Here is a 72,089-nt window from a genome sequence, read left to right on the forward strand (position 1 = left end):
AGGCAACCTTCGGAGATAGGAGGTTGGGTAACCTTCCAGAATACACCAGAGACCTGGGAGAAACTCTCAGGACTCAAAGGGAGGGAATTTAAATGAAATGCCCAACAGTAGAGAAAGGGAACTTATATGGCCCATATCCAGCAGGAAGATAGGGCATCAAATGTGGGAGAAGGAGACCATCTCACAGTCACAACTCTGACCCATAATTGTTCCTGTCTGAAAGGAATGGAAATAGAGAGAAACCTGAGGAAAAGGATGTCCAGCAACAGGACCAAAGTAGGATCCAGCTCAAGGGGAGGTCCCAAGGCCCGACACTACTACTGAGACAATGGAGTGCTCACCAAAGGGGACCTAGCATGGCAGCACTCTGGAAGATGCAACAAGCCACTGAAAGAGTCAGATGTGGACCAATGGACAGAAGCAGCTGACCCCTGTTGTTGAACTAGGGAAGGCTGAAAGAAGCTGAGGAGAAGGGCAATCCTATAGGAGGATCAGCAGTCTCAACCCCTGAGAGCCCTCAAACACTGGACTGCCAAACAGGCAGCATACACCAGCTGATATGAGGCCCCAAACACACATACAGTAAAGGATTGCCGGGTCTGTTTTATTCAGAGATGATGCACCTAACCCTCAATAGACTAGAGGCCCCAGGCAGTTTAGATGTCAGGTGGGCTGGGGGTGGGGACATCCATGTGGAGACAGGGGGTTGGCTAGTAGGTACTGGATGTGGAAAAGCTGGAGAGTAGATGGGAGTCAAATAAAATATAGAATGTTAAAAAATAATCAAAAGAGACAGGAAAAGACACTTCTTACTCATCAAAGGAAAAATCTACCAAGAAGGTATCTCAATTCTGAACATTTATAACACAAATACAAGGGCAATGACATTTGTAAAAGAAATATTTCTAGAGCTTAAGTGAAACATCAAACCTCACACATTCATAGTCGGAAGCTTCAACATTCCACATTCACCAAAAAATAGGTCATCAACACAGAAACTAAACAGAGAAATAATGAAACTAACAGACATTATGACTGCCCCTGGATCTAATACATATCTATAGAACATTTTACCCAAACACAAAAGAATATACAATCTTCTCAGCACCTCATGGAAGTTTCTTCAAAATTGACCATATAATTTGTCACAAGGAAAAACTCAACAGATACAAAAAATTGAAATAATGCCTTGTATCTTATCAGACCACCATGGATTAAAGCTAGACTTCAACAACAGAAATAACAAAAAGAAAGCCTATACTCTTGTGGAAATTGAAGAAATTGCTACTCAGTGATCTCTGGGTAAGAGAAGAAATAAAGAAAGAACTTCTAAAGACTTTCTAGAATTCAATGAAAATAAAGGTACAGCATACTCAAATATAGGGAACACAATGAAAGCAGTGCTAAGAGAAAAGTTCATAGCACTAAGTACCTCCATGAAGAAATTAGAAAGTTTTCATTTCAGCCATTTAAAAGTGTAAAGCTCTATGGAAAAAAAGAAGGCAGGAAATAATCAAAATCAGAGCTGAAATCAATCGGTTAGAAACAGAAATTAAAACTTACCCCATGGGCAAGCACCAATCCATGGCATTATTAATGATATTCTCTTACACTTGCAGACAGGAGCCTAGCATGACTGTCCTCTAAGAGACTCCAGACAGCAACTGACTGAAACAGATGCAGAGACCCACAACCAAACTTTGGACAGAGTTCAGTGACTCTTTTTTTTGGGGGGGGGGGGTTGTTTGTTTTTTAAAAATACTTTGTAGGACCATTTAAGGAAGTGTTAGAGGAAGGATTGAGGGCCCTAAATGGAATAGGAACCTTACTGGAAGCCCAACAGAGTCAACTAACCTGGACCCTTGGGTGCTTTCAGAGACTGAGCCACCAACCAAAGAACATACGTGGACTGGACCTACGTCCTCACACACATTTGTAGCAGATGTGCAGTTCTGTCTTCTTGTGAGTCTCCCGACAACTGGAGCAGGTGCTAATCTTAAATCTGGTACTTATCTGTGGACTATGTTGCCATAACTGGGCTGCCTTGTCTGGCTTCAGTGGGAGAGCATGCTCCAAGCCCTAGAGAGACTTGATGTGCAAGGATTGGGGCACACCCAGGTGGGCCTCCACCCTCTCAGAGGATAAGAGGATGATGGAGGAGGCAAGGCACTGGTAGAGGGTGGAAACCAGGAGGTGGGAAAGCAATCTGAAATAAAGTGGGAAAATAAAAATAAATACATAAAAATAAAATTGAAATAAAATAAAAATAAAATATTAATGTGCAATTTTTTACTTTATAAAACCAAAGAACATACCTGACTTTAACTGTTATTTTTAGTTAAAATTGTAGGTGTTTTTCTTCAGTCTAACTAATGAGAAAAGACTGTTTGATACATTGTTTCTTGCCCCTATCAGTTTACTAATAAAAGTGTTAAATTAAATTGTGGTAGTTTGAATAATAATGGCTCCTATATGCTCATAAGTTTGAACGTTTGGTCCTATTTAGTAGAGCCTGTTTGGGAAGGATTGGGCGGTGTGACCTTGTTGAAGGAGATGTGTCCTTAGAGGTTGGCTTTGAGGGTGATGCATCTGGATATACAGTTCTCAGCAACTACTCCAGCTTCATGACTGTCTGTGATGTCTTTTTCACTATAATAATCATAAACTAAACCTCTGACATGGTAAGAAAGCCTCTGGTTAAATACTTTTTAATTTTTTTTTTTTTTAAGATTTGCCTTGGGCATGATGTCTCTTCACAGCAATAGAATGGTGACTAAGACAAAATACTGCTACTTCAAAAGGAAATCTGTATTCTAAATGTATCTTTATAACTATAGGTGAATACAGCTCTCAGCCCTTGTCAAAGAAACTTCTTTTTGAAACAGATGTAGACTACTACAGAGATCCACAGCTGATCAAATTGTAAAGAATAAGTAACTGTGAGAGACCCATTTCCTAATTATATATTTGCAATGCAACCCCTACACTTTATAGTTGCCTAAATAAGACCCAAATTATAAAACTACCACTGATATATCAATGTGAATGTGAAATTTTCATGAGGTCCCGCCCCTGGTGGAACAGTAATGAGTTTGTTTTCTCCAGGAATGAGGCCTCTGAGGTTATCCAATCCCCTACAGTCTTCCCTAAAGGCATAGACAGATGAGCAACACTAAAGGACTCTGACAGTTATATCCACATAGATAATATATAAATAAACATTTATGGGTGTGTGTATGCAACACCAAGAACTTTTTTTTCTGACAAAGTTTCAGCTTATTTACCAAAACCACAACAAAACAAAAACATTTTTACTTTGGAATACAATTCATAATTCAACACAGACTAAGTTTTAATTCCTATGGAGAAAATCTCAGTTCTTGGGAGAAAGGCAAAAGTAAAGTTTCCTTACTATAAAATGTTGCCAATTCAGTGGCTTCTTAATTCACTTTGCCAATTATATCCAATGCACTTTTATAAGTTTTATAAGAGAGCTTGGATAACTGTTCTAAGTCTAAATTTTATTTTAAAATGTAATTGATTTTTTCTAGTTAAATAAACTTAAAGATGTGCACAATATGTTTGTGCTATTTAAGGCAGGTGCTAAGCACATTTTGAAAGGTCATAAATTTACCAACTAAAATGTTCTCCCAAAGGGGGAAAATGAAAGAAAAGAAAAGCTCGTGATGGTTCTTAAGACGGATGTTTATTTATTTTTATTTTTTAATTAGATATTTGCTTTATTTACATTTCAAATGTCAACCCTTTCCATGTTACCCCACCAAAAAGCCACTATCCTATTTCCCCTTCTCCTACTCACACCCTCCCCCAATTTCCTCTATTCTGGGAAATTGAGCCTTCACAGGACCCTAGGTCTTTCCTCTCATTGATGTCTGAAATGGTCATCTTCTGCTACATATGTAGCTGGAGTCATAGGTCCCTCCATGTGTACTGTTTGATTCGTGGTTTAGTCCCTGGGAGCTGTGGGGGTACTGGTTGGTTCATATTATTATTCTTCCTGCAGAGCTACAAACCTCTTCTGCTCCTTGCGTCCTCTCTCTAGCTGCACCATTGGGGACCCTGTGCTCAGTCTATTAGTGGCTGTAAGCCATGGGTGTTTAAGACAGATGTTTAAATAGAATATTACATGGTTTAAAAATAATTTGGTAGTGTACTGCCTGTGATCCTAACATAGCTATCTACAAAGGAAAAGCAACAAATACAGAATTAACAATATACGTCTAATAATATTTTACAAGTTTCTTGCTATTAATGCCTAATGAGACTTTCAACTGAGGAATACTGGATGGCTGAGAAACACCTAAACAAACGTTCAACATCCTTAATCATCACGGATATCAAAACAATAGATTTCACCTCACACCAGTCAAAAAGGCCAAGATCAACAACTCAGGTGACAGCAAATTCTGGAGAGGATGTGGACATAGAGGAACACTTCTTCATTGCTGATAGGATTGCAAGCTGGTAAAACCACTCTGGAAATCAGTTTGATGGTTCCTCAGAAAATTGGACATACCACTACCTGAGGACCCAGCTATACCACTCCTGGGCATATACCCAGAAGATGCTCCAACATGTAACAAGGACAAATGCTCCACTATGTTCATAGAATCCTTATAATAGACAGAAGCTGGAAATTGATACAGAAAATGAGGTACATTTAATAGCTACTCAGCTATTAAAAACAATGAATTCATGAAATATCAATAAAATATTTTTTACAAAATATCATCCTGAGTGAGGTAACCCAGTCACCAAAAACACACATGGTATGCACTTACTGATAAGTGGATATTAGCCCAAAGCTCGGACTACCCAAGATACAGCTCACAGACCACATGAAGCACAAGAAGAAGGAAGACCAAGATGTGGATCAAAATACCCATGGCTCACAGCCAACCAATAGACTAGGGTCCCCAATGGAAGAGCTAGAGAAAGGGCACAAGAAGCTGAAGAGGTTTGCAGCCCTGCAGGAGGAACAATAATATGCACCAACCAGTACCCCCAGAGCTCCCAGGGACTCAACCACCAACCAAAGAGTACACATGGAGGGACCCATGACTCCAGCTACATATGTAACAGAAGATGACATTTCAGACATCAATGAGAGGAAAGACTATTGGTCCTGTGAAGGCTGGATTCCCCAGAATAGAGGAAAACAAATCAAGAAATTCGGGAGGGGGGGAGATGAGCATGGAGAGGGGAGATGGAATAGGGCATTTTCCTATGGGTAACGCAGAAATGAAAATGTAAATGAAGCAAATATCTAATAAAAAACAAAAACAAAAACCAAAAAAAGGAAAAAATAATAATAAAATCCTGGCTTAAGGAGAGACAGCAAAGTGGCACCCAAAAACTAAATCTTGCTTCCTTCAGACAATTGTGGACTTGGTCTTCTCACAATTCTCAGGTTTAACACACAAACAGTGACATCTTTATACAGATGTACCTGGCCTGCCAGCTGAGCTAGTCAGAAGTAACAAGGCAGTAAATGGCATTCTTCTATCATCTCTGCTTCAAATTCTGCTTTTAGTTCCTGCTTTGACTTTCCTCAAAAAACAGATGATGACCTGTAAGCCAGATAAGCCCTTTTCTCCCCAGTTGCTTTCAGTGCTAGTGTTTATCACAGCAATAGAAAATGAAAGTACAGGTTGGGCCCAGTCTTCTCCATGCTCTCATTTCCTCTATGCTATGAATCAAAATGTACCTAGTTCGTATTCGTACTTTCCTCAGTGCCAGTCTTATAACAAATATCTTTTGAGCCACACTGCACCATCTTTATAAGAGCAGCTAAGCCTACTCATGAAGGTTCATCACAATTGGACTTCCCTGTTGGCTTTCCCTCCTAGCAGAACTGCGTAGGCAAGATCATTAGTACTTCACCTGAGTTTCCAGCCACTACTCCAAGCCATTTATGTGTAGTTTCCCCATAATCACAAATAGCTTAAGGAGTCTTGGGAAGTGCTAGAATACCATCTTGGAGAGGTTAACTGACAGGGACAACACCTAGGTGACCACGCTGAGTGCAGACACGCCAGCATGGCTACTGTAGAATCACTGGTATTCTTGCCTGTAAGTCCCATTCATTTTCTGTAAGGAAGCATAATAAACTCCCTGGTTCTCCCATTGCAGGCTTTGGTGGAATCATTTTGTCATTAGGTTTTGGGAGACATGCTGATCCAAGGCTTTCCATGAGGCTCTAAAGTATGGAGGAGGAACTGACTTGGCAAAGCCACTAATAGTTTAGTGTCTGGGTCTTGTGGGGAGCTTTTTCCTGGGGTTCTGACCCCAGGAATAGGGAAGGAATATAAGTCCTTCTCTAAAACCATGAATATGCTTAGCAAGGCCAGTAATGGCCTGGGGCTAGAGCTTAAAGGAAGTTGTGATTGTTGAATCTTGGGAACCCACCTCTTCTCCACTGAAGGACTTTAGTTATCAGTCCCAAGGCCACTGTGTCTCTAAGGACTTGAAATACCCTGTGTTCCCTTTGGGAAACATTTCTTGGTTAATCTTCTGATAACTTTGTCTCTTATATGATGGATATCTTCTGATTCTCACATTTTCCCTTGCAAACTTGATATATTATACTATATTTCATAATAAACTTCCTTTGTATAAGGAATCAGCTTAAGAAAAGGTCCCATCAAAATGTTTCGATGACCAGATTTGGCCAGTGCTGTTTGAACAGAGAAGTTGACCTTGAACCTGGAATTTGTCCCTTCCACTTCAATCACAGTGAGATTGCTTCAAAAGGTCCTCAGCTGACTCTTAATCCCTAAGAGATGATTGTTCCTATTCTAGAACACACCTTTCCCATTGGACAATTACCCTCCCTCTGGTTAAAAAAAGTAGCAGGTCTATGCCTGCCTTCATTTTACACACACACACACACACACACAGAAAGAGAGAGAGAGAGAGAGAGAGAGAGAGAGAGAGAGAGAGAGAGAGAGAGAGAGAGAGAGAGACAGGGAGACAGGGAGACAGAGAGACAGAGACAGAGAGAGAGAGAGAGAGAGAGAGAGAGAGAGAGAGAGAGAGTTTCTTATGTTCTTTATTTTCTCATTCTGGTCCTCCCACTTAGGACCTTGTCACTAAAAGTGGCCTGCTGGTCCAGATCAATTGGAACCTTATAAAAGGAGGTAAGTGTTGTTCATGCCTCACTCGGGAAAAAAAATCACAGTAGGGTCCCCTGTGGTCAGTCCTTGCCTGTCTGTGACAGATTTTGTAGCTCTGGTCAGGTACACTATGCAAGTTGAACTCAGCCTTGCATGCACAGCCTGCACACCTATACATGCATGGAAGAAAGGAGCCTAAAGTGGTGAACCTTAGGTCTGGTTTAAAAACCAGTCAGTGGGCTTCAGGCCTCCAGAGGGATGAACTCCAGACTCTCAACCTGTTCAGAGAGCTCCACATTCACAACAAAAAAAGCCAATCCCACCTCACTGCCTAACAGTTTGCTTGGTGACCTAGTGGTAGCTTTTATGTTGCCAGAACTTTCTTTGCAGGGGTGAAGAATTATTAGGAAGTGCAGGATCATGAACAATAGTCACTATAGTGTGCGGAAAAATTCTGGCAATAGTGGTGTGTGAATTATCTCTTGCTAATGCTAGAGAAAACCTGAGGATGAACAGTGGAGAAAGGAGTGAGGCAGACTATAGTCAAATGCTGCAGTACTTCATTTTCAGTGTACTTTTATACACTGATGTAGCAAAGGTGGCAATGATCCCAAGGAAGGTTATGTGAGTTCAGAAAAATATGTGGATAGAAGTTAATTGAGCAAATTAACAGAACAGCCCTTTCCCCAGCCTTCTTTAGAATAACCTAGTTTAAAACACAGATTAGGGTACACCGATGACAGATTCTCTGATCAGTGCAATCAGAATCTTCCTCTACGAGACTCAACATATGCTTTCATAAGACTGGGTTATATAATGTGCCATGTCAGAGGAGTGCAGGAGAGGCTGTGTCCAGGAGGTTGTGAGTAGTATACTTAGTGAGCCATGGCTTTGTGTTAATGGTGATGTTCTAAATATCAATTATCTGGCTTAATATGAGGTGAAGTTTCTAGGTGCCTATAATGCATCCTCAACTGGGTCCTAAATCTGTCTTCACTCCATCCATTCTGCTAAACAATAATCCTGAAAAATCCCATCACAAGCTTTAGGAAAGGGAAACCACCAGAAAACAGTGATAAAGATGTGGGAAAACCTCAGTGTTCAGGAACCACCTTTTATAAAGATAGCATAAATTAGTCCTTAAAAGAGATCTAGACAAAATTCCATTACTCCAGAGACCAGAGGCCCAAGGCCAGGATCTACTGATGTCTCATGGTTTCCTCCTGCTACCAGAGAAGCAAACTTAGAGCAGTTTCTAAAGACTTATCTAAAGTACAGAATCGAAGTCCTATTTGCACTTTTGAAAGATTTATTCCTGAGTGAACATCAGCAATGCACCAATGTCAGGTGGTGTACCAATCCAACATGACTTATTGTTCCAAGATATAAACAAAGGCCTTCAGAACTGTGGACTGGAGCTCTACTCATCCCCTACTGACATTCAGGTTTCTTTTTTGCATTCTCACTACTGACATTCAGGTTTCTTTTTTGCATTCTCATTATCTTACAGGAGCCAGAGGGCTAACTCCATTTTATTTTGGCTTGCTGCCTCCTGGTCCTTGCCTTGAAGCTTGTAAAGCAGCTTGCAAATCTTCAAATTTAAAAATCCTAGTGGCTCCTACCAAAGAGGCCACTCCAAAGAGCATTGCGACAAAGAAGGCATACATACGACCAAAGATAATTCTTAAAAATACCACTGGTTCTTTACTCTGTATTACTGTGCGCATTTCAGTCGGAGGGGACCCACTGTCTATGCTCCCACTAGGTCCCTCTACATTGCACTTCGGAGGTTTCCAACCTAAATGACAATGGCAATTCCGATTATTATTACACACTCCTCTAAAATTGCATTTTTCTGGGGAGCAGTTGTAATCCAAATGAGATAAGCTTCCATTGCAAGCTCCTCGATCACAGAACTTATTTATGGAACATGGGGTACCAGGTTTTACCATTCCAGCATCTGTTGCTCCAGTCCCACGATGTTCATCGAGCCCAAAGCAGGTAAACCCAGAGATAATCGATTGATGGAATGAAACATGTTCTTGCAAGCGTGGAAGATTGGTGACATTGGTACACTGCAACCTTCCACACAGCTTATGTTCATCAGAGCAAGCATTGAATGTGAGGCTTTCTTCTGCTCTAGTACAATGCCCGAAACGAAACTGTTGTTTGTTGATGTCATAGCACTTAGTGTTAGCATTATTAGCACCTGCGCCAAAGATTTCCTTGCACTGTACATTGCGATCAGTGCAGTTGCCTTTATAGCAGTACCCCTCTTCTGAACATGGTGTCCCATCTTGCAGATAAGTGTCAGATGGACAAAAGGACTTTTGCCCATTACAGTACTCTGGAAGATCACAGATGTTCTGGATAGGTCTGCAGAGTGTCCCAGAAGGACTGTATGTGCAGTTTGCACAGCATAATTCTTTATCACAAATGCTACCAGGTGTGAACCTGCAATCACTTCCGCAGCAGGGATCAACATAGCATGCCTTATGTGAGCCACAGTCACACTGCTCATCATTATCTATTTTAAAGTTTCCACAAAAAGCATAGGTATATGTTGTATTATAATAAACGTGACGGTCATAGAAAAGACATGGCATCGTACCGGGGGTATTAAGTATTTGATTTATCTCTGAAAGGGAACAATTGCTGAAAGCATCTGTTATTTCAGGTTTCTGGAACATAATGCAGGTGCCCCTTCTCTGACAGACACAGTACTTCTCATCATCATGTTGTAAGCCTAAATTCCTTCCAACGAGATTGGCTGCTAAAACAGATAATCGTATAAAATTTCGGCCTAATTCACCCAAACTAGTGAGGGCTGAGGAAGAACATATACTCTTTTCAACTGGATGAAATTCATTTATTCTTGGCGTATGCTTATTAATTATAGTTCCTGCATCAGGCTTAAAATTATTATAAAAGACTAAAACATAGAAATTATGAGCAGCCCCTCCTGGTACTGTAAAGTCATGTTGGAATGGATCTTGTGTATTATACACAGTCATGAGAAAGACATAGTACCGCATATGAAGATTGGTTAGATAGGTGTCCATTAAACTAATGATTCTAAACAAATACTCAACAGTAGCTTCATGTTTATCACCTGTAGCAGAAGAATATACAGAATTGGTTGCTTGAAAATGGCCTTTTATAGAAGCTGGATGTGTAGCATAGTTCTTAGTAGATATTCTGGGAGCCCCATTAGCATATTCCACTCTGGAGAAGGGAGGACCTATGTTATGGCTCCAGTGCTTCCATGCATTCATAGGCCCTGTGCCATCAGACTCAGCTACTATCTGAGAAACAAGGTGTTCAAACCTCTGTGAATCATTGAGGGGTTTGATTTCATAGGTAAGGTCATCCAACTTCATGACCCCTGACAGGCCCCCATAACAAGTATTCACAGTGACCATGGACTGAGGGATCCCCTCCAGGTAGCCACTATAGTAACAGTCTCCAGGGAAAAAAGGATATTCCATCTGTAAGGCTCCTTGGTCATCTTGAGTTGTGAGCAACAAGTGTCTGGGCCAAATAAGTGTCTTTCTTCGCAGGTGGATGATATGTCTCTGGCCTCTAAAACGCAAGCTATAGGAGAGCAGTCTTTGTGCTTGAATTCCTTTGGTATGGTAGATCTCCTTCCGAGGAATAACCACCTCTGATGAAGTGTAACGCCAAGTGGGATGGCCCTGAGAACACCGGACTGGAACCAGGAGGAGCAGCCAGAGTGCAAACTGCAAGAGGAGGACCCTGGGGACCAAAGGTCTTTCCACTAGTCTCCAGCCCCAGGTCAGAGATAACATCCTGGGTGGAGCTAAATCCCTCTGATGAGGCCACTGCCTGGTCTAGAAAATACTGTCAGAGGACCAAGAGCCTCCTCAGGCTCCCTACCCTAGTGGTTACCCAGACAACTGGAGTTAGGTAACAGTCACTGGGTGTGGCAGGAATTGAGTCTGAATGTGTTAGCTGAGGTTGAGCTTAAATAGGCTCAAAAGGGACTTCTATAAATGTGCCTGGGCAAGAAAAGTCAGAAGCAGTAGAGGAGTCTCTCTGACAGGCTCAATTCTTTCTTTTGTTTTGTGAAATGCAAAGAACCACTTCCACACTTTCATTTACATGAATGTATTTGGTTCCCCATGTTACTCTAGGTCTGTTTCTAGGAAACAATTTTTCTTTATATTTTGGCTCATGGTTCTCATGTTTCTTTGTTTTGTTTGGAAGTTGGAAGTAAATACTGTCTATATTAGCCTTTTAGCTACAAATGTTTTTTTTTATGCTTCTGAACATATTTCATTTGAGTTTTAGTTAACTATTTACAAATGGTTTTATCTGTTTGGATTTTGCTCGAAAATTTGGGCCTTTCAGATTGTTGATTTTGTATTGTTGTTTCTCCAATATTATCAGACCTGAGAATACTACCTGGATACTTCTGAACTCTAAAATTATTTTTAAAATTCCAAGTCTTGTGAACATACTTTATCTCTGGCCTCGTCTAAAGCTAAACTGCCTGTTCCCCTCCAACCTGTAGTATGTTTCTTTCCTGACTATTGGGATTTCTTCAAGCATGCAGGCTGATGGATTCTCAGCAGGCAGGAGCAGCAGACTCTGTCGGTATGAGCATCAAAGAAGTATGCTACACACTTTTTCAAGGTTCATCAACCGTGCTTTTGTGTCTCTTACTTTCACAGAAGTAAAAGCAACCTCTGAGTTTTCTCCAAGAAACTCATTAATGAAAGAAGTAAAAGGCAGGTATCGCCATGGAGTCCATGCAAGCCCTGGCTCAGACATGTGATCAAGGTCTACAGCCACAAAGATAGGTTGCTCTGCCGCAGGTATTTTATATAATGGGAGAAAAAAATGGGGACGGGGATGATCAATTTACTTCCTCTCTGAAGTATATATCAAGTGCAGGAAAACCTCTGTAGGACTACTGGGATCAATCATACTGCATCTTCTCAACTCTCCAAGCAGATTTCCTGCTCACCCCCAGGAGCCTCATGAATAAGACTCTGCTTCTGCCTTGTGGCCATGAGCATTACTGCACCTGATACCCACCAGAAGCTCTCAGGGAAGAGAGAGAGGAAGTGACTCAGTCCCTATCTGGTTATGGAAAGAGGAGATATATGCCTTCCCATTGATTAGGGTGAGAGGGGGTCATGTGCGCTATCACTGGTGATCAACTTGGGGACATGGCCTTATACTGCAGTTTGAAAAAGGCTTCTCAATGCTCATGAGCCCCCTTGTCATCACAGTGAGGCTCTGGGAGCCACAGGAATGCACTCCCATATCCTACATAGCCAAAGGACAACACGAAGCAGAAGGAGGTTCTAGGACTAAAGTGAAGGACATAGATAGGGTTTCTAAACAACCTGGGAGTGCCAGGGCCAGTGTCTCTAGACACTATAGGACAGAACCTATGGAGTCAGGTTACAAAGGGAGACCACTTCAGGACCCTAGCACTGATTACAGAGCATATCTCAGATGCCTCCTGCTGACCAGATGCATCTATGCATAATCTGCCTAGCCAGATTCAGAAAACTGGCCCCACACAGCCAAGTGGACTTTCTAAACCAGGTGAAAAAGTCAGGCAGAGAGAGGTGAGAGGTGAAAGGAGAGAAGAGAGAGAAGGGACAGTGAGAGGAGGGGGAGAGAAGGGCAACCATAGATTATAATGACACTGTTTGAGCACTGCCTGCCTTAGCAAAACAGAAGAGAGATGGGTAGTACTCAGCAGCCATTTTACTGGCATAGAAAACAGGCTCTTAACACTTCGGGGAGGGACTTTAAACCTGTTTCCTGTTAACATTAACTACTGCTAGTTTTGACTTTCTTGCTCTGTCTCTATCTCTTCCTCTCTTTCTTCTTTTCTGTCCCCCACACCCCCGTGTCTTTCCGACACTGTCAGCCTATCTGTGTGTCTGTCTGTCTGGGACCAATGTTATCCAAGAGATCCATAACTGGATGTATGTGAGTAATATTCTGAGTCTCGACTACTGAAAGTAATGGAGGAAGTAGCCATAGGGCCGACCATGATTGCCTGCCTGTATCCAAGGTGCACAGGTATTTTTGATCCACTACTTTGGCCTGGGCCTCAGAGCCAGACACTTGTCCGAAGTTTGTGTGTCCACTCAGTCTGAGTGCCACTGTCTGAACAGTTGCTTGTGTAGCCCTTCTGAGGGGATCTGTGGTTCACATTGACACCTCAGTGCTGCTTCTCCTGCCTATTCATGCAAACTTCCCTTCCAGACCTGACTGGAGGACAGAGCATGCAGATCCATTGCTGCTGCAAGGTGGAGCAGATGGCACTTTGGGGCCTTAGGATCCTGGTGCTTCAGGGGCTGTGGTTTCTGTTGCTCTTGCAGAAATTATGGATGTCACAGGCTAATCGCCGCAGTTAACTGCCTATATTCATGGTAGTTAAGAGCAGACTGATCCTGTCTGCCTGTAGCTTCTCCCTCGAGGGTCAGCTTTGGAGGAGTGTCCTGAGCCAAGACAAAAGAGTAAGGATGGCCTACTCAAAGTTACAAAAGAGTGTGGATACTCAGAACACTGACTGGTTGGGTATGTATACACATATACATGTACATATGTATACACTTACACACATGTACACACACAGACAAACAGACACACACAGACACACACAGAAACCCACACACAGGCAGGGATGAGTCTGGGGCTGAGTTTTGGAAGGCAGTTTGTGACAGTAACTTGTTCAAAATCCTCTCAGAGCCCCTCCTTCTGACTGAGTAGTGGGCATGCATGGGTAGGTTTCCCCTGTGGGCAGAGATTGTGTAAGCATGGAGGGGTTTCAGGGAAGCTTTTTTCTTTTTCATTTCTTTCTTTCTATGTTTCTTTTTTTTAATTTTTTTATTCGATATTTATTTACATTTCAAATGATTTCCCCTTTTCTAGCCCCCCACTCCCTGAAAGTCCCGTAAGCCCCCTTCTCTTCCCCTGTCCTCCCACCCACCCCTTCCCACTTCCCCGTTCTGGTTTTGACGAATACTGCTTCACTGAGTCTTTCCAGAACCAGGGGCCACTCCTCCTTTCTTCTTGTACCTCATTTGATGTGTGGATTATGTTTTGGGTAATCCAGTTAATTTTTCTAGGTTAATATCCACTTATTAGTGAGTGCATACCATGATTCACCTTTTGAGTCTGGGTTACCTCACTTAGTATGATGTTCTCTAGCTCCATCCATTTGCCTAAGAATTTCATGAATTCATTGTTTCTAATGGCTGAATAGTACTCCATTGTGTAGATATACCATATTTTTTGCATCCACTCTTCTGTTGAGGGATACCTGGGTTCTTTCCAGCATCTGGCAATTATAAATAGGGCTGCTATGAACATAGTAGAGCATGTATCCTTATTACATGGTGGGGAATCCTCTGGGTATATGCCCAGGAGTGGTATAGCAGGATCTTCTGGAAATGAGGTGCCCAGTTTTCGGAGGAACCGCCAGACTGATTTCCAGAGTGGTTGTACCAATTTGCAACCCCACCAGCAGTGGAGGAGTGTTCCTCTTTCTCCACACCCTCTCCAACACCTGCTGTCTCCTGAATTTTTAATCTTAGCCATTCTGACTGGTGTAAGGTGAAATCTCAGGGTTGTTTTGATTTGCATTTCCCTAATGACTAATGAAGTTGAGCATTTTTTAAGATGTTTCTCCGCCATCAGAAGTTCTTCAGATGAGAATTCTTTGTTTAACTCTGTACCCCATTTTTTAATAGGGTTGTTTGGTTTTCTGGAGTCTAACTTCTTGAGTTCTTTATATATATTAGATATTAGCCCTCTATCTGATGTAGGATTGGTGAAGATCTTTTCCCAATTTGCTGGTTGCCAATTTGTCCTCTTGATGGTGTCCTTTGCCTTACAGAAACTTTGTAATTTTATGAGGTCCCATTTGTCAATTCTTGCTCTTAGAGCATACGCTATTGGAGTTCTGTTCAGAAACTTTCTCCCTGTACCGATGTCCTCAAGGGTCTTCCCCGGTTTCTTTTCTATTAGCTTCAGAGTGTCTGGCTTTATGTGGAGGTCCTTGATCCATTTGGATTTGAACTTAGTACAAGGAGACAAGGATGGATCAATTCGCATTCTTCTGCATGTTGACCGCCAATTGAACCAGCACCATTTGTTGAAAAGGCTATCTTTTTTCCATTGGATGTTTTCAGCCTCTTTGTCGAGGATCAAGTGGCCATAGGTGTGTGGGTTCATTTCTGGATCTTCAATCCTGTTCCATTGATCCTCCTGCCTGTCACTGTACCAATACCATGCAGTTTTTAACACTATTACTCTGTAGTATTGCCTGAGGTCAGGGATACTGATTCCCCCAGATTTTCTTTTGTTGCTGAGAATAGTTTTAGCTATCCTGGGTTTTTTGTTGTTCCAGATGAATTTGAGAATTGCTCTTTCTAACTCTGTGAAGAATTGAGTTGGGATTTTGATGGGTATTGCATTGAATCTGTATATTGCTTTAGGCAAAATGGCCATTTTAACTATATTGATTCTACCGATCCATGAGCATGGGAGGTTTTCCCATTTTTTGAGGTCTTCTTCCATTTCCTTCTTCAGAGTCTTGAAGTTCTTGTCATACAGATCTTTCACATGTTTGGTAAGAGTCACCCCAAGATACTTTATACTGTTTGTGGCTATTGTGAAGGGGGTCATTTCCCTAATTTCTTTCTCAGCCTGCTTATCCTTTGAGTATAGGAAGGCCACTGATTTGCTTGAGTTGATTTTATAACCTGCCACTTTGCTGAAGTTGTTTATCAGCTGTAGGAGCTCACTAGTGGAGTTTTTTGGGTCACTCAGGTAGACTATCATGTCGTCTGCAAATAATGATAGTTTGACTTCTTCCTTTCCAATTTGTATCCCTTTGACCTCCTTATGTTGTCGAATTGCCCGAGCTAGTACCTCAAGTACAATATTGAAAAGATAAGGAGAAAGGGGGCAGCCTTGTCTGGTCCCTGATTTCAGTGGGATTGCTTCAAGTTTCTCTCCATTTAGTTTGATGCTGGCTACCGGTTTGCTGTATATTGCTTTTACTATGTTTAGGTATGGGCCTTGAATTCCTGTTCTCTCCAAGACTTTAAGCATGAAAGGATGCTGAATTTTGTCAAATGCTTTTTCAGCATCCAATGAAATGACCATGTGGTTTTGTTCTTTGAGTTTGTTTATGTAGTGGATTGCATTGATGGATTTCCGTATATTAAACCAACCCTGCATTCCCGGGATAAACCCTACTTGATCATGGTGGATGATCGTTTTGATGTGTTCTTGGATTCGGTTGGCAAGAATTTTATTGAGTATTTTTGCATCGATGTTCATAAGGGAAATTGGTCTGAAGTTCTCGTTCTTTGTTGGATCATTGTGTGGCTTTGGTATCAGTGTAATTGTGGCTTCGTAGAAGGAATTGGGTAGTGTTCCTTCTGTTTCTATTTTGTGGAATAGTTTGAAGAGTATTGGTGTTAACTCTTCTTTGAAGGTCTGATAGAATTCTGCACTGAAACCATCTGGTTCTGTGCTTTTTTTGGTTGGAAGACTTTCTATGACTCCTTCTATTTCTTTAGGCATTATGGGACTGTTTAGATGGTCTAGTTGGTCCTGATTTAATTTTGGTATTTGGTATCTGTCAAGGAAATTGTCCATTTCCTCCAGATTCTCCAGTTGTGTTGAGTACGGTCTCTTGTAGTAGAATCTGATGATTTTTTGGATTTCCTCAGTCTCTGTTGTTATATCTCCCTTTTCATTTCTAAGTTTGTTAATTTGGATACTTTCTCTGTGCCCTTTGGTCAGTCTGGCTAAGGGTTTATCTATCTTGTTGATTTTCTCAAAGAACCAGCTCCTGGTTTTGTTGATTTTTTGTATGGTTCTCTTTGTTTCTACTTGATTGATTTCGGCCCTGAGTTTGATGATTTCCTGCCTTCTATTCCTCCTGGGTGAAATAGCTTCTTTTTGTTCCAGGGCTTTCAGGTGTGTCATTAAGCTGGTAATGTATGCTTTCTCCATTTTCTTTTTGGAGGAACTCAGAGCTATGAGTTTTCCTCTTAGCACTGCTTTCATTGTGTCCCATAGATTTGGGTATGTTGTGTTTTCATTTTCATTGTGTTCTAAAAAGTCTTTAATTTCTTTCCTTATTTCTTCCTTGACCAAGGTATCATCGAGTAGAATATTGTTCAGTTTCCACGTGAATGTAGGTTTTCTGTTGTTTTTGTTGCTATTGAAGACCACTTTTACTCCATAGTGATCTGATAGGAGGCATGGGATTAGTTCGATCTTCTTATATTTGTTGAGGTCTGTCTTGTGACCAATATATGGTCGATTTTGGAGAAGGTACCATGAGGTGCTGAGAAAAAGGTATATTCTTTTGTTTTAGGATAGAATGTTCTATATATATCTGTTAAATCTAATTGGTCCAAAGCTTCAATTAGTTTCATTGTGTCCCTGTTTAGTTTCTGTTTTCCTGATCGGTCCATTGAGGAAAGTGCAGTGTTGAAGTCACCCACAATTATTGTGTTAGATGCAATGTGTGCTTTGAGTTTTAATAAAGTTTCTTTTACGAAAGAGGGTGCCCTTGCATTTGGAGCATAGATGTTCAGGATTGAGAGTTCTTCTTGTTGTATTTTTCCTTTGACCAGCAAGAAGTGTCCTTCAGAGTCTCTTTTGATGACTTTGGGTTGAAAGTCAATTTTATCTGATATTAAAATGGCTACTCCAGCTTGTTTCCTGAGACCATTTGCTTGTAAAATTGTCTTCCAGCCTTTTACTCTAAGGTAGTGTTTGTCTTTGATTCTGAGGTGTGTTTCCTGTAGGCAGCAAAATGTAGGGTTCTGTTTACGTATCCAGTCAGTTAGTCTTTGTCTTTTTATTGGGGCATTAAGTCCATTGATGTTAAGAGATATTAAGGAATAGTGATTGTTACTTCCTATCATTTTTGACGTAATTTTTTAAATTTGATTGCTTAACTTCTTTTGGGTTTGATGAAAGGTTACTATCTTGCTTTATCCATGGTGAAGTTTCCCTCCTGTATTGGTGTTTTCCTCCTATTATCCTTTGTAGGGCTGGGTTTGTGGATAGATATTGGGTAAACTTGGTTTTGTCATGAAATATCTTAGTTTCTCCATCTACGGTGATTGAGAGTTTTGCTGGATATAGTAGTTTTGGTTGGCATTTGTGTTCTCTTAGAGTCTGCATGAGATCTGCCCAGGACCTTCTAACCTTCATAGTCTCAGGTGAAAAGTCTGCTGTGATTCTGATAGGTCTTCCTTTATATGTTACTTGGCCTTTTTCTCTTACTGCCTTTAATATTCTTTCTTTGTTTAGAACATTTGGTGTTTTGATTATTGTGTGACGGGAAGTATTTCTGTTCTGGTCCAGTCTGTTTGGAGTTCTGTAGGCTTCTTGTATATTCATGGGCATCTCTCTCTTTAGGTTATGGAAGTTTTCTTCCATAATTTTATTGAAGATATTTGCTGGCCTTTTTCACTCTCATCTATGCCTATAATCCTTAGGTTTGGTCTTCTCATTGTGTCCTGGATTTCCTGGATATTTTGGGTTACAAGCTTTTTGCATTTTGCATTTTCTTTAACTGTTGAGTCCATGGTTTCTATGGAATCTTCAGCATCTGAGATTCTTTCTTCTATCTCTTGTATTCTGTTGTTGATATTTGCATCTCTGTCCCCTGATTTCTTCCCAAGGCTTTCTATCTCCAAAGTTGTTTCCCTTTGAGTTTTCTTAGTTGTTTCTACTTCTGATTTTAGATCTTGGATGGTTTTGCTTAGCTCCTTCACTTGCTTGTTTGTGATTTCCTGTAATTCTTTAAGAGATTTTTGTGTTTCCTCTTTCATGACCTCAGCCTGTTGACCAAAGTTCTCCTGTATTTCTTTAAGTGTTTTTTGCGTTTCCTCATTGTTGGCTTTTGTATTTTCCTGGATTTCTTTCAATGATTTTTGTGTTTTCCTTGCAAGGGCTTCTAACTTTTGATCCATTTTCTCCTGAATTTCTTTAAGTATGTCCTTCATGTATTCCTGTATCAGCATCATGACCAGTGATTTTAAATCCAAATCTTGTTTTACTGGTGTGATGGGGTATCCAGGACATGTTGGTAGAGGAGAATTGGGTTCAGATGTTGCCATATTGCCTTGATTTCTGTTAGTGATGTTCCTGCGTTTGCCTTTTGCCATCTAGTTCTCACTGGTGTTAGTTGGTCCTGTCAGTGCTGGACTCACCAGTGCAAGATGCCCCTTCCCAGTTGGCCTCTGGTGCACAGCTTACCTCCTGCACTGCCTGTAGACAGGGTGCTGCTGCCCAGGCTGTTCAGATCCCGAAGCAGGCACCCGAAGACTCCCGCTGGGGCCCGTTGGATTCACCGGAGCACACCGACTTCTCCCAGCTGGCCCCCCGGAAGCCCCTCTAGCCTCTTGCAGGACCTGGAGATGTGGTGCCGCTGCCCAGGCTGATCTCAGTCTGTCCAATCTCTCTGGAGTCCGAAACCAAGATGGAGGTGAGCCTCTCCTGACTGGCGGGAGGCCGAGTTCTGAAGTGGCTTCAGTGCAGCGAAAGGCGCCGCAAAACCGCAGCTGCTTGCAGCCCGGCTGGTCAGCGAAGGTCAGTGGTCATGGGCGCAGGGCCTAACTGGACCCTGTGTTGCCTTGGTTCCACTGCTGATGGCCCTTCAGCTGGACCAGCCACTGCTGCACTGCCGCCGCTGCTGCTGCCGCCGCCGCCGCCGCCGCCGCCGCCGCCGCCCTTGCTGTTTTTTTTTTAAGATTGGTTTTCTTCATGTAGCTGTGCTGGCCTCCAACTTAAAAGTTCTACCTGCTTTTGCATTCTGAATCCTGGGATTAAATGCATGTGCCACCATGCCCAGCTAAGTGTTGTGTATGAGGTATGAATGACACTGTGGCCCCATCCAGTAATATAGGTAAGCAGTGCCTCAGGCTGGCACAAATTCCACCCCCCCCACTGTGTGCTTACTTCCAGGCCCCTACATGACAGAGCCCTCTGGGGGTAGCATTGATACTATTAGTCTTCATACCTCCACTCTCGATGGGCTTGTTTGAGTGGGATAGGCTGGTGGGTACTTTCTGGTTCTGTCATTGTGTGTGTGTGTGTGTGTGTGTGTGTGTGTGTGTGTGTATGCAAGCATGTATGTGCATGTGTGTACAAGTGCATGTGTGCATACATGTGTGTATGAGTGCATGTATGTGTTTTTGCTTGCATGTGGGAGTATATGTGTATGAGTGTGTAAGAGTGCCTGTGTATATGGATGTGTGTGTACGCTTTTGTGCATGCATATGTGTATGTATATATGCTTGTGTGTGTGCACTTTTGTGCATGCATATGTGTATGTATATATGCTAGTGTGTGCCACTTCTGCATGTAAATATGAATGTTTGAATGCACATGTATGTGTGTGTATGGATGCATGTTGGTGCATGTGTGTGTGTAAGTACTTGTGTAAGTGTGTATACTCCTGGTTCATGTTCTACTTGGGTTGTTCCAGTCCTCTTAGAATGAAGAGTGAGGAATTGATCTCTCCAGGACTTATCTCCTCATCTGAATAGCCTTGATGATCTTCTAGAATTTTCCTGAATGTGTTTCTATATCATTGAGGTTCACTATGGTACTGAGCAACATAAATTCTTACAGAAACTCTTTAGCTTGTGATCCCTTCACTTTGTCAGGGCTCAGTATCCCCTGGGCCTATTTGGCCTTGTAGTGTGTGGGGGGTATTTCAACCCCAAGTTTTTCTCCACTGAGATCTGAAACTCTCTAGTCCCAGTGCAGATGGCATGTTTGGTGGGGGCACTTCAGAGGCCAACTGACTGAAGCCACCATGGGTACTGTTGTAGAGGTCCTGTCAGTATGGTTAGAACAGAACCTGGGACTCTCAATCCTACGTCTACTGGGCCTCTCTAGACTCAAAGCTGTGGATCCATGCCAAGCCTAGGGTCCTACATACCTTGCATGACCAGTCACTGTAGTTGAGGGGTCAAGGTCCTTTCAGGGCTTTGGGGCTGATCTGTACCACTGTGGTGGATAGTCCACAGTGAGAGAGGCCCATACAGAATCCCCCTCCTGTGGTCTTCCTGCCAGGCTGTGATGGAAGATGGAGAGGAAGTCTCTTCAGGGGCATTGTGATGTTCCTGTACCTGATCTAGGTCAACATCTGTCCCATGGCTCTAGTAGAGATGGAATATGAGTCAGGTTGATGTCACATGACCATCCCTGGCCCAAACTTGCAGGGATGATGGGATGGGCCCTAAGGGTCAGCTCCTCAAAGACACAGGACCTTCTATCTGTTCCTTAGTGAGAAACATGGTGTAGCTTTCCAGTGACACAGTCAACACTCCATTACCCAGCTGTGTTATGCCCACAGTTACCTTCCCTGAGTCTCTGTGGCAGGGAATAAAAAGGAAAGCAGGGGAGAGTAAGGGCTGAGGACTAGGGTTCTAGAAGGAGTTGTTGAAGACAGAGATGCCCAGAGAGAAGCCAAAATGGCAAACTTGTCCCCAACAGGAGTCAGAGGGGGACTCTTCCTGAGTAGGGAGAGGCAGAATCTTCAGATTTGTGGTTGCAGGGTGGTTGCCACTGGCATTCTGTCCCCTAACAGAGCCATCATTGTTCCAATGAATGGTGCACAAAAAAAAAAAAAAAAAAAAAAAACACTGGCCAAATAAAAACCTGTCTCAGGTCAACAGTAGGCTGGGAGATGCTTCTTTTCTTTGGATCCTCAGCTGAGATAGAGGGAAAGCCTGATATAAACTTTTAACAGTTCTCCACAATCTGGGGCCCCAGGCTTGTGACTTCAGTGCCTCCGTTGTCCAAGATGCAGACTCTTAGGTGCCAGCTCCTCTAGACTGACTGGAGCTGAAGTGTCTGCTGGGCATCATAGGGTTTTGCTGCTGGATACAGCACTGTGGTAGCCACTGTAGTTATAAATATAGTAGTAGATCCATTCACAGAAAGTCCTGACTCAGAAAGACTCTGGAATAGGGTCTGCTGGGGCCACAGGTAGCAGTGCAGAGTCTCATGGGCTATCCTTAGTCGAGATCTAGGTTTTTCACTCTTGGGCTTCTGTCTCTTCAGCAAGCTACTGTACAAGTAAATGGACCTGCAGCTGCCACAAGACTGACTCCTTGACATCCCTTGATCTCTCAGAACTGGATGGAGGCTGCTGAGGGAGGGGTCCTAAGAACTACTGGAAAGGTGTGTCTGGTTAACGTCCTGACTGACATGCTGCCTTCCTTTTTCCTCTTCAGGAAGGTGGTGTGGTGATGCCTTGAGACCCTTACATGTGGCATGAAAGGAGCAGGTGCAGAAGCCGAAGGCTGTATTAGCACAAGCCAGGCTTTTTGCCTTTAGGCATGGCTGTCCTTTTGTCTTTGACAGTCTCACAGATTATGTAGACATTTCCTACAAGACTGGTCGTCAGCTTTTGTGTTTGTTGCTCTGTTGGCCATTCCTTGCTATTTACCAGTTCTTGTTCTCCCTTCATGGGTCCTTGTGTGATGTCTTGGCAGTTGCTTCCTCACCATCTTGTCCCTTGTCCTTGTGTGTTCCTTGTGGTCACACTGGCATTTTCTATAGCCTGGCAGTGGTAACCTGGCACTGTCAACACGGGGCTCAGACTTTCTCTTCTCATCTCCTAAAGAGAGAGTGAATTTTGCTTGTTGGGAGTGTGAGGGAGACAGAACTCTGCTCAACAATTTTCTTTTAACTTGGTCTTTCCTATACTATGCATTCAGGCCATTATGAGCATGTTCTGTGTGGTACACTTATAATTCTTTTTACTCTTCCCAATTCATTTATTTGTCTTTGTGTGGTGCATTTGTTCTGTTTCCTGTTTTGGCTGTTCAGCCTTGCTGCTATGTTGCATTATTATGCAGAGGATTCTGGGGGCATATTTGGGGTTCAGTGCTGATGTGCAGTGCTTTCAGTGCCCAGTAGCATTACCATGTAGTTCTAGCTATGCTCTGTTTGCTCTTCTCTCACACAAGTTCTGCTTTCTGCTTCTGAGCCCAACAATCTGAAGAATTTCTGCAGGCCTGCCTTTCAGCCCATCCTCCTGACTCCCTTTCCTTATATCTACATTAACTTTTAAAATTCCTATTCCAAGGTGATGAGTGTGTACTGGAAATGCAGCTGTGTGGTAGGGAATTTACCTGGCACACACATGCTCTCTTACTCCATTTGCAGAACAGCGAGTTACACAAGTAGGTACTATGATCAGATGATGCATATATGTTATAAATGCAGTGTAGGTGTGTTAAGTGTATGTATTTCTGACACATTCCCACCTTGACCCACAGTCCTTGGATGACGTACAGAATCTCACACCATTCATACACAGTGTGGAAGGCTTTGTGTGGCTGTGCATCCCTTGTTCTTCTCTATTGGCACAGTTTGATTGTAAGGTGTTGGAGATCCACAGCTTCCCCTTTGTGGTTGAAACACAGTAGGTTCTTTGGTGATGTCTTTCTACATCACCCTGTATGAAACATCTTAGCTCAGTAGCTATTTTGACAGCTCCCCTCATCAGAAGTTATTTAAGGGTCCTTCTCCTACTATGTTTTCTTTTTTCTTTTTTATTCATTTTTTTCTATTTTTGAGGAGGTAGGTGTAAGGGTTTGTGTGTGCTCCACCCAGCAACTGGCATGATTAGAAGGTGTGGCCCTGTTGGAGTAGGTGTGTCTCTGTGGATGTTGTTGAAGAGACCCTCATCTTAGCTGCCTGGAAGTTAGCATTCTGCTAGCAGGCTTCAAGGGAAGAGGTAGAAATCTCAGCTTCTACTGAACCATGTCTACCTGGACATCACCATGTTCCTGCCTTGATGATAATGGACTGACAATTTGAACCTGTAAGCCAGCCTCAGTTAAACGTTTTTCCTTCATGAGACTTGCTTTGGTCATGGTGTTTGTTCATAGCAATAAATGCGTAACTAAGACAGAAGTTGGTACTGATAGTGGGGTATTGCTGTGATAGGCCTGACCATGCATTTTTGTTTGGTAGAATGTAGATTTTGGGACTTTGAGTTTGGAAAGCAGTGGAGTGATTTAAATGGTGCTTCATGGGCCATCCTAGTAAGAATATGGAAAACTTTGTTATTGAGAGTGACTTGACTTGTTTGGACCTGGCCCAAGAGGTTTTTGTGGTATATTGATGAAGAATGTGGCTAATTTTTTGACCTTTTCTGAAGAGTCTGCCTGAGGCTAAGGTGAAGAGACTCTGGTTAATTGCACTGACAAAGGAAGTCTTTGAAACACCCATCATAGACTTTTTTCCTCTGGTTAACTCTCATGAAGAGTATTTGAAACAAGCATAGGAAGCTGAGAAAGGGGAACTACAAAATGTATGGTTCAAGTATTAAATGGATATCATGAAGTAAAATGGAGCTGAATCCTGTATTCAAGGATATTAAATTGAATTAATGGAGTGGTGATTTGGGGTAAGATCCCACCCAGCTAAATTTAGATCCAGACATGGTGGTACACCCATGGGTGGTATCCCAGGAGATAAATCCAAGCAGATCTCTGAGTTCAAGGCTAGCCTGAGACAGAGCCACTTCTAGGTAAAGAAAAGCTTGAATACAGGCAGGTTGGTACATACCTTTAATCCAGGGAGATAGGCACACAGATCTCTGAGTTCAAGGTCAATCTACAGAGCAAGATCCAGGACAGCCAAGCTTAGGCAGTGAAGGAGTTGGAAAAGAGGAAGCTAGTGATAATGTAATACAACAAGGGGGGCATGTTCCAGATCCTTCAAGCATCAGAACTTAACACCTTTGACCATGTGATTCTGGCTTTAGAGTCAAGAGGAAAAGGAGATTACTGGGACAATTGATGCTGGTTAGCTGGAGCTAAGAAATTAGTGGTGATCAATTAAGAAAGGTGAAATCTTCTGGGAATTGCTTTCTGAGCGCACAAAGAAGCTATGCTCCAGAGATAGCCAAGGTTGTACCTTGTGCTGTAGCTGTACTTGGTAATATGTAAGAGTCACCCAGGTGGTACTGGTTTTGAAGGCATGAAGGGGTCATGAAGAGCATCTGAGGCTTGGCTCTGTGAGAGGCTATAGACCTGCCACTGGGAAAGGTGCAGCCTCAGTTGCAGTGGATGGCCCAGAACTGAAGGGGTCATGTAAAATATTTGAGCCTTGGCACCATGAAGAAAACCTAGAAAAGGGTATTGGTGAAGCCTAGTTGCACTAACCACAACATATTGGAGATGCCAGTACCATGGGATGGATGATCACCAAGAACAGTAGTAGCAGTGGAGTAGATCAACCTGAGCTTAGAGTCCTACAGAGGGCAGAGCTGGAGAAGTGGTTCCAGCCCTTTAGAGGAGCCTAGGAAATCATGTGTGGATCCCAGACACTGAAATAAGCTGTAACATTGAATCTACCTTGAAGACCAAGGTTTTTGAGAAGCCAAAGCTGCAGGATATCTCTTGAGGAATGTTGCCAGCAGGGAATGGAACCAACCCAGTAAAAGAATTTTGTTGTATCAAATATGAAAAGGTGGGTTGGAGATCTCAAAACTGCTTTGACATCAGACATGGAGATGTAGAATGTGGAGTTTTCCCAGATGGTTTCCTGTCTTGATTTGGGTATTTCAGTTAAGTAATTGAATGGATCTTGGAAGAGACTTTGAACTTTGGACTTTTAACATTGTTGAGACTGCTATAGACAATGGAAGTTTAGACTTTGGAAGTTGGACTAAATGTACTTTTTTATTATGCTTTGTCCAGATGTGACCACCATACACTCATGTGTTTGAATTAGCCTCTGGGTGCCAGGTAGTGTAATGTCATGATTTGTATATACTCTGCCCAGAGACTGGCATTAGATTAGAAGGTGTGGCCCTGTTGGAATAGGTGTGTCACTGTGGGTATTGTCGAAAAGCCCCTCATCCTAGATGCCTGGAAGTCAGTATTCTGCTAGCAGCCTTCAGATGAAGCTGTAGACCTCTCAGCTCCAACTATACATACCATGCCTGCCTAGAAGTTGCCTTGTTCTTGCCTTTGATGGCAATGAATTGACACTCTGAACCTGTAAGACAGCCCCAACTAAATTTTGTCCTTTACAAAACTTGCCCTGTAGATCAATGGAATAGAATTGAAGACCCAGAAATGAACCCACACACCTATGGTCACTTGATCTTTGACAAAGGAGTTACAATCATCCAGTAGAAAAAAAGATAGCCTTTTCAACAAATGGTTCAACTGGAGGTCAGCATGCAGAAGAATGAAAATTGATCCATTCTTATCTCATTGTACTAAGCTCAAGTCCAAGTGGATCAAGGACCTCCACATAAAACCAGACACACTGACACCAATAGAAAAGAAACTGGGGAAGAGCCTTGAGGACATGGGCACAGGAGAAAATTTTCTGAACAAAATACCATTAGCTTATGCTCTAAGATCAAGAATTGACAAATGGGACGTCATAAAATTACAAAGTTTCAGTAAGGTCAAGGACATTGTGAAAAGAATAAAATGGCAACCAACAAATTGGGAAAAGATGTTTACCAACCCTACAACCGACAGAGAGCTTATATCTAAGATATACAAAGAACTCAAGAAGGTAGACTTCAGAGATCCAAATAACCCCATTAAAATGGGGTACAGAGGTAAACAAAGAATTGTCACCTGAGGAATATCGAATGGGGGAGACGCACCTAAAGAAATGTTCAACATCCTTAGTCATCAGGGAAATGCAAATCAAAACAACCCTGAGATTTCATCTCACACCAGTCAGAATGGCTAAGATGAAAAACTCAAGAGAAAACAGGTTCTGGCAAGGATGTGGAGTACTGGAGGACCCCGCTTTACCACTCCTGGGCATGTACCCAGTGGATTCTCCAGCATGCAATAAGGACACATGCTCCACTATGTTCATAGCAGCCCTATTTATAACAGCCAGAAGCTGGAAAGAACCCAGATGTCCCTCAATGGAGGAATGGATACAGAAAATGTGGTATATATACACTATGGAGTACTATTCAGCCATTAAAAACAATGAATTCATGAAATTCTTAGACAACTGGATGGAACTGGAGAATATCATCCTAAGTGAGGTAAAACAATCACAAAAGTACATACTCATCGTATGTACTCACTAACAAGTGGATATTAGCCTAGAAGCTTCGAATACCCAAGATACAATTCACATATCAAATAAAACCCAAGAAGAAGAAAGGAGAGGCCCCTGGTCCTGGAAAGGCTCAGTGTAGCAGTGTAGGGGAATAGCAGGACAGGGAAGTGGGAAGGAGCAGATTGGGGAACAGGGGGAGGGAAGAGGGCTTATGGGACTTTCGGGGAGGGGGGAACCAGGAAAGGGGAAATCATTTGAAATATAAATAAAGAATATATTGAATAAAAAATAAATAAAAATAAAGCCTCTCAGATATTTAAAAAAAACTTGCCTTGGTTATAATATGTGTTCACAGCAGTAGAGCCCTAACTAAGACAGGGAGAATCAATGGCCTTGTCACTGTGAAAATAGCAAAAACCCATTGTGCAATACTCTTGTCGTGATACAAACTCCTCTGACTCCCAAGTCCCCTATCCATGGTGTTCCCTTTGGGTACACTGTGTTGCTAAGGGATTCACCTGTAGTGGAGATGCTATTGTTTTTGATGTTTTGGTCTGAAACTTAGAAAGAGCCAGAGCTTATTAACTCAGCCCTCTGGAGGGGACTCCTGGTAGGTGCTTGGGTGGTCCTGGAGCTACATCTTGGTCTAGTAAGGGAACACTTGTTGCACTAGGCACACTCATATCTCCTGTACCACTGTGGTGTATGATATTTTATTTTATGACTGGGCTGGGGATATAGGTCTGCTCCATCTTAATTTGTCACCATATTTCCTCTTTCTGTTTATATGTCCCCCAAATGACCAGAGAGGTGTTTGCCCCTCTTCTGCAATCTGGTAATTAATGATGGCAGTTTCTCTGGAGCTGTGTTTAGACCCTCAGCATTTCCCTCTTGAATGCTTGATTTTATGACTAGCCATTGGTCTTGCTCCATCTTAATTTGGTCCCATTTGTCCTCTTTCAGTTTGCATGTCCTCAAGTTGTCCAGAGAGGTCTTTTCCTCTCTTCTGCAATCTTGTATTTAATATTGGCAGTCACTCTAGGGCTGTCTTTAGACCCTCAGTAATTCTTCCAACTTGGACGTGGGGGCATGAGTGGGTAACACAGGCTAAGCGAACACAGATATATCAGCTTTCAGTTTTCCTCTCCACCTGTGGGCCAGATGGTTACACACTTGCATCTTTGTTGTCCTGAGTAGGAAAGGTGTCTGTGGTGCTGATGGTCAGAATCACCAGCAGTCCATGCTCTGGCAGATCTGGAGAAGCGTTTGTTTCTGGTGCTGGGGAGAGATGGGAACTCCCTCCTCAGGCTCCTCTAATGCACTCACTCACCTGTCTTCTCTCCTGTGCTCCATGGGCTTTCTGTTCCTCTGGGGCTGGCTTGCTCATATTGACCACACGTTCCTTCAGGGCTCACGCTAGAAATTTTTCTGGCATCGTTGCTGTTCTTAAGGCAGGCTGAGAGCAGTCAGGAGGCCCTGCTTGGGTGTGAGTAGCTGGAGGATACTGGCTGTACACCTTCTCTATTGCTACTTTCTTCATGCTTTCCCAGTCTAGGGCTGCTGAGTGACTCCCCAGGCACCTGGTGCAGGTGACTAGAATCTACTTTTTTGCTGTTTTTGTTTGATGACTTGGGACCTTCATAGATGCCTAGATGTCTTAGAGTCTTCTTTGTATTTTACCACAGTGACAATTTCATGATCTTACCAGTTTAAAAGTAGTGCTGTGTTTCCTTTATGCAGCAAAATTCTGGTTCCTGTTTATGTACACACTGTTAGTGTATGTCTTTTTATTGGGAATTGAGTCCAATGATGTTAAGCGATATTAAGGAATAGTGGCTACAAGGTGATCAGCATTTGGGGTGACTCCATACCGCCATCTTTGCTCCCTGATGGAGCAGAGGTGTAATAGCAGGTACTGAGATATCCCTAGTTTAAGATCTCTGGGGGCACAAACCGCTGGAGGGTGGGAGGGGGTCTGCCTGTGCCCAGGACCTGGGCAGATCGGCAGTTTGTCTGTGTGCTATCCGGTTGTGGGTCCTGTGCCCTTTGTGCTGATAAGCACTTGGAATGACTCCATGCCACCATCTTTGCTCCATGACAGAGCAGAGGGGGAGCACCAGGTACACTGAGACAACCCAAGTATAACATTGTTTGGGGCAAGACACAGCAGGGCTCCAACAGCACACAAGAGGAGGGCAGCACATCAGCAATGTGTGCCAGAGGAACCCCAGTCATCCAGTTTTGTGGAAATAGCCTTACAGGCTCACAGGAAGTTGAAGCACCAGCCAGTGACAACAAGACCAACTAACACGAGTGAGAACTAGATGTCAAAAGGCAAGAAATCAAGGCAATATGGCAGCAGTTTACTAACAGAAATCAAGGCAATATGGCAGCATCTGAACCCAATTCTCCAATAACAGCAAGTCCTGGATACCCCAACACACCAGAAAAACAAGATTTAGATTTAAAATCACTGGTCATGATGCTGTTAGAGGAACACATGAAGGACATAAATAAATCTCTTAAAGAAATTCAGGAGAAAACAGATCAAAAGTTAGAAGCCCTTACAAGGGGAACACAAAAATCATTTAAAGAAATTCAGAAGAATATGGGTCAAAAGATAGAAGCCAATAAGGATGAAATGCAAAAATCACTTAAAGAAATACAGGAGAACTTTGGTCAACAGGCAGAAGACATGAAAGAGGAAACACAAAAATCTCTTAAAGAATTACAGGAAAACACAAACAAGCAAGTGAAGGAACTGAACAAAACCATCCAGGATCTAAAAACAGAAGTAGAAACAATTAAGAAAAAGGGAGACAACACTGGAGATAGAAAACCTTGAGAAGGAATCAGGGGCCATAGATGCAAATATCAACAACAGAATACAAGAGATAGAAGAAAGAATTTCAGATGCCGAAGATTCCATAGAAACCATGGACTCAACAGTCAAAGAAAATGCAAAATGCAAAAAGCTTGTAATCCAAAACATCCAGGAAATCCAGGACACAATGAAAAGGCCAAACCTAAGGATTATAGGCATATATGAGATTGAAAATATACAACCTAAAGGGCCAGCAAATATCTTCAACAAAATTATGGAAGAAAACTCCCTAACCTAAAGAGATAGATACCCATGAATATACAAGAAGCCTACAGAACTCCAAACAGACTGGACCAGAACAGAAATACCTCTTGTCACATAATAATCAAAAACCCATATGTACTAAACAAAGAAAGAATATTAAAGTCAGTAAGAGGAAAAAGGCCAAGTAACATATAAAGGAAGACCTACCAGAATTACATCAGACTTCTCACCAGAGACCATGAAAGCTAGAAGATCCGGGGCAGGTCTCATGCAGACTCTAAGAGATCTCAAATGCCAGTCAATACTACTATACCCAGCAAAACTCTCAATCACTATAGATGGAGAAACCAAGATATTCCATGATAATTCATATTCCTCTAAGTTGTGTTTAAATTTGATGGCTTCTGTGAAGGAGATTTGAGGGAGTTTATGTGTACTGAGAGAGGGCAAGTGAAAAGCAATGGACAGTGTTTCCCAGGCATCACTGAGGAAGGACTTGCCTCGAGGGTAGCCACTGCATTGGTTGTGGTTTGATGTGGGGAGACCTGTAAACTGACTGAGCTGTGAGACTGAGGTACACTGGAGGCAACTACAGACTACCTGGCCCTGTGTGAGTGAATAGAACCAGGGACTGGGCCCAGAGTAAGCTGCCCTGCTGAGTCAGTCAAAGGCTTTTGCTCTTCTAGAAGATTCTGCATCTTTCTGCCTTTCTGTGGATCAAATAGAGATCTTTTTCTGGCTGGAAAACAAAACAGCTTATGTGATCCCAGAGTCACCATGGTGAACCCAAGGTTAGAGCAGGAAGATGCTTCAGTGGTTCCATGGGAATGACTGATGGATGTTATTGTCTTGTTTAAGTGGCTTGTTGGGAATAATTAATGCTTAAATTTCATCTTATAGCACTACAGCACATGTGGCCCTCTAAGAGGAATGAATAAAATATTCTTGAGGTTGCACTGCTGGAAACAAGAAGCCACATTTAGAAAGTGAGGTGAGATGCCTCAGCTTCTGCTTGACCACCCTTCTGCGGTAGTATGGAATCAGGAAACAATAAGCAAAGCATCTGCTTATGTAGACTGATTCAGGATGATGGCTCAGCAGAGAGCTCACTGCAGGGAGGGATTTGTAGCTGTGGAGCAGACAGGGCCAGAATCATTGAGAAGACATCAAATGTGGGAGACCAGAGCCTAGGTGGGGCAGTGGAAGATAAGTACACAAAGGTGGAGGTCTTTCTAAACATACTCAGCAGGGAATTTGATACCTTTGAATTTCACAATGACATGTTCAGAGGAAGCTGGAAATGGGCCAGGGGAAGATTTTAGTCAGTACTGAGCCTTTGAAACCATCATGAAAACTCCAGATCTCAGCCCCATTATTTTAACCAGTATTTACATTTATCTATATCCCAAACCCATTGTGATAGGTGCACACACACTTGTGCTGGGGATATCAGAGGTCAGGGATTGGGACACAGGTATGGAAAGATTTAGCATTCTCTCCCCCTCCCTCCCTCTCTCTCTGTTTCTCTCTCTGCCTGTCTCCCTCTTTCCCCCTCTACATTATGCCCTCCCTTTCTACCTCTCCTTTCACTGTCCCTTCTATCTCTCTTCTCTCCATCACCCTTCTCTCTCCACATCTCCTTTCTCTCACCTCTCACCTCTCTCTGCCTGTTTTTTCACTTGGTCTTGAAAGTCCACTTGGCTGTGTGGGGCCAGTTTTCTGAATCTGGCTAGGCAGATTATGCATAGCAGCATCTGGTCAGCAGGATGCATCTGAGATATGCTCTGTATTCAGTGCTAGGGTCCTGAAGTGGTCTCCCTTTGTAACCCAGCTCCATAGGGTTCTGTCCTATAGTGTCTAGAGACACTGGCCCTGGAACTCCCTAGTTGTTTAGAAACCCCATCTATGTCCTTCACTTTAGGTGTTGTTCTTTGTTCATGTAGGATATGTGAGTGCAGCCCTGTGGCACCCAGAGACTCATTGCGATGACAAGGGGGTTCATGAGTCTGAAGAAGTTAGTCACCAGTGATAGAGCACATGACCCCTCTCACCCTAATTAATGGGAAGGCATATATCTCCTCTTTCCATAACCAGATAGGGACTGAGCCACTTCCTCTCTCTCTTCCCTGAGAGCCTCTGGTGGGTATCAGGTACAGTAATGCTCATGGCCACAAGGCAGAAGCAGAGTCTTATTCATGAGGCTCCTGGGGTTGAGCAGGAAAGCTGCTTGGAGAGTTGAGAAGATACAGTATGATTGATCCCAGTAGTCCTACAGAGGTTTTCCCTGCACTTAGATATATACTTCGGAGAGGAAGTAAATTGATCATCCCCCGTCCCCATTTTTTTCTCCCATTATATAAAATACCTGCTGCAGGGCAACCTAGCTTTGTGGCTGTAGACCTTGATCACATGTCTGAGCCAGGGCTTGCATGGACTCCATGGCGAACTCAGAGGTTGCTTTTACTTCTATGAAAGTAAGAGACACAAAAGCACGGTTGATGAACCTTGAAAAAGTGTGTAGCATACTTCTTTGACGCTCATACCGACAGAGTCTGCTGCTCCTGCCTGCTGAGAATCCATCAGCCTGCATGCTTGAAGAAATCCCAATAGTCAGAAAGAAACATACTACAGGTTGGAGGGGAACAGGCAGTTTAGCTTTAGACGAGGCCAGAGATAAAGTATGTTCACAAGACTTGGAATTTTAAAAATAATTTTAGAGTTCAGAAGTATCCAGGTAGTATTCTCAGGTCTGATAATATTGGAGAAACAACAATACAAAATCAACAATCTGAAAGGCCCAAATTTTCGAGCAAAATCCAAACAGATAAAACCATTTGTAAATAGTTAACTAAAACTCAAATGAAATATGTTCAGAAGCATAAAAAAAAAAAACATTTGTAGCTAAAAGGCTAATATAGACAGTATTTACTTCCAACTTCCAAACAAAACAAAGAAACATGAGAACCATGAGCCAAAATATAAAGAAAAATTGTTTCCTAGAAACAGACCTAGAGTAACATGGGGAACCAAATACATTCATGTAAATGAAAGTGTGGAAGTGGTACTTTGCATTTCACAAAACAAAAGAAAGAATTGAGCCTGTCAGAGAGACTCCTCTACTGCTTCTGACTTTTCTTGCCCAGGCACATTTATAGAAGTCCCTTTTGAGCCTATTTAAGCTCAACCTCAGCTAACACATTCAGACTCAATTCTTGCCACACCCAGTGACTGTTACCTAACTCCAGTTGTCTGGGTAACCACTAGGGTAGGGAGCCTGAGGAGGCTCTTGGTCCTCTGACAGTATTTTCTAGACCAGGCAGTGGCCTCATCAGAGGGATTTAGCTCCACCCAGGATGTTATCTCTGACCTGGGGCTGGAGACTAGTGGAAAGACCTTTGGTCCCCAGGGTCCTCCTCTTGCAGTTTGCACTCTGGCTGCTCCTCCTGGTTCCAGTCCGGTGTTCTCAGGGCCATCCCACTTGGCGTTACACTTCATCAGAGGTGGTTATTCCTCGGAAGGAGATCTACCATACCAAAGGAATTCAAGCACAAAGACTGCTCTCCTATAGCTTGCGTTTTAGAGGCCAGAGACATATCATCCACCTGCGAAGAAAGACACTTATTTGGCCCAGACACTTGTTGCTCACAACTCAAGATGACCAAGGAGCCTTACAGATGGAATATCCTTTTTTCCCTGGAGACTGTTACTATAGTGGCTACCTGGAGGGGATCCCTCAGTCCATGGTCACTGTGAATACTTGTTATGGGGGCCTGTCAGGGGTCATGAAGTTGGATGACCTTACCTATGAAATCAAACCCCTCAATGATTCACAGAGGTTTGAACACCTTGTTTCTCAGATAGTAGCTGAGTCTGATGGCACAGGGCCTATGAATGCATGGAAGCACTGGAGCCATAACATAGGTCCTCCCTTCTCCAGAGTGGAATATGCTAATGGGGCTCCCAGAATATCTACTAAGAACTATGCTACACATCCAGCTTCTATAAAAGGCCATTTTCAAGCAACCAATTCTATATATTCTGCTGCTACAGGTGATAAACATGAAGCTACTGTTGAATATTTATTTAAAATCATTAGTTTAATGGACACCTATCTAACCAATCTTCATATGCGGTACTATGTCTTTCTCATGACTGTGTATACTACACAAGATCCATTTCAACATGACTTTAAAGTACCAGGAGGGGCTGCTCATAATTTCTATGTTTTAGTCTTTTATAATAATTTTAAGCCTGATGCAGGAACTATACTTAGTAAGAATTCGCCAAGAGATAATGAAGTTCAGCCAGTTGAAAAGAGTGTATGTTCTTCCTCAGCCCTCACTAGTTTGGCTGAATTTGACCGAAATTTTATACAATTATCTGTTTTAATAGCCAATTTCGTTGGAAGGAATTTAGGCATACAATATGATGATGAGCAGTACTGTGTCTGTCAGAGAAGGGGCACCTGCATTATGTTCAAGAAACCTGAAATAACAGATGCTTTCAGCAATTGTTCCCTTTCAGAGATAAACCAAATACTTAATACCCCCGGTATGATGCCATGTCTTTTCTATGACCGTCACGTTTATTATAATACAACATATACCTATTCTTTTTGTGGAAACTTCAAAATAGACAACAATGAGCAGTGTGACTGTGGCTCACATAAGGCATGCTATGAGGATCCCTGCTGTGGAAGTGATTGCAAGTTAACACCTGGTAGCATTTGTGATAAAGAATTATGCTGTGCAAACTGCACATTCAGTCCTTCTGGGACACTCTGCAGACCTATCCAGAACATCTGTGATCTTCCAGAGTACTGTAATGGGAATAAGTCCTTTTGTCCATCTGACACTTATCTGCAAGATGGGACACCATGTTCAGAAGAGGGGTACTGCTATAAAGGCAACTGCACTGATCGCAATGTACAGTGCAAGGAAATCTTTGGTGCAAGTGCTAATAATGCTAACACTAAGTGCTATGACATCAACAAACAACAGTTTCGTTTCGGGCATTGTACTAGAGCAGAAGAAAGCCTCACATTCAATGCTTGCACTAATGAAAATAAGCTGTGTGGAAGGTTGCAGTGTACCAATGTCACCAATCTTCCACACTTGCAAGAACATGTTTCTTTCCATCAATCGGTTATCTCTGGGTTTACCTGCTTTGGGCTCGATGAACATCGTGGGACTGGAGCAACAGATGCTGGAATGGTAAAACCTGGTACCCCATGTTCCATAAATAAGTTCTGTGATCGAGGAGCTTGCAATGGAAGCTTATCTCATTTGGATTATGACTGTACCCCAGAAAAATGCAGTTTTAGAGGAGTGTGTAATAATCATCGGAATTGCCATTGCCATTTAGGTTGGAAACCTCCAACGTGCAACAAAGAGGGACCTAGTGGGAGCGCAGACAGTGGGTCCCCTCCGATTGAAAGGCACACAATAAAACAGAGCCAAGAACCAGTGGTATTTTTAAGAATGGTCTTTGGTCGTATTTATCTCTTCTTTGTAGCACTGCTCTTTGGGGTGGCCTCTCGTGTAGGACTCACTAAGATATTTAAATTTGAAGACTTGCAAGCTGCTTTACAAGCTGCTAGGCAAGGAACAGCAGCCAAGAAGCCAACATAAAATGGAGTTAGTCCCCTGGCCCCTGTAAGATAATGAGAATGCAAAAAAGAAAATCTGAATGTCAGTAGGGGACAAGTAGAATTCCAGTCCACAGTTCTGGAAGTTCGTTTATATCATGGGGAAATAAGACGTGTTGGATTCGGACACCACTTGACGTTGGTGGATTGCTGATGGTCACACTGGAATAAATCTTTCAAAAGTGCAAAATGGGACTTTAGATTCTGTACTTTAGATAAGTCACTAGAAACTGCTCTAAGTTTGCTTCTCTGGTAGCAGGAGGAAACCATGAGACATCAGTGGGTCCTAACTTTGGGCCTCTGGTCTCTGGAGTAATGTAAGTTTTTCTAGATCTCTTTTAAGCACTTATTTATGAGGCTTTCCCACATCTTTATTGCAGTATATTCTGGTGGTTCCCCTCTCCTACAGCTTGTGATGGGATTTTCAGGATTATTGCATAGAGGAATGGATGGAGTGAAGACAGACTTAAGACCCAGTTGAGGAAGCATTATAGGAGTATAGAAGCATCACCTCATATTAGGTCAGAGAACTGATATTTAGAACATCACCATTAACACAAAGCCATGGCTCATTTAGTATACTACTCATAACCTCATGGACACAGCCTATCCTGCGCTCCTCTGACAGGGCACAGCACACAACCCAGTCTTATGAAAGGATATGTTGAGTCTCGTAGAGGAAAACTCTGAGTGCACTGAACAGAGAATCTGTCATCAGTGTACCCCGATCTGGATATGAACTTCTGCCTTGCTTTTGTATATAAAATACACACACGCACACACACACACACAACTGTAGTGAATGCTATACAATTGTGTTTTAAACTAGGTTATTCTAAAGAAGGTTGGGGAAAGGGCTGTTCTGTTAATTTGCTCAATTAACTTCTATCCACATATTTTTCTGAACTCACATAACCTTCCTTGGGATCATTGCCACCTTTGCTACATCAGTGTATAAAAGTACACTGAAAATGAAGTACTGCAGAATTTGACTATAGTCTGCCTCACTCCTTTCTCCACTGTTCATCCTCAGGTTTTCTCTAGCATTAGCAAGAGATAATTCACACACCACTATTGCCAGAATTTTTCCGCACACTATAGTGACTATTGTTCATGATCCTGCACTTCCTAATAATTCTTCACCCCTGCAAAGAAAGTTCTGGCAACATAAAAGCTACCACTGGGTCACCAAGCAAACTGTTAGGCAGTGAGGTGGGATTGGCTTTTTTTGTTGTGAATGTGGAGCTCTCTGAACAGGTTGAGAGTCTGGAGTTCATCCCTCTGGAGGCCTGAAGCCCACTGACTGGTTTTTAAACCAGACCTAAGGTTCACCACTTTAGGCTCCTTTCTTCCATGCATGTATAGGTGTGCAGGCTGTGCATGCAAGGCTGAGTTCAACTTGCATAGTGTACCTGACCAGAGCTATAAAATCTGTCACAGACAGGCAAGGACTGACCACAGGGGACCCTACTGTGATTTTTTTTCCCGAGTGAGGCATGAACAACACTTACCTCCTTTTATAAGGTTCCAATTGATCTGGACCAGCAGGCCACTTTTAGTGACAAGGTCCTAAGTGGGAGGACCAGAATGAGAAAATAAAGACAAGATACTGTGTGTGTCATGGTATGCAGTCACTGATAAATGGATATTAGCCCAGAAGCTAGGAATACCCAAGACACAATTCACAAATCAAATGATGACCAAGAAGAAAAGAGAGGCCCCTGGTCCTGGAAAGGCTTGATGCAGCAGTGTAGGGGAATACCAGGACAGGGAAGCTGGAGGGGGTTGATTTGGGACTGGCAGAATGGAGAGAGCTTATGGGAGCTTATGAGAGCTTATGGGGAGGAGGGAATCAGTAAAGGGGAAATCATTTGAAATATAAATAAAGAATATATCTAAGAGAAAAGAAACTGTGTGTGTGTGTGTGTGTGTGTGTGTGTGTGTGTGTGTTATGAAGGCAGGGTAATTGTCCAATGGGAAAGGTGTGTTCTGGAGTAGGAACAATCATCTCTTTAGGCATTAAGACTCAGCTGAGGACCTTTTGAAGCAATCACAATGTGTCTGAAGTGGGAGGGACAAATTCCAGGGACAAGGTCAGCTTCTCTCTGGATATTAGCCCTGTATGGGATGTAGGATTGGTAAAGATCTTTTCCCAATTTGTTGGTTGCCATTTTGTCTATTGACAGTGTCCTTTGTCTTTCACAAACTTTGCAATTTTATGAGGTCCCATTTGTCAGTTCTTGATCTCAGAGCATAAGCTATTGGCGTTCTGTTCAGGAAATTTCCCCCTGTGCCATGTGCTCCACGTTCTTCTCCACTTTCTCTTCTGTTAGATTCAGTATGTCTGGTTTTATGTGGAGGTCCTTGATCCACTTGGACTTGAGCTTTGTGTGAGGAGATAGGTATGTACCAATTTGCATCCTTGTACATGTTGACTGCCAGTTGACCCAGCACTATTTGTTAAAAATGCTGTCTTTTTACCACTGGATGTTTTTAGTTCCTTTGTCAAAGATCAAGTGACCATAAGTGTGTGGGTTCATTTCAAGATCTTCATTTCTATTCTATTGATCTACTTGCCTGTCATTGTAACAATACCATGCAGTTTCTTTATTAGATATATTCTTTATTTACATTTCAATGATTTGCCCATTCCTGGTCTCCCCCCTTAAAGTCCCATAAGCCATCTCCCCTCCCCCTGTTCCCCAAACAACCCCCTCCCCCTTCCCTGTCCTGGTATTTCCCTACTCTGCTGCATCAAGCCTTTCCAAGACCAGGGGCCTCTTCTCCCTTTGATGTCCAACAAGGCCATCCTCTGCTGCCTATGTGTCTGGAGCCATGGGTAACACCCTGTGTACTATCTGATTGATGTTTTTGTCCCTGGGAGCTCTGGGAGTACTGGGTGGCTCATATAGTTGTTCCTCTGGTGCTGCAAAGCCCTTCAGTTCCTTGGGTCCTTTCTCTAGCTCCCCCATTGGGGACCCTGTGCTCAGTATAATGGCTGACTGAGAGTGTCCCCCTCTGTATTTGTCATGGGCTAGCAGAGCCTCCCAGCTATATCAGGCTCTGGTCATCAAGTACTTGTGGGCACTGATAATAGTATCTGAGTTTTGTAACTGTATATGGGCTGGATCCCTAGGTGGGGCAGTCTCTGGATGGTTGTTCCCTTAGTCTCTGCTCCATACTTTGTCTCTTTATCTCCTTCTGTGGGTAGTTTGTTGCCCCTTCTAGGAAGGGCCAGCGTATCCATACTTTGTTCTTCCTTCTTTCTTGGGTATCATTTGATATGTGAAATGTGTCTTGGGCATTCCAGCTTCTGGGCTAATATCCACTTATCAGTGAGTGCATACCATGTGTATTCTTTTGTGATTGGGTTACCTCACTTAGGATGATATTTTCCAGTTCCACCCATTTGCCTAAGAATTTCATGAATTCGTTGTTTTTAATAGCTGAGTAGTATTCCATTGTGTAACTATACCACATTTTCTGCATCTATTACTCTGCTGAGGGACATCTGGGTTCCTTCCTGCTTCTGGTTATTAAAAATAGGGTTACTATGAACATAGTGGAGCATGTGTCCTTATTACAATCTGGGGAATCCTGTGGATATATGCCCATGAGGGGTGTAACTGGGTCCTCCAGTAGTATCATGCCCAGTTTTCTGAGGAACCAGCAGACTGACCTCCAGCATGGTTGTACCAGCTTCCAATCCCACCAGCAGTGGAGAAGTGTTCCTCATTCTCTACATCCTTGCCAGAACCTGCTGTCTTGTCAGTTTTTGATCTTAGCCAATCTGACTGGTATGGTGTGAAATCTCAGGGTTGTTTTGACTTGCATTTCCTTGATGACTAAGGATGTTGAACATTTCTTTAGGTTCTTCTCAGCTATTCTATATTCCTCAGGTGAAAATTCTTTGTTTAGCTCTGTTCCCCATTATTAATAGGGTATTTGGTTCTCTGGTGTCCAACTTCTTGAGTTCTTTGCATATATTGGATAACAGCCCTATGTCAGATGTAGGGTTGGTAAAGATCTTTTCCCAATTTGTTGGTTGCCGTTTTGTCCTATTGACAGTATCCTTTGCCTTACAGAGGTTTTGCAAGTTTATGAGGTCCCATTTGTCAATTCTTGACCTTATAGCTTAAGCTAATGGTGTTCTGTTCAGGAACTTTTTCCCCTGTGACCATGTGTTTCAGCATTTTCGACACCTTCTCTTCTATTAGATTCACTGTATTTGGTTTTATATCTAGGCCCTTGATCTACTTGGACTTCAGCTTTGTACAGGGAGATAAGAATGGATCAATTTGCATTCATCTGCATGTTGTTCAGTAGTTGACCCAGCACCATTTGTTAAAAATGCTGTCTTTTTTCTACTGGATGGCTTTAGCTCCTTTGTCAAAGATCAGGTGACTGTAGGTGGGTGGGTTCATTTCTGGGTCTTCAATTTTATTTCATCCAGGTCTACATACCTGTCACTATACCAATACCCTTTAGTTTTTAAACAGTATTGCTTTGTAGTACAGCTTGAGGTAGGTATGATGATTTCTCCAGAAGTTCTTTAATTTTTGAGAATAGTTTTTGTTATCGTGGGTTTTGTTATTCTAGACAAATTTGAGAATTGTTCTTTCTACCTCTGTGAAGAATTGATTTGGAATTTTGATGGGGATTGCTATGAATCTGTAGATTGCTTTTTGCATGATGGCCATTTTTACTCTATTAATCCTTGAGGATTGGAGATCTTTCCATCATCTGAGGTCTTCTTTGATTTCTTTCTTCAAAGACTTGAAGTTCTTGTCATATAGATCTTTCACTTGTTTGGTTAGACTAGGATATGTGTACTAGGCTAGACTCCCATATCCTACTTGGGCAAAGGACAACACCAAGCAGAAGGAGGTTCTAGGACTAAAGTGAAGGACATAGATGGGGTTTCTAAACAACTAGGGAGTGGCAGGCCCAGCCTCTCTAGACACTGTAGGACAGACACTTCTTAGAAAGGGAGACCACTTCAGGACCCTAGCACTGATTACAGAGCATATCTCAGATGCCTCCTGCTGACCAGATGCATCATGCATAATCTGCCTAGCCAGACTCAGAAAATTGACCCCACACAGTCAAGTGCACTTCTAAGACCAGGTGAAAAAAACAGGCAGAGAAGGTTAGAGGTGAGAGAAAGAAGATGGGGAGAGATAAGGGAGAGAAGAGAGAGGGAGGGAAGGGACAGTGAAAGGAGAAATAGGGAAGAAGTGGGGGAGAGAGAGAGAGAGAGAGAGAGAGAGAGAGAGAGAGAGAGAGAGAGAGAGAGAAAGAGAGAGAGAGAATGATAAATCTTTCCATACATGTGTCCCAATCCCTGACTTCTGATAACCCCAGCACAAGTGTATGTTCACCTATCACAATGGGGTTGGGATATAGATAAATTTAAATACTGGTGAAAATAATAGGGCTGAGATCTGGAGTTTTCATGATGATTTCAAAGTCTCAGTACTAACTAAAACTTTCCCCTGGTCCATTTCCAGCTTCCTCTGAACATGTCATTGTGAAATTCAAAGGTATCAAATTCCCTGCTATGTTTAGAAATCCCTCCAAACTCCTTTGCAGAGACCACAAAATCTAAACACAACTTAAAGTAATATGAAGCTGTGTCCTATACCATTTCCTAGAACATTGCAGCTGCTAAAATCTAACTTTACATTACAGAGAACTACCTAGATAATATCTAACTACCAATTGAGGTATCTGTTGAAGAGGCTTTCAACTATGAATTCCTATCTGAGATGTCTATGTCTCTTACATCTTAGGGACATCTTTATGAACCTCACACTCCCCTTCACAGATCAGGCAGGAGATTTGTATCCCTTGCTCGCCACAAGAGGGCAGAATCCTATCAACTGTGACAATCCCTGAGCACTACTTGTAAGAGGCAGGAGATCATGAAATCATCACTTTGGGAAAATTCAAGGAAGATTCTAGAACCTAGGAAAGGTCTTGAGGACATCTCTGAAGGTCTCAAGTCTTCAAAAAAACCAAAACCACACAAAAAATATAAATTCTAAAACTAGTCACCTGCACCAGGTGCCTGGGGAGTCACTCAGCAGCCCTAGACTGGGAAAGCATGAAGAAAGTAGCAATAGAGAAGGTGTACAGCCAGTATCCTCCAGCTACTCACACCCAAGCAGGGCCTCCTGACTGCTCTCAGCCTGCCTTAAGAACAGCAACGATGCCAGAAAAATTTCTAGCGTGAGCCCTGAAGGAACGTGTGGTCAATATGAGCAAGCCAGCCCCAGAGGAACAGAAAGCCCATGGAGCACAGGAGAGAAGACAGGTGCATTAGAGGAGCCTGAGGAGGGAGTTCCCATCTCTCCCCAGCACCAGAAACAAACGCTTCTCCAGATCTGCCAGAGCATGGACTGCTGGTGATTCTGACCATCAGCACCACAGACACCTTTCCTACTCAGGACAACAAAGATGCAAGTGTGTAACCATCTGGCCCACAGGTGGAGAGGAAAACTGAAAGCTGATATATCTGTGTTCGCTTAGCCTGTGTTACCCACTCATGCCCCCACGTCCAAGTTGGAAGAATTACTGAGGGTCTAAAGACAGCCCTAGAGTGACTGCCAATATTAAATACAAGATTGCAGAAGAGAGGAAAAGACCTCTCTGGACAACTTGAGGACATGCAAACTGAAAGAGGACACATAGGAAGAATTAAGATAGATCAGGACCAACGGCTACAGCCCAGCTGAAAAAAAAAATTACTCAAGAGTACCATCAGATACAAAAGTTACAGGAGAGATGAGTGTGCCTAGTGCACCAAGAGTCTCCTCACAAGACCAAGATATAGCTTCATGACCACCCAGGCACCTACCAGGAGTCCCCTCCAGAGGTCTGAGTCAGTCAGTTCTGGCTCCTTCTAAGTTTCAGACCAAAACATCGGCAACCATAGCATCTCCACTGAAGATAAACCCCTAAGCCACAAAGTGTACCCAAAGACAGCATCACAGATGGAAAAGTTGGTGGCAAGGAAGCTTATATCACATCAAATAGCAAAACAAATTTTTGCTATTTTCACAGTGATATGGGCACTGATCCCATCCCCCAAAACATAGCAGGACAAGGACCCTTAAATAGCATCTGCCAAAGGTTAGCTGTCAAGTAGCCACTGAGCTGAGATGTGTTATACAGGGGGATGTAGAAAGTCAGGCCAAAGAACTTCCTGTGTTTCAACTGCAAAGGGGAAGCTGTGGATCACCAACACCTTACAAGAAACCTGTACCAGTCTACAAGGATGTGGGAAGCACAGCCACACAGAGCCTTCCACACTGTGCATGAATGGTGTGAGATTCTGTACATCATCCAAGGACTGTGGGACAAGGTGAGCTGTGGGACCATGGTGTGAGACAGTCTATAGCTTGGTTGGGCAAGGCCACTCTGGAGACTCAACTCCATAATCCTGTGGCCATCAGTCACATGTGGCCAAGCCCCAGACCCCTAGGGTTCTGGCTGGACTCCACCTCTGGAGTCACCTGGCTACAGCCAGGCTTTCCCTGCCCCTCGGTTACAGGTAATCCAGCTTACTATAAATGGAGGCCTCTCGCCCCTCCTCGCTCTCTCTCATCCCACTATCTTGCTCTCTTGCCTTTTCTCTTGCGTCTTTCTGTCTGTTTCCCCTCTTCTCTTTCCACATGGTCATGCCCTTCTCTCATCTCTCTATCTTTTCCTTTATTCTTTTCTTCTCTATCTCTTTTCTCTATATAGTCTTTTGATAGTAAAGCATCAAAACTATAAACTGTCTCTTTTATTAAACCCGCCATGTAAGAACATGGAGCAAGCCTCAGCATTTCCTGCTGCCAGGAGAAGGTTAGAGTCACCTCACAGCCAAGCCAAGATGCTTTTCAGCCAGCCAAGCAGCTTTTAAGAGGTATCAGGGGCCATTCGCAGGGCCCCACCCTCCAGGCAAATCCTCTCCAGCCAGGCAGCCTCAGGTGTGTGCTCCACAGGTACTCAGCCACCAGCACTTCCTATCCCAGCACAGGGCATGTGGTCCTGCCAGCGCTCCCTTATCCCCTTTCATAGACTCCTCTCATATGCCGGACCTGCCTCCATTGCCCGCCGTCCCCCACACCCCAATTCATATTTTTTCCCACAGTGAGCATGTGTCAGAAGTACATACACTTATCATACCCACACTGCATTTATAACATATATGTAGTGCCTCGGACAATCCCAGCTGGGAAGATTTAGATCTGAGGGAGAACTTTTGGGATTCAGGAAAAGGCACAGGTTCAGCAAGATGACAGACAGACACAACCACACATAGAGATGGTTTGAATCTGAATGTATTTTTTTGTTTTGAGGCATGAGCCTTTAAGCATGAGGGATTGACATTTACATATCAAAAGATGTATCCAGTAAAGCAGGCCCAAGGAACAATTAACATAACCATTTGGCACAAGGAAGTATAAAATAAACCAGGTAAAACGTTTTCTCGTGTAACAAATTTAGAAGCCTGAACACAGACAACATCAGTCTTCTTCATATAAACTTTTAAAGAGACTTTAAAGGACATTTTGTCAAACTCCCTGAGTCTAAATGAGTCTCTGTGATTAATAAGTATGAAGTGCATCCTGAATCACACCTGGATAAGTTAAGAATGTTGTTTTGGCCAAAGACTCCCCTAGGTGGGGTCTACAAGACAAAGGCAGTTCCTCATAAGCTTCCATTGAGGCAGCTCTGAGCTTTGCACCAACTCAAATGAAAATTCTTTCTAATTTGCCCAACATCCACCTGTTTGGCAAGGATGTTGTATAAGGTTCTTCAGATGTAAGTATCTTCTAGTCTGAGCCTATTGTTCCAAATCCACCTGTCCTGCAAGGGTGACTATGAGGGTACTTGTACTTTTCATGTGTTGTTGGTTAAACTAACCTCTTCTTAATAACATTATGTCTTTAAATTATGTCCAATGAGTTATAAGCCAATATACAGTCAAGGCACACGAAATATATTTATACCACTGTGCTAATTAATGATTTTCATACCATAGTGTCAGAGCCATACTTCATTTATATACTGTTGAGAGGTAAATGTAATTACGTAAATGACTGGAGCAAAGCATTGCAGAATTTTCTGGCTAGTGACTTACTTCAAGATGGATTCTTTTACATCTTAATTTGCTTGGTTTTTCTTAGCTCCAGCTATTAAGAAGGGGGAGAGTTTAGGAGCAAAGCAAATAGCTAAGTGAGAGTTTTGGCTTCTGAATAGAGGTGTTACGGAGGGCTCCAGGAGACATTTCTTGCCTCAGTCTGTAAAACTTTGTCTTACAGAGTCTACTGGAGCCACTGCAACAAAGTAGCACCTGATCATGGTACCTATTTGTGTAACTTGCTGTGCTGCAAATGGAGTAAGAGAGCATGTGTGTGCCAGGTAAATTCCCTTCCACACAGCTGCATTTCCAGTACACACTCATCACCTTGGAATAGGAATTTTAAAAGTTAATGTAGATATAAGGAAAGGGAGTCAGGAGGATGGGCTGAAAGTCAGGCCTGCAGAAATTCTTCAGATTATAGGGCTCAGAAGCAGAAAGCAGAACTTGCGTGAGAGAAGAGCAAACAGAGCATAGCTAGAACTACATGGCAATGCTACTGGGCACTGAAAGCACTGCACATCAGCACTGAACCCCAAATATGCCCCAGAATCCTCTGCATAATAATGCAACATAACAGCAAGGCTGAACAGTCCAAAACAGGAAACAGAACACATACATTCTTGTCAAAAGAAGCATAAAAAAATTGGAAAGAGTAAAGAATTATAAAGGTAGAACACCACACAGAATATACTCATAATGGCTTCAATGCTGAGGATACAAAGGACCAAGTTAAAAGGGAAAATGTTCAGCAGGGTCCCCTCTCCTTACAACTCCCTTCAAGTAAAAGTCAATCTCTCTGTTAAGGATATGAGAAAAGATAGTCTGAGAACCTGTGTTGATAGTACCAGGCCCCTACTGCAGAGATGTGGGAAATCCCATGGTGACCACCAAGAACAGACAACGGCAAGGGAGAAGAGAGTTAGGAAACAACTGTCATGACATCACACAAGGGCCTGTGAAAGAAGAACAAGAACTTGTAAAGAGCAGAGAATGGCAGACAGAGCAGCAGACACATAGGTAGATGGCCAGTCTTATAGGACAGAGACACACAGCCTGAGGCTCTCAAAGAGGAGAGGGTAGCCACGCCTCAATGAGCAATGCCTGGCTTGTGACACTGTCTGAAACTTCTGCTCGCATTCTTCTCAGTCCACATGAAAGGGTCTCAAGCATCACCACAAGAGGAGGAAGGAAGGCAGCTTTAAGTGAGGAAGTCACCCAGAGACTGATTTTTCCAGTAGTTCTTAGGACCACTGCCTCCATCTGGGCATTGAGAGACCAAGGGATGTTGGGAAATCAGCCTTGTGGCAGCCCCAGACCCTTCTTGCTACCTAGGACCTTCCTGAAGAGATAGAAGCACAGAAGGAAAAAATCTGGACCTCAATTCAGGATGATCCCTGAGACTCTGCCCTGCTGCCTATGCCCCAATGGTCCCTACTCCTGCAGAACCAGAGCCCTTAATCTGCAGGGTTTTTGTGAAGGTATCTACTACTGTGCTTATTACTACAGTAGTACTAGCTACCACAGTGGTATATCCATCAGCAAAAACCCATTGTGCCCAGCAGAATCTTTAGTTCAAAAAAAAATGAGTCTAGAGGAACAGGGACCAAAGGGTCTCTATCCCAAGTCTTGACCACTGAATCCCATTAATTGATACTGACCACACAGAGATTTTTTTGAATGACCACAGAGAAAGCAAAGCACACTAAAGTCAGATTCCAATAGCCTCTCACATAGAGTCCAGAAAGCCCACCAGAAAACCACTCAGCTCTCCACATGAACCACTGCCTCCTTTCAATAGGAAGGATCCTACAGATCTTTCTCTCAGAAAAACTTGGGAAACACTCCAAGCTGGACTCACACAGTCTTCCACAGCCACTTGGAAACCTTTGATTTGGCCATCTTTACCTGTCCCCCACAAGACAACAGTACCTCAGACACATCCTAAACATGTTTTTTCAGTCAATGGATGGACCACAAGGAGCCTGTGGTAGGTTCTACCAAGATCTGGGGAAGACTGCAGGGAGCAGGTGGCTGGAACTGAGCCTAACTTCAGCTACCTAGGAGCTCCCTGTATCCCAGTGGAGGATCCAAAGCAAAGAAGCATCTCCCAGCCTACTGCTGACCTGAGACAGGTTTTTATTGGCCAGTGTTTGTTTGTTTGTTTGTTTGTGCACCATTCATTAGACAGTGATGGATCTGTTAAGGGAAAGAATGCCAGTGGTAACCACACTGCAGCCAAAAATCTTAAAGATCCTAACTTAGCCTACTCTGGAAGACCAGTGAGAAGCATAGGCAAACTTGTCCCCTCTGACTCCTGTTGGGGACAAGTTTGGCCATTTGGCTTCTCTCTGGGCATCTCTCTCCTCAGCAACTCCTTCTAGAACCCTAGTCCTCAGCCCTTACTCTCCCCTGCTTTCCTTTTTTATTCCCTGCCACAGAGACTCAGGGAAGGTAACTGTGGGCATGACATGGCTGGGTAATAGAGTGGTGGCTGTGTCACTGGGAAGCTACACTGTGTTTCTCACTAGGGAACAGATACCAGAAGGTCCTGTGTCTTTGATGAACTGACCATTAACCCATCCCATCATTCCTGTGGCTCTAGCAGAGTTGGAATATGAGATGGGCCAGGGATGGGTCACATGACATCAACCTATCTCATATTCCAACTCTGCTAGAGCCACAGGACTGATATTGACATAGAACAGCTACAGGAACAGTAGAGAACTCCTGAAGAGACTTCTTCTCCATCTTTCACAGCCTGTCAGGAAGACCACAGGAGGGGGATTCTGTATGGGTCTCTCTCGCTATGGAATATCCACCACAGTGGTACAGATCAGCCCCAAAAGATGTCAACTACAGTGGTTAGCATGGAGGGTATGTGGGGCCCTAAGCTTGGCCTGAAGACATACATTTGACCCTAGTGGATGTAGGATTGAGACTCCCAGATTCTGGTCTAGCCATATTGACAGGACCTCTACAACAGTACCCATGGTGCCTTCAGGTAGCTGGCCTCTGAAGTGCCCCACCCAACATGCCACCTGCACTAGGACGAGAGAGTTTCAGAACTCAACAGAGAAAAACTTGGGGTTGAAACACCTCATCAACACTACAAGCTAAAATAGGCCCCAGGGAACACTGAAACCTGCTAAAGTTAAAGGATTGAAGGCCATGAAATTTCTGCAAGAGTTTGGGGTACTCTGCAGAATGGTGATACTCAATGATACAGAAACACATCCAAAGCAATTCTAGAAGATAATTAAGGCTATTCACACAAGGGGCTAAGTCCTGGAGAGACTGATTCCTCACTCTCCATTCTAAGAGGACTGGAACAACCTAAGTAGGACAGGAGCCAGGATTATACACACTTATACATGAACACACATATATACATACATATACACATACATAAATATGCATATGACTGAACATGCGCGCATACACACACAGGCATGCACAGGCATGCACATGTATTCATTCACTCCTATACATGGACATGCACATGTGGGCATATACATACAGAGAAACACCCACATGCAAGCATACATATACATGCACACATGCATGCACACATGCACTTGTAAACACACATATACATGCACATACATACACATACATGAATACACACACACACACACACACACACACAAAGTCACAAGAAAGAACCTACCAGCCTTGACCATCCAGACTAGAAGTATAAAGACTGATAGAATCAATGTTACCCTCAGGGGGCCCTGTTATAAAGGGACCTGGAAGAAGACACACAGTAGGGGAATTTGTGCAAGCCTGAGGCACGGTGCTTACATATATTAGTGGATGGAGCCACAGTGTCATCCTTACATCATACATAAAATGTAGCTGGGCATGGTGGCACATGCATTTAATCCAAGTTTCAGAATGCAAGAGCAGGTTGATCTCTAACTTGGAGGACAGCACAGACAGGGTTACATGAAGAAAACCAATCTTTAAAAAAGAAACAAAGAAAAGAAAAAAAACTTTCCCTAAAACCACTCCCTGCTCAAACAAGCTCTGCCCACAGGGAAAACCTACCCGTGCCTGCCCACTAGTCAACCAGAAGGCTCTGAGGCTCTGAGAGGATTTGACCAACTTTCTGTCTCAGTGGGTGTAGCTTTGGCTATCACTGTAAAAAAAAGCTCGAAAAAGCCCTCCACACCTCATTCCTAGATCCATTCCCTTCCTGGTATTGTGTGTGTGTGTGTGTGTGTGTGTGTGTGTGTGTGTGTGTGTGTGTGTGTGTGTGTGTGTGTGTGTACACGTGCACACATATGCATGTATACATACCATTTGCATGTAAAAATACCAAAACAGCCAGCTACTTCTGAGTATCCACATCCTTTCTAACTTTGAGTTGGCCATCCTTACCCTTTCATCTTGGCTCAGGACTCTCCACCAACGCTGACCCTTCAGGGGAGAAGCTACAGGCAGAAAGGATCAGCCAACTCCTGCCACCATGACTGTAGGCAGCTGACTCCAGGTAAGAGCTGCTGAACCCAGGAGCATACTGCAGGAGCAACAGGCACCACACCAGGCCTCGAGCAGATGACACCAAGGCCACACACTGGCATCTGCTCCACAGATGCAGCAAGCAGACCTGGCCTAACAGGAGAGAAAACATGGAGCTCAGCCAGAACTACTTGGCCATGCCAGTGGGCACACTGAAAGCACTGTACCTCAGCACTGTACCCCAATTATGCCCCAGAAAACTTGCATGAAAATGTCACAGAGAGGCAAGGTGGGAAAGAGGCAAAACAGGAAACAACAAATGCACCCCCTCAAGGAAGTATAAACAAATTGGGGAGCATGAGGAAGAATTGTAAGAGTGCCACACAGAACGTGCTCTAATGGCTTCAGAGGACAAAGTTAAATGAACATGTTCAGCAGGATTCCCTCTCACTGAAGACAGTGTCTGAGCCCTGTGGTGACAGGGCCAAGCCACCACTGCTAACCCCCCACTGCCAGGCTGTGGGAAATGCCAGGGCAATCACCAGGAACAGAGGACTAGGGAGAAGAGGCTTAGGAAACAAGCATCATGACATCACACAAGTGCCAGTGAAGGTGAGGAAAGATCAAGAACTAGAAAAGAGCAAAGAATGGCAGACAGAGCAACAGACACACAGATGGACGCCACTCTTACAGGAGAGAGATACACAGTCCTGAGGCTCTCAAAGAGGGAAGGGCAGCCATGCCTCAAAGCAAACAGCCTTCCTGACGCAGCATGAAGCTCCTGCCGTGGGTCCTCTCAGCCCACATGGAAGGGCCTCAAGGCATCACCACAGTGCTTCCCCCAAGAGGAGGAAGCAAGGCAGTTTGTCAGTGAGGAAGTCGCCCTTTCTGTCCAGATCTGTCCAGAACATTGCTGAAGAGATAGAAGCCGAGGAGGAAAAAAGTTGGGCCTGTACTCAGGATGGCCCCTGAACTCTGCCCTACTACCTGTGTCTCAACTGTCCCTACTTCTGCAGAAACAGAGCCCTTACTCAGCAGGGCTTTTTGTGAAGGGATCTACTACTGGGTTGATATACTGGTGGACATACCACAGTGCTATATCCAGCAACAAAAACCTATTATGTGGAGCTGACTCATCACTTCAAAACAGTGATTCTACAGGAACTTGCACATAAGGGGTGATACATGAGTCTTGATCACTTAAGTTCATTAATTAGTACTAAGACACAGGTTGTCTGAATGACCACAGAGAAGTCAGTACACACTCAAGTCCATCCAAATGCCCTCTCACCCAGAGTTCAGGAACCCCAGCAAAAGTCACTCATCTGTCCACCTGAACCAATGCCCAGTTTCAACAGGAAGGGCCCTAGACAACTTTCTCTCACAAAAGCTTGGGAAACACTCCAAGCTGAACTCAGACAGCCTTCTACAGAGAACTGGCAACCACTGATTTGGCCATCTTGACCTAACACCCACAAGACAATAGCACCTCACTCATAGCTTAAACGTGATTATTCAGTCACTTGGTGCTCTACAAGGAGCCTGTGGTAGGTTTACCCAGATCTGGGGAAGACTACCAGGAGCACGTTGCTGGAGCTGAGCCTGACGTCAGCTACTGAGGAGCTCCATGTACCCTGGCTGAGGATCCAAAGGACAGACGTATCACCCAAACTACTGCTGACATGAAAAGGGTTTTGGTTCTGTGGAGTTGTTTCGTTTTTTGTGCCCCATTTATTGGAACATGATGGATCTATTAAGGGAAACAGTGCCAATGGTAACCAATCAGCAGTCTCAAATCCAAAGACCCTGCCTTAGCCTGCACTGAAAGACCAGAAAGACACTTACCCAGATTCCCTCTGACTCCTGTTGGGGACAGGTTTGACCATTTGGCTTTACTCTGGGGATCTCTGTCCTCAGCAGCCCCTTCAGGAAGCCTGGTCCGCAGCCCTTACTCTCCCCTGCTTTCTCCTTTTCTTCCCTGCCACAGAGGCTTGGAGAAAGTTACTGTGGGCATGAACCATCTGGGTCACACCGTGTTGGCTGTGTCACTGGGAAGCTAGAGTGTGTTTCTCATGAGGGAACAGACACCAGAAGGTCCTGCACCTTTGATGAACTGATCCTTAGGTCCCATCCCATCATTCCTGCAACTCTGGGCCAGGGATGGTCACATGACCTCAGCCTATCTCATATTCCAACTCTGCTAGAGCCATGGGGATGATATTGACATAGATCAGGCACAGGAACAGCACAGTGCCCATGAAGAGACTTCCTCTCCATCTTCCATCACAGCCTGGCAGGAAGACCACAGGAGGAGGATTCTGTATGGGTCTCTCTCGCTGTGGAATGTCCATCACAGTGGTACAGATCAGCCCCAAAGCCCTGCCGAACCTCATCCCTCAACCATGGTGGTTAGCTCTGCAAGGTATGGGGGACCCTATGCTTGGCCTGAAGTCACAGCTTTGAGCCTACAGATTGAGAGGCCCAGGTTCTGACCTAACCATTCTGACAGGACCTCTATAACAGCACCCATGGTGGATTCAGGCAGCTGGCCTGTCATGTGCCAACATGCCATCTGCCCTGGAACCAGAAAGTCTCTTATCTCAGTGGGAAAAAATGGAGTTGAAATACCCCACACACACTACAAGGTCAAAAAGGTCCCAGGGGACCCTGGGCCCTGCTAAAGTAAAAGGAATGCAGGCCAAGAAGTTTCTGCTGGGGTTTGGGGTACCCTGCTGGGGTTTGGGGAACTCTGTACCATGATGTTACACGATGATACAGAATCACATCCAGGACAATTCTAGAAGATAATCAAGGCTATTCAGGTGAGGAGATTCGTCCTGAAGAGATCAATTCCTCACTCTTCATTCTGAGATGACTGTAACAACACAAGTAGGACAGAAACCTGGATTATACACACTTATACATGAACTCACACACACACATACACACACACAAACACACAGTCACAAGAAAATACCCACCAGCCTATCCCACTCAAACCAGCCCATCCAGAGTGGAGGGATGAAGACAGATAGCATCAGTGTTACACCCAGGGCACCCTGCTATCAAGGGGCCTGGAAGTAGACACACACAGTTAGGGGGAAATTGTGCCAGCCTGAGGCAGTGTGCTTAGCTATGCTAGCCAATGCCGCCACAGTGTCATCCATACATCATACATAAAATGTAGTTGAGCATGGAGGCATATGCATTTAGTCCCAGGTTTGAGATTGCAAAAGCAGGTGGATCTCTAAGTTGGAGTCCAGCACAGCCAAGGCTACATGAAGAAAACCATTCTTTAAAAAGGAAACAAAGAAAGAAAGAAACAAAGAAACAAAGAAGAACCCCTCCATGCTCACACAAACTCTGCACAAGAGAAACCTGCCCATGCATCCCCACTACTCATCAAGAAGGCTCTGAGGCTCTGAGAAGATTTTGAACAAGTTACTGTCACAGTGGGTATACCCATGTCTACCACTGTAAGAAAAGCTCAGAAAAGCCCTCCACACCTCATTCCTATATCCATTCCCTTCCTGGCATTGTGTGTGTGTGTGTGTGTGTGTGTGTGTGTGTGTGTGTGTGTGTGTGTGTGTGTGTGTGTATGCACGTGCGCACATATGCGTGTATATATACCATTTGCATGTAAAAATACCAAAACAGCCAGCTACTTCTGAGTATCCACATCCTTTCTAACTTTGAGTTGGCCATCCTTACCCTTTCATCTTGGCTCAGGACTCTCCACCAAAGCTGACCCTTCAGGGGAGAAGCTAAAGGCAGAAAGGATCAGGCAGCTCCTGCCACCATGACTGTAGGCAGCTGACTCCAGGTAAGAGCTGCTGAACCCAGGAGCACACTGCAGGAGCAACAGGCACCACACCAGTCTTCGAGCAGATGACACCAAGGCCACACACTGGCATCTGCTCCACAGATGCAGCAAGCAGACCTGGCCTAAACATGGAGCTCAGCCAGAACTACTTGGCCATGCCAGTGGGCACACTGAAAGCACTGTACCTCAGCACTGTACCCCAATTATGCCCCAGAAAACTTACATGAAAATGTCACAGAGAGGCGAAGCGGGAAAGAGGCAAAACAGGAAACAACAAATGCCCCCACTCAAGGAAGTATAAACAAATTGAGGTGCATGAAGAAGAATTATAAGGGTAGAGTGCCACACAGAACGTGCTCTAATGGCTTCAGTGGACAAAGTTAAATGAACATGTTCAGCAGGATTCCCTCTCACAGAAGACAGTGTCTGAGCCCTGTGGTGACAGGGCCAAGCCACCACTGCTAGCCCCCCACTGCCAGGCTGTGGGAAATGCCAGGGCAATCACCAGGAACAGAGGACTAGGGAGAAGAGGCTTAGGAAACAAGCATCATGACATCACACAAGTGCCAGTGAAGGCGAGGAAAGATCAAGAACTAGAAAAGAGCAAAGAATGGCAGACAGAGCAACAGACACACAGATGGACGCCACTCTTACAGGAGAGAGATACACAGTCCTGAGGCTCTCAAAGAGGGAATGGCAGCCATGCCTCAAAGCAAACAGCCTTCCTGACGCAGCATGAAGCTCCCGCCGTGGGTCCTCTCAGCCCACATGGAAGGGCCTCAAGGCATCACCACAGTGCTTCCCCCAAGAGGAGGAAGGAAGGCAGTTTGTCAGTGAGGAAGTCGCCCTTTCTGTCCAGATCTGTCCAGAACATTGCTGAAGAGATAGAAGCCGAGGAGGAAAAAAGTTGGGCCTGTACTCAGGATGGCCCCTGAACTCTGCCCCATTACCTGTGTCTCAACTGTCCCTACTTCTGCATAAACAGAGCCCTTACTCAGCAGGGCTTTTTGTGAAGGGATCTACTACTGTGTAGAATATAGCGGGTATGGCTACCACAGTGCTATATAGAGCAACAAAAACTTATGTAGAGCAGTCTCATCACTTCAAAACAGTGATTCTAGAGGAACTTGCACGTAAGGGGCAATTCATGAGTCTTGATCACTTAAGTTCATTAATTAGTACTAAGACACAGGTTTTCTGAATAACCACAGAGAAGTCAGTACACACTCAAGTCCATCCAAATGCCCTCTAACCCAGAGTTCAGGAACCCCAGCAAAAGTCACTCATCTGTCCAACTGAACCAATGCCCAGTTTCAACATGAAGGACCCTAGACAACTTTCTCTCACAAAAGCTTGGGAAACACTCCAAGCTGAACTCAGACAGCCTTCTACAGAGAACTGGCAACCACTGATTTGGCCATCTTGACCTAGCACCCACAAGACAATAGCACCTCACTCATAGCTTAAACGTGATTATTCAGTCACTTGGTGCTCTACATGGAGCCTGTGGTAGGTTTACCCAGATCTGGGGAAGACTACCAGGAGCACATTGCTGGAGCTGAGCCTGACGTCAGCTACCGAGGAGCTCCATGTACCCTGGCTGAGGATCCAAAGGACAGACGTATCACCCAAACTACTGCTGACATGAAAAGGGTTTTGGTTCTGTGGAGTTGTTTCGTTTTTTGTGCCCCATTTATTGGAACATGATGGATCAATTAAGGGAAACAGTGCCAATGGTAACCAATCAGCAGTCTCAAATCCAAAGACCCTGCCTTAGCCTGCACTGAAAGACCAGAAAGACACTTACCCAGATTCCCTCTGACTCCTGTTGGGGACAGGTTTGGCCATTTGGCTTTACTCTGGGGATCTCTGTCCTCAGCAGCCCCTTCAGGAAGCCTGGTCCGCAGCCCTTACTCTCCCCTGCTTTCTCCTTTTCTTCCCTGCCACAGAGGCTTGGAGAAAGTTACTGTGGGCATGAAACATCTGGGTCACACCGTGTTGGCTGTGTCACTGGGAAGCTAGAGCGTGCTTCTCATGAAGGAACAGATACCAGATGATGAAAGAGAAAGCAGGGGAGAGCAAGGGCTGAGGACCAGGCTTTCTGAAGGGGCTGCTGAGGACAGAGATCCCCAGAGTAAAGCCAAATGGCCAAACCTGTCCCCAACAGGAGTCAGAGGGAATCTGGGTAAGTGTCTTTCTGGTCTCCTGTACCTTTGATGAACTGACCTTAGATCCCATCCCATCATTCCTGCAACTCTGGGCCAGGGATGGTCACATGACCTCAGCCTGTATCATATTCCATCTCTGCTACAGCCAAGGGAAAGATATTGACATAGGTCAGCTACAGCAACAACACAGTGCCCCTGAAGAGGCTTCCTCTCCATCTTCCATCACAGCCTGGCAGGAAGACCACAGGAGGGGGATTCTGTATGGGTCTCTCTCACTGTGGAATATCCACCACAGTGGTACAGATCAGGCCCAAAGCCCTGCAAGGACCTTGACCCTCAACCCCAGTGGCTTGTCATGCAAGGTATGGGGGACCCTAAGCTTGAACAGGAGTCACAGCTTTGAGCCTAGACAGGCCCAGTGAATATACTGACAGGACCTCTATAACAGCACATATGGTAGATTCAGGCAGCTGGCCTATGAAGTGCCCCCACCCAACATGCCATCTACACTGGAACTAGAAAGGTTCAGATCTAAAAGGAAAAAATCATGGAGTTGAAATACCCCACACATACAATAAAGTCAAAAAGACCCTCAGTGACATTGAGATATATCTGGGACAATTCTAGAAGATAATTTACTCTATTCAGGTGGGAAGATATGTCCTGAAGAGAACAATGCCTCACTATCAATTCTAAGAGGACTTGAACAAACCAAGGAGGACATGGGCCAGGATTATACATACTTGCACATGAACTCAGATATATGCACATAAGGGTGCACACACACATGCACTCACACACACACATGTACACACGCAAACATACACACTCAGACACAGGAACTAAAACACATAAATACACATATACATGAACATGCACACAAACACACACACATACACAGACACACACAGACACACAGACACACACACACACACACACACACACACACAATGTCACAACCAGAAAGAACCCACCAGATTGCCCACTCAAACCAACCCATCCACAGTTACAGGATGACAAGAGACCTTATCAATGTTAATCCCAGGGGACCCTGCTATTAAGGGGCCTGGAAGTAGACTCACAGTGGGGGAGAATTTGTGCCAGCCTAAGGACTGTGCTTAGCTGTACTAGTAGATGGGGCCACAGTGTCATAATACATCATACACAACACTTAGCTGGGCATGGTGGCACTGGCATTTAATCCCAGGTTTCAGAATGCAAATGCAGGTAGATCTCTAAGTTGGAGGTGAGCACAGCCACAACTACATGAAGAAAACCAATCTTTTAAAAAGAAATAAAGAAAGAAGGAAAAGAAAAAGAAAAAACCTGCCCTGAAACCCCTTCATGCTCACACAAGCTCTGCCCACAGGGGAAACCTACCCATGCATCTCCACTACTCAGTGAGAAGGAGCTGAGGCTCTGAGCAGATTTTGAACAAGTTACTGTCACAGTGAGTATAGCTCAGGCTACCTCTGTAAGGGAAGCTCAAACCAAAACTGTGCTCTAAAACTCGTCCCAGACCCATCCCTTCCTGGCTTTGTGTGTGTGTGTGTGTGTGTGTGTGTGTGTGTGTGTGTGTGTGTGTGTGTCTGTGCCTGTGTGTGTCTGTGTGTCTGTGTGTCTGTATGTCTGTGTGTCTGTGTGTGTACCTGCATGTGTGAGTGTCTACACATGTAAGTATATATGTATATACATACCCAGCTAGCCAGGTGCCCTTGAGCAAACACATTCCTCTATGACATTGACTGGGCCGTCCTTATCCTTTCCTCTTGGCTCAGGACTCTACTCCAAGCCTCCCTTTGAGGGGAGAAGCTACAGTCAGACAAGACAAGCCAGCTCTTACCACCATGACCATAGGCAGTTAACTACAGCCATGAGCCTGTGACTTCCAGTAAATACTGCAAGAGCAACAGATACCACACTGGCCCTGGAGCACCATGACAACAAGGCCACAAATAAGCATCTTCTCCACCTTCCAGGAACAATGGATCTGCCTGCTCTGCCCTCCTGTCAGGTCTGGAGGGGACATTTGCATCAATAGGCATGAGAAGCAGCATTGAGGTGTCAGTGTCAACCACAAATCCCCTCAGAAAGGATACACAAACCACTTTCAGACCTCAGCAGTCAGAGTGAATGGACACACAGACATCAGGCAGGGGCTGGCACACAGGTCCAGGCCAAAGCAATGGATCAAGAACACCTGTGTCCCTTCTGTCACCTACAGCCAATCATGGTCATCCCCATGGCAAAGTCCTCCCTTAAGTTCAGAAACTGAGACTCAGAATATCACTCACTTCCAGTCATGGGTTCCTTGGCATACACTGGTCCCAGAAGTTCTGCTAGACTAGGTATCCTGAAGGAGAAATGATACACACATACAAAACACACACACACACACACAATTGAAAGATTGACAGAGACAGAGAGACCATGGAGACAGAGAAAGAGAGACAGAGAAAAAGAGAAAGAGAGAAGGAAAAAAGGAGAGAAAGAGCAGGAAATTCAAAACTATCCTTACTTCATATTAACAAAGGGACACAGATTTAGAATCCCTCCTCAATGTAGTAAAAGCCTTTATTTACAGATGTAAGAGGGTTTCACTGGCCCATCCTTCTCCGTTCTGTTTGTGAAGACAGGAGGAGGTATTATAACAGTTTCAGTGTAACCTTGTGATTCCTCTATGAAGTCACATAGAATACAAAATCCAAAGACTTCTCTTTTGTGGTTCTCTACTTCTGTGAAGCCACACACATCAACAAGTGATTTAGTGCCTTACAGGAGTCTCAGGTAAGAGTTACTAACTCTCACCAGCACCAGAAATAAAAGTACCTACAGAACTGACAGGACATGAAATACCTGGGGATTCTGAACCTCAGTCATGCAGAGAACAACTCTATTCAGGACCAGAAAGAGGCAACTGTGTGTCCATCTAGCCCACAGTTGGGGAGGAAAATCAAAAGCTGATATCTCCATATTCACTTAGCCTGTGTAACCCACCCACACCCCCAAGTCCAACTTGAGGGAAATACTGAGAGTCTAAAGACAGCCCCGAAGTGACGTCCAGTATTAAATGCCAGATTGCTGAAGGGAGCAATGCACCTGTATGGACATTTGAAGGACATGTTAACTAAAAGAGGACACATGGGACCTAATGAAGATGGAGCAAGGCCAGTGGTCATCACCATGTTTAAAAACAAAATAACGAAACAAAAGACAAAGAAAACACTCAGGAATGCCATCAGAGACCAAAAAGTTACAGGAGAGATGAATCTTCTTAGTGTACCAAGAGTTCCCTCACTAGACCAAGATGTAGCCCCAGAACCACCCAGATGTCTCCCAGGAGCCCCCTGCAAGAGGTCTGTGTCAGTCTGCTCTGGCTCATTCTGAGTTACAGAACAATAGCTTCTCTGAATCCCAAATGCACAATCTGTAGCCAGAGACAACACCAGGCCTAGGGGACTTAGAAGGGAGGGAACAAGCTTGTATGACATTAAGAGTATTGCACAATGGGTTTTTGCAGTTTTCACACTGACATGGGCACTGCTGCCCCCAAACACATAACATGACAAGGACCCTTAAATAACATCTGCCAAGGGGAGCTGTCAAGTAGCCACTGAGCTGAGATGTCTCATACAGGAGCATATTGAAAGGCAGGCCAAAGAACTTCATGTGTTTCAACCACAAAGGGGAAGCTGTGGATCGCCAACACCTTACAAGAAACCTGTACCAGTCTGCAACGATGTGGGAAGCCCAGCCACACAGAGCCTTCCACGCTGTGTATGAATGGCATAGGACTCTCAGCTCATCCAAGGACTTGAGCTAAAGTGGGCCTGTGTGGGAAATACATGCATGTTACACGCCTACCTTGCATTCATAGCATATATGTAGCCCCTGATCTTGATACATACTTGTTGTTTGTATGGCTGTGCTGCACATTGGTTCTGGGGGCATGTGTATGCCAGGTAAATGCCCAACCACTCAGCTGCATTTCCAGACTACACTCATCACCTTCATCTGAAAGTTTTAAATGTTAATGTGGGCATAAATGAAGAAAATCTGGAGAATTGGCAGAAAGGCCAACCTGCAGAAATTCTCCAGAATGTAAAGCTCAGAAGCAGCAAGCTGAACTTGTCTGACAGGAGAGCTAACACAGAGCTCATCCAGAACCTTGTAGCCATGGTAATGAACACAATGCAAGCACTGTGCATCAACACAGAAGCCCAAATATGCCCCAGAAAACATGCATAAAAATGTCACAGAACAGCAAGTCTGGAAAAGGGAAAGACATGAAACTGAACAAATGCCCCCCAAGCCCCACAAAGAAGTATAAATTAAATGGGAAGAGTAGAGAAGAATGGTAGGGGTAGAGTGTCACACAGAACATGCTCCTAATGCCTTCAGTGCTGAGGAGAGTAAGGACCAAGTTAAATAAACATGTTCAGCAGGATTCCTTCTCACTTAACCACACAATGAGCAAACATCACTCTCTCTGTTAAGGAGGTGAGAACACAGTCTCTGAGCCCTGTGTTGACAGTGCCAGGTCCCCACTGCCAGGCCCCACAGCCAGTCTTGGGGATATGCCAGAGTGATCACCAGGAACAGGCAAAGAATATGGAGAAGAGGGTTAGGAAACAACCATCATGACATCACACAAGTGCCAGGGAAGGATGAACAGGAAGTTGTAAAGAACAGGAATGTCAGAGCAGCGGACACACAGGTAGTCAGCCAGTCTCATAGGAAAGAGTTCCACAGGCTGTGAGGCTTTCAAAGAGCAAAGCACAGCCATGCCTCAGAGCACAAAGCCTGGCCTCTCCTGACACAGCCTGCAGCCTCTGCCCTTACTCTACTCACCCCACATGGAAGGCTCTCATGGCATCTCCACAGTGCCTCACACTGGAGGAGGAAGGAAGGCAGCGTGTGGGTCAGGAAGTCACCCAGAAACAGATGTTTCCAGTCGTTCTTATGACCCCTCACTCAGGAGACTCCATCCAGGCACTGAAAGACCAAGGGATGTTGGAAAGTTGGTCATGTGACAGCCGAAGGTCCATTTACTTGCCTAGGACCTTCCTGAAGAGATAGAAGCCCAAGAGGGAAAAAGCTGGACCTGGACTCAGGATGGCCCCTGAGACTCTGTCCTGCTGCCTGTGCTCTCAGTGGGTCCCTACTTCTGCAAAACCAGAGTCCTTACTCAGCAGGGCTTTTTGAAAAGGCATATACTACTGTGTTTATTATAGCTACGGGGGTATACTACCACAGTGTTACATTCTCCAACGAAAACTTATTATGCCAGCAGAGTCTTCAGGTCAAATCAGTAGTCTAGAGGAGCTGTCACCTAAGGTTCTATATCTGAGGTTTGACCACTGAGGCCCATCAATGAATACTACCCTACACTCAGCTTTTCTGACTGACCATAGAGAAGTTAAAATATCCTCAAATCAGATCCAAATAGCCTATCAATAGAGACCAGGATCCCCAGCAAAAACCACTCAGCTCTCCAAGCAAACCAATGCTTTCTGACAAGAGGAAGGGCTCTACAGATCTTTCTCTCAGAAAAAAAATAGAAAACACTCCAAGCTGGACTCACACAGCATCCCATAGCCACTTGGAAGTTTCCAAGTGGCCATTTTTGAATTGGCCATTTTTTCCTGGCACCCACAAGATAACAGTACCTCAGAAACATCCTAAACATGTTCTTTCACTCACTTGGTGAACCAGAGGAGCCTGTGGTAGATTCTACCAAGATCAGGTAAAGACTGCCAGGACCATGTTGCTGGAACTGAGTCAGAATTCAGCTGCGTAGGAGCTCCCTGCATCACGGTGGGGGATCCAAAGAAAGAAGCATCTCCCAGCCTACTGCTGACCTGAGACAGGTTTCTGTTTGGCTAGGGTTTGTTTGCTTCTTTGGGCCCCATTCATTGGACAATGATGGATCTGTTAAGGGAAAGAATGCCAGTGGTAACCACCCTGCAGCCTCAAATCTAAAGATTCTTTTGCCTTTGCCTAATCTGTAAGACCAGAGAGAGGCTTAGGCAAAGTCCCCCTCTCACTCCTGTTGGGGACAGGTTTGGCCATTTGGCCTCTCTCTGGGCATCTATGTCATTGGCTGCAACTTTCAGGACCCTAGTCCTCAGCCCTTACTCTCCTATGCTTTCTCCTGGTCTTTCCTGCCACAGAGACTCAGGAAAGATTAACTGCGGGCATGACACAGCTGGGTAAAGTAGTGTTGGCTGTGTCACTGGGAAGCTGCAGTATGTTTCTCACTAGGAAACAAATACCAGAAGGTCCTGTGTCTTGGTGAACTGACCCTTAGGGCCCATCCCATAATTCCTGCAGGTCTGTGCTAGGAATGGTCACATGACCTCAGCCTCTCTCATATTCCAACTCTGCTAGAGCTACAGGGCCAATATTGACCTAGATCCGGTACAGGAATAGTATAGTGTCCTTGAAGAGACTTCTCCATTTTGCATCACAGCCTGGCAGGAACACAGCAGGATGAGGATTCTGTATGGGCCTCTCTTACTGTGCAATACCAACCACAGTTGTACAGATCAGTCCTAAAAGCCCTGCAAGAACCAGACCCCTCAACTACAGTGGCTTGTCAGGCAGGGTATGGATATGACTGATAGTCCCAAGTTCTAGTCTAGCCATACTGACAGGACATCTATAACAGCAAATATGGTGGTCTAAGAAGTGCCCCTACCCAACATGCCATCTGCACTGGAACCAGAAAGGTTCATGTCTCAAAGGAAAAAAATCATGAAGTTGAAATACCTTGCCAGGAGCCATCCTCACTTAGATCTCAATGCCAAGAACTCTCCATACCAGGAACCATCCCCTCATAGATCTCAATGCCAGGAGATCTTGATACCAGGAATCATTCTTACATAGATCTCAAAACCCCCTCCTTTTGAAGCTCATCTGTGGATAGGTTACTATAGCAACCCCTTTCCACTTCACCTCCTTATGACCCCCTTTTTATCATGCCAAGATTCCAGCAGCAATAACTAGCTTTTCCCAGAAATTCTGACAAACTGTTTCTAAGAAACAATGCCAGCCCCCTGAGATTGTTCCCCCTTGACCCCTCCCTATACCTATACCTTTCCCTTTAAATTGGCTTGTGTAAAAATTACAATTTGACAGCTTGATCAGAATCAGACTTGCTGTCTGTCGTCTCGTGTCTCTTGTCTATCGTCTTCCTCTTAGGTAGTTCAGGGGACCCTGTTGACTGTCCTGCGGGTCAGGACAATACCCCACACACACTACAAAGTCAAAAAGGCCCCAGGGAGCACTGAGACCTGCCAAAGTAAAAGTATGGTAGAACATGAAATTTCTGCTAGACATTGGGTTACTCTGTACCAGGGTGACACTCAGTGATATTGAGCCACATCTGGGACAATTCTAGAAGATAATCTAGGCTATTCAGGTGAGAAAATATGTTCTGAAGAGATCAATTTCTTGCTCTCCATTCTAAGAGTACTGGAACAAACCAAGTAGGACATGAGCCAGAATTACACATACTTGCACATGCACTCACATACATGCATGTGAGGGTACACACACACATGTATTCACACACATGCATGTACATACATAAACATACACACACACAATGTCACAACCACAAAGAACACACCAGCCTTGCCCACACAAACCAACCAATCCACAGTTGCACAATGACAAGGGATCTTATCAATGTTAATCCCAGGGGCCCATGTTTGAAAGGGGTCTGGAAGAAGACACACACTGGAGAGGAATTTGTGCCAGACTGAAGCACTGTGCTTAGCTATACTAGTGGATGGGGCCACAGTGTCATACATACATCATACACAACACTTAGCTGGGCATGGTGGCACAGGCATTTAATCCCAGGATTCAGAAGGCAAAAGCAGGTAGATCTCTAAGTTGGAGGCCAGCACAGCCAGGGCTGCATGAAGAAAACCAATCTTTAAAAAAGAAATAAAGAGAAAGAAAGAAAGAAAGAAAGAAAGAAAGAAAGAAAGAAAGAAAGAAAGAAAGAAAGAAAGAAAGAAAGAAAGAAAGAAAGAAAGAAAGAAAGAAAGAAAGAAAAGAAAAGAAAAGAAAAAGAAAAAGAAAAAGAAAAAGAATAAAACTTGCCCTAAAGCCCCTCTGTACTCACACAAGCTCTGCCCACAGGTGAAACCTACCCATGCATCCCCACTACTCAGAAGGATCTGAGGCTCTGAGAGGATTTTGAACAAGTTACTGTCACAATGAGTATAGCTCAGGCTACCACTGTAAGAAAAGCTCAAACCAAAGCTGCCCTCTAAAGCTCGTCCCAGACCATACCTTCCTGGCTGTCTCTCTCTCTCTCTCTCTCTCTCTCTCTCTCTCTCTATCTATCTATCTATCTATCTATCTATTTCTATCTGTGTGTGTGTTGTATGTTGTGTGTGTGTAGATACACATGTACAAGTATATGTGTATACATAGTCAACCAATAATCTGGTCCTGAGTGTTCACATTCCTTAATAACTTGGTGTAAACCAGTTTACCCTTCCATCTTGGCTCAGGTCTCTCCACCAAAGCTGAGCCTTGAGAGGGGAGAAGCTACAAGCAGACTGGATCAGCCAGCTCTTACTACCATGACTGCAGGCAGCTGACTCCAGGTATGAGCCTGTGATATCCAGTAAATACTACAAGAGCAACAGATACCACCCCACCCCTGGAGCATCATGACAACAAGGCCACAAACTATCATCTGCTCCATCTTCCAGCAACAGTGGATCTGCCTGCTCTGTCCTCCTGTCAGGTCTGGAAGGAAATTTTGCATGAGTAGGCATAAGAAGCAGCACTGTGGTGTCAGTGTCAACCACAAATCCCCTCAGAAAGGCTACACAAACCGCTGTTCAGGCCACAGCAGTCAGAAGGAAAGGACACACTGACATCAGACAGGTGTCTGGCTCAGAGGCCCAGGACAAAGCAGTGGATCAACATCAACTGTATCACTTCTGTCACCTGCAGCCATCATGGTCATCCCCATGGCAAGGTCCTCTCTGATGCTCAGGAGTTGAGACCAGGAATATCACACACTTACCTCCAGCCCTGAGTACCTTACACAGCACTGATCCCAGAAGCCCTACTAGATTAGATATCCAGAAGGAGAAATGAAACACACACACAAAACACACACACACACACACACACACACATGACACAGAGAGACAGAGAGACAGAAAGAGAGGAGAGAAAGGGACAAAGAGAGAGCAGGAAATTCAAAACTACCATGGTTCACATTCACAATGCGACAAAGGTTTCGAATCCCTTCTCAAAGTGTTAAAAACCTGTTTTGTGTACCAGTAAGATGGCTGCTCTGGCCCATCCATCTCCCTTCTGTTTGTGAAGACAGGATGTGTTATAACTGTGTCAGCATAACCTTGTGATTGCCCTATGAAGTCACACTGAACATCAACTCCCAAGGTCTTCTCTTCGGTGATTCTCTAATTCTGTGAAGCCAAACACATTAACAGGTGATTTAGTGCCTTAGAGAGACTCTGAGGAAAGAGTTTCTATCTCTCACCAGCACCAGAAATAAAATCATCTACAGAACTGACAGGACAGGAAATACCTAGTGATTCTGATCCCCAGTCATGCAGAAAACAATGCTACTCAGGACCAGAATTATGAAACTGTGTGTCCATGTAGCCCACAGTTGGAGAGGAGGATCAGAACTTGATATCTCTATATTCACTTAGCCTGTGTTACACACATGCCCCTAATCCAAGTTGAGGGAAATAATAAGGGTCTAAAGATAGGTCCAGAGTGACTTCCAGATTTAAATGCCAGATTGCAGAAGAGAGCAATGCACCTGTATGGACATTTGAAGGACATGTTAACTAAAAGAAGGCACTTGGGACCTAATGAAGATGGAGCAAGACCAATGGTCACCACCATGTTTTTAAAAAATAAGAAAACAAAACACAATGAAAGGAAACACTCAGGAATGCCATCAGACACCAAAAAGTTACAGGAGAGATGAGTGTTCCTAGTATATGAAGAGTCCCCTTACTAGACCAAGATGTAGCCCCAGGACCACCCAGACGCCTACCAGGAGTTCCCTCCAGAGGTCTGTGTCAGTCTGCCCTGGATTATTCTAAGTTTCAGACCAATAGCATCTCCACTGCAGGAGAATCCCAAAGGCACATCTGTAGCCAGAGACAACACCAAGAAAAGGGCACTCGGGAGGGAGAGAGTGAGCTTGTATGACATTAAGAGTATTGAACAATGAGTTTTGGCAGTTTTCACAGTGACATGGGCACTGATTCGCCCCAAAGACATAACACAACAAGGACCCTTAAATAACATCTGCCGAGGGCAGCTGTCAAATAGCCACTGAGCTGAGATGTCTCATACAGGAGAATATAGAAAGGCAGGCCAAAGAACTTCCTGTGTTTCAACCACAAAGGGAAAGCTGTGGATCACCAACACCTTACAAGAAACCTGTACCAGTCTGCAAGGATGTGGGAAGCCCAGCCACACAGAGCCTTCCACGCTGTGTATGAATGGCATAGGACTCTCAGCTCATCCAAGGACTTGAGCTAAAGTGGGCCTGTGTGGGAAATACATGCATGTTACATGCCTACCTTGCATTCATAGCATAAATGTAGCCCCTGATCTTGATACATACCTTGTTGTTTGTAGGGCTGTGCTGCAAATGGGGTCTGGGGGCATGTGTATGCCAGGTAAATGCCCAACCACTCAGCTGCATTTCCAGACTACACTCATCACCTTCAACTGAAAGTTTTAAAAGTAAATGTGGGCATAAATGAAGAGAATCTGGAGAATGGGCAGAAAGGCCAACCTGCAGAAATTCTCCAGAATGTAAAGCTCAGAAGCAGGGAGCAGACCTTGCCTGACAGGAGAGCTAACACAGAGCTCAGCCAGAACCACCTGTCCATGGTAATGGGCTCACTGAAAGCACTGTACATCAGCACTGAACCCCAAATATGCCCCCAGAATCTTGCATAAATATGTCACAGAACAGCAAGTCTAGAAAATGGCAAAAAATAAAACTGAACAAATGTCCCACTCAAGGAAGTACAAACAAGTTGGGAAGCATGAAGAAGAATGGTAGGGGTAGAGTGTCACACAGAACATGCTCCTAATGCCTACAGTGCTGAAGAGAGTAAGGACCAAGTTAAATAAACATGTTCAGCAGGATTTCCTCTCACTGAACCACACAATGAGCAAACATCACTCTCTCTGTTAAGGAGGTGAGAACACAGTGTCTGAGCCCTGTGTTGACAGTGCCAGGCCCCCACTGCCAGGCCCCACTGCCAGGCTTGGGGATATGCCAGAGTGATCACCAGGAACAGGCAAAGAATAGGGAGAAGAGGGTTAGGAAACAACCATCATGACATCACACAAGTGCCAGGGAAGGACAAACAGGAAGTTGTAAAGAACAGGAATGTCAGAGCAGTGGACACACAGGTAGTCGGCCAGTCTCATAGGAAAGAGCTCCACAGGCTGTGAGGCTTTCAAAGAGCAAAGCACAGCCATGCCTCAGAGCACAAAGCCTGGCCTCTCCTGACACAGCCTGCAGCCTCTGCCCTTACTCTACTCACCCCACATGGAAGGCTCTCACCGCATCGCCACAGTGCCTCACACTGGAGGAGGAAGGAAGGCAGCGTGTGGGTCAGGAAGTCACCCAGAAACAGATGTTTCCAGTAGTGCTTATGACCCCTGCCTGAGGAGACTCCATCCAGGCACTGAGAGACCAAGGGATGTTGGAAAGTTGGTCATGTGACAGCCGAAGGTCCATTTATTTGCCTAGGACCTTCCTGAAGAGATAGAAGCCCAAGAGGGAAAAAGCTGGACCTGCACTCAGGATGGCCCCTGAGACTCTGTCCTGCTGCCTGTGCTCTCAATGGGTCCCTACTTCTGCAAAACCACAGTCCTTACTCAGCAGGGCTTTTTGTGAAGGCATATACTACTGTGTTTATTATAGCTACGGCTATAGTTACCACAGTGTTATAGTCACCAACGAAAACTTATTATGCCCAGCAGTCTTCAGGTCAAATCAGTAGTCTAGAGGAGCTGTCACCTAAGGTTCTATATCTGAGGTTTGACCACTGAGGCCCATCAATGAATACTACCCTACACTCAGCTTTTCTGACTGACCATAGAGAAGTTAAAATATCCTCAAGTCAGATCCAAATAGCCTATCAATAGAGACCAGGATCCCCAGCAAAAACCCCTCACCTCTCCAAGCAAACCAATGCCTCCTGACAAGAGGAAGGGCCCTACAGATCTTTCTCTCAGAAAAACATGGAAAACACTCCAAGCTGGACTCACACAGCATCCCATAGCCACATGGAAACTAGGCATTTTGCCATCTTTACCTGGCACCCACAAGGTAACAGTACCTCAGAAACATCCTAAACATGTTCTTTCACTCACTTGGTGAACCAGAGGAGCCTGTGGTAGATTCTACCAAGATCAGGTAAAGACTGCCAGGACCATGTTGCTGGAACTGAGTCAGAATTCAGCTGCCTAGGAGCTCCCTGCATCACGGTGGGGGATCCAAAGAAAGGAAGTATCTCCCAGCCTACTGCTGACCTGAGACAGGTTTCTGTTTGGCCAGGGTTTGTTTGCTTCTTTGGGCCCCATTCATTGGACAATGATGGATCTGTTAAGGGACAGAATGCCAGTGGTTACCACCCTGCAGACTCAAATCTAAAGATTCTGCCTTTGCTTAATCTGTAAGACCAGAGAAAGGTTTAGGCAAAGTCCTCCTCTCACTCATGTTGGGGACAAGTTTGGCCATTTGGCTTCTCTCTGGGCATCTCTGTCTTCGGCTGCAATTTTCAGAGCCCTACTCCTCAGTCCTTTCTCTCCTATGCTTTCTCCTCATCTTCTGTTTGACAGAGACTCAGGGAAGCTAACTGTGGGCATGACACAGCTTGGTTAAGTAATGTTGGCTATGTCACTGGAAAGCTAGAGTGTGTTTCTCACAAGGAAACAGACACCAGAAGGTCCTGTACCATTGATGAACTGATCCTTAGGTCCCATCCCATCATTCTCACAGGTCTGGGCCAGGGATGGTCACATGACATCAGCCTGTATCATACTCCATCTCTGCTACAGCCATGGGACAGATATTGACATAGGTCAGATACAGGAACAGCACAGTGCCCCTGAAGAGAATTCCTCTCCAGCTTCCATCACAGCCTGGCAGGAAGACCACAGGAAGGGGATTCTGTATGGGCCTCTCTCGCTGTGGAATATCCACCACAGTAGTACAGAGCAGCCCCAAAGCCCTGCAGGAACCTGACCCCTCAACCCCAGTGGCTTGTCATGCAAGGTATGGGGGACCCTAAGTTTGAACTGGAGTCACAGCTTTGAGCCTAGACAGGCCCAGTGAATATGACTGAGATTCCCAAGTTCTAGTCTAGCCATACTGACAGGACCTCTATAACAGCACATATGGTGGATTCAGGCAGCTGGCCCCTGAAGTGGCCCAACCCAACATGCCATCTACACTGGAACCAGAAAGGTTCTCAAAGTAAAAAAAAAAAAAACCGCGGGGTTGAAATAGACCCCACATACTATAAGGACAAAAAGCCCCAGAGGGCACTAAGACATGACAAAATGTTTGCAAGCCATAAAATTTCTGCTAGAGTTTGGGTTACTCTGTACCATGGTGACAACTCAGTGATATTGAGACACATCTGGAACAATTCTAGAAGATAATTGAGGGTATTCAGGTTAGAAAATATGTCCTGAAGAGAACAATTCCTTACTATCAATTCTAAGAGGACTGGAACAAAGTAGGACATGGGCCAGGATTATACATACTTGCACATACACTCAGATATATGCACATGCACTCAGGTATATGCACATGAGGGTGTACACACACATGCACTCACATACACACACATGTACACACACAAACATACACACTCAGACACAGGAACTCAAACACAGAAATACACATATACATGAACATGCATGCATACACACACACACACACACACATACACACACACACACAATGTCACAACCAGAAAGAACCCACCAGCCTTGCCCACTCAAACCAACCCATCCACAGTTACAGAGTGACAAGAGATTTTATCAGTGTTAATCCCAGGGGACCTTGTATTAAGGGGCCTGGAAGTAGACTCACAGTGGGGGAGAATTTGTGCCAGCCTAAGGACTGTGCTTAGCTGTACTAGTAGATGGGGCCACAGTGTCATACATACATCATACACAACACTTAGCTGGGCATGGTGGCACAGGCATTTAATCACAGGAGTCAAAATGCAAAAGCAGGTAGATCTTTAAGTTGGAGGCCAGCACAGCCAGGGCTGCATGAAGAAAAGCAATCTTAGAGAGAGAGAGAGAGAGAGAGAGAGAGAGAGAGAGAGAGAGAGAGAGAGAGAGAGAGAGAGAGAGAGAGAGAGAGGAGAGAGAGAGAGAGAGGGGGGAAGAAAAAAGAAAAGAAAAGAAAAAGAAAAAACTTGCCCTAAAACCCCTCTGTACCCACACAAGCTCTGCCCACAGGGGAAACCTACCCATGCATCCCCACTACTCAGTCAGAAGGATCTGAGGCTCTGAGAGGATTTTGAACAAGTTACTGTCACAGTGGGCATAGCTCGGGCTACCACTGTAAGGGAAGCTCAAACCAAAGCTGCCCTCCAAAACTCGTCCCAGACCCATCCCTTCCTGGCTTTGTGTGTGTGTGTGTGTGTGTGTCTGTGTGTGTCTGTGTGTGTCTGTGTGTGTCTGTGTGTGTCTGTGTGTGTCTGTGTGTGTCTGTGTGTGTCTGTGTGTGTCTGTGTGTCTGTATGTCTGTGTGTCTGTGTGTGTACCTGCATGTGTGAGTGTATACACATGTAAGTGTATATGTATATACATACCCAACTAGCCAGCTGCCCTTGAGCAAACACATTCCTCTATGACATTGACTGGGCCGTCCTTACCCTTTCATCTTGGTTCAGGACTCTACTCCAAGGCTCCCTTTGAGGGGAGAAGCTTCAGTCAGACAAGACAAGCCAGCTCTTACCACCATGACCATAGGCAGTTAACTACAGCCATGAGCCTGTGACATCCAGTAAATACTGCAAGAGCAACAGATACCACACTGGCCCTGGAGCACCATGACAACAAGGCCACAAACAAGCATCTTCTCCACCTTCCAGGAACAATGGATCTGCCTGCTCTGCCCTCCTGTCAGATCTGGAGGGGACATTTGCATCAATAGGCATGAGAAGCAGCATTGAGGTGTCACTGTCAACCACAAATCCCCTCAGAAAGGCTACACAAACCTCTTTCAGACCTCAGCAGTCAGAGTGAGTGGACACACAGACATCAGACAGGTGCCTGGCTCACAGGTCCAGGCCAAAGCAATGGATCAAGAACACCTAGGTCCCTTCTGTCACCTACAGCCATTCATGGTCATCCCCATGGCAAAGTCCTCCGTTGAGTTCAGAAACTGAGACTCAGAATATCACTTACTTCCAGTCATGGGTTCCTTGGCATGCACTGGTCCCAGAAGTCTACTAGACTAGGTATCCTGAAGGAGAAATGATACACACAAATACAACACACACATACACACACACACACACACACACACACACACACACACACGCACACATGCACACACACAATTGAAAGATTGACAGAGACAGAGAGACCATGGAGACAGAGAAAGAGAGACAGAGAGAAAAAGAGCGAGAGAGAAGGAAAAAAGGAGAGAAAGAGATCAGGAAATTCAAAACTGTCCTTACTTCATATTAACAATGGGACAGAGATTTAGAATCCCTCCTCAATGTGGTAAAAGCCTTTATTTACAGATGTAAGAGGGTTTCACTGGCCCATCCTGCTCCGTTCTGTTTGTGAAGGCAGAAGGAGGTATTATAACAGTGTCAGTGTAACCTTGTGATTCCTCTATCACAGAACATCAAATCCAAGGACTTCTCTTTGGTGGTTCTCTACTTCTGTGAAGCCACACACATCAACAAGTGATTTAGTGCCTTACAGGAGTCTCAGGTAAGAGTTACTAACTCTCACCAGCACCAGAAATAAAAGCACCTACAGTACCGACAGGACATGAAATACCTGGCGATTCTGAACCTCAGTCATGCAGAGAACAACCCTACTCAGGACCAGAAAGAGGCAACTGTGTGTCCATCTAGCCCACAGTTGGGGAGGAAAATCAAAAGCTGATATCTCCATATTCTCTTAGCCTGTGTTACCACCCACACCCCCAAGTCCAAGTTGAGGGAAATACTGAGGGTCTAAAGACAGCCCCGAAGTGACTTCCAGGATTAAATGCCAGTTTGCAGAAGGGAGCAATGCACCTGTATGGACATTTGAAGGACATGTTAACTAAAAGAGGACACATGGGACCTAATGAAGATGGAGCAAGACCAATGGTCACCACCATATTTTTAAAAAATTAGAAAACAAAACACAATGAAAGGAAACACTCAGGAGTGCCATCAGACACCAAAAAGTTACAGGAGAGATGAGTGTTCCTAGTATATGAAGAGTCCCCTCACT

General features: G+C 44.3%; 2 protein-coding genes across 2 annotated transcripts; one reads left to right on the forward strand and one right to left on the reverse strand.

Moving 5' to 3' along the window:
• Positions 1-8,624: 8,624 nt before the first annotated feature.
• On the reverse strand, positions 8,625-11,228 carry LOC127686863 (disintegrin and metalloproteinase domain-containing protein 20-like). Its single transcript, XM_052184859.1, has one exon. It carries the CDS (start codon positions 10,943-10,945, stop codon positions 8,669-8,671), a length of 2,277 nt encoding a protein of 758 aa, XP_052040819.1. The 5' UTR covers positions 10,946-11,228; the 3' UTR covers positions 8,625-8,668.
• A 22,069-nt stretch (positions 11,229-33,297) lies between these two features.
• Positions 33,298-35,958, forward strand: LOC127686862 (disintegrin and metalloproteinase domain-containing protein 20-like). The gene has a single exon (XM_052184858.1). It carries the CDS (start codon positions 33,681-33,683, stop codon positions 35,955-35,957), a length of 2,277 nt encoding a protein of 758 aa, XP_052040818.1. The 5' UTR covers positions 33,298-33,680; the 3' UTR covers position 35,958.
• Positions 35,959-72,089: the final 36,131 nt, after the last annotated feature.

The sequence above is a fragment of the Apodemus sylvaticus genome, chromosome 6 (genome assembly GCF_947179515.1).
Source record: "Apodemus sylvaticus chromosome 6, mApoSyl1.1, whole genome shotgun sequence".
Classification (NCBI taxonomy): Eukaryota; Metazoa; Chordata; class Mammalia; order Rodentia; family Muridae; genus Apodemus; species Apodemus sylvaticus.

Coding starts and splice junctions, on each gene's coding strand:
- LOC127686863 (XM_052184859.1), bottom strand. CDS start 10,945: ATGTTATCTCTGACCTGGGGCTGGAGACTAGTGGAAAGACCTTTGGTC.
- LOC127686862 (XM_052184858.1), top strand. CDS start 33,681: ATGTTATCTCTGACCTGGGGCTGGAGACTAGTGGAAAGACCTTTGGTC.